Source organism: Gossypium raimondii, chromosome 1 (genome assembly GCF_025698545.1).
Source record: "Gossypium raimondii isolate GPD5lz chromosome 1, ASM2569854v1, whole genome shotgun sequence".
Classification (NCBI taxonomy): Eukaryota; Viridiplantae; Streptophyta; class Magnoliopsida; order Malvales; family Malvaceae; genus Gossypium; species Gossypium raimondii.
Window position 1 is genome coordinate 10,432,174 of NC_068565.1, and position 72,089 is coordinate 10,504,262.

At 33.6% G+C, this 72,089-nt stretch overlaps 1 protein-coding gene and 1 non-coding gene across 10 annotated transcripts; one reads left to right on the forward strand and one right to left on the reverse strand.

Moving 5' to 3' along the window:
* Nucleotides 1-43,551: 43,551 nt before the first annotated feature.
* On the reverse strand, nucleotides 43,552-45,934 carry LOC105781579 (premnaspirodiene oxygenase). Of its 2 annotated transcripts, XM_012606111.2 has the most exons (3): nucleotides 45,829-45,934; nucleotides 44,292-45,122; nucleotides 43,552-44,210 (listed from the first exon to the last, which is right to left on the reverse strand). In XM_012606111.2, the coding sequence occupies exons 1-3, from the start codon at nucleotides 45,841-45,843 to the stop codon at nucleotides 43,584-43,586; spliced, it is 1,473 nt and encodes a 490-aa protein (XP_012461565.1). In that variant the 5' UTR covers nucleotides 45,844-45,934; the 3' UTR covers nucleotides 43,552-43,583. The 2 variants fall into 2 exon arrangements, with proteins under 2 accessions (XP_012461565.1, XP_052483712.1); XM_052627752.1 differs by having other exon boundaries at nucleotides 44,292-45,934.
* Nucleotides 45,935-49,461: 3,527 nt separating this feature from the next.
* Nucleotides 49,462-53,506, forward strand: LOC105766329 (uncharacterized). Of its 8 annotated transcripts, XR_008196285.1 has the most exons (8): nucleotides 49,462-49,691; nucleotides 49,838-50,032; nucleotides 50,123-50,475; nucleotides 51,153-51,197; nucleotides 52,054-52,590; nucleotides 52,689-52,802; nucleotides 52,909-52,977; nucleotides 53,081-53,506. It is a non-coding gene; the product is annotated as an uncharacterized LOC105766329 (transcript). The 8 variants fall into 8 exon arrangements; XR_008196286.1 differs by having other exon boundaries at nucleotides 50,123-52,175; nucleotides 52,459-52,590; XR_008196283.1 differs by having other exon boundaries at nucleotides 50,123-51,197.
* The last annotated feature ends 18,583 nt before the right edge of the window (nucleotides 53,507-72,089 follow it).

The following is a 72,089-nucleotide window of genomic DNA, read 5'->3' on the forward strand; positions in this document are numbered from 1 at the left end:
AGCCTTGAGTTGTTATTTATTGATTTTAATGCAATGTATTGTTATTGTTTGCATGTTGTCATAAATTGAATTAAAGTTATTGTTTGAGTGTTTCAAATTGAGCATTTTCATACTGTCTTAAATTGAATCAAGCTGCTGTTTTAGTGTTTCAAAAAGATTGAAGAACAAATCCAAGAGCTTGACAAGATTGAAAATGGTATATTTATTGTTTTATTTTAATAGTTTTAATTTTTTTACCATATCACTCCTACTTATTTAATTGATTCAATGTTTAGACTTTTCTTGGAATGCATCAATGCCTACCCTAAATTCATGAGCTTTCGTGAGTTGAAGGGTATGCTACTATATTATTCTTGTTAAGTTATAATCTATTCGTTTGTTTATATTATTTGATTTTTTTAAATGTGTATATTTCTATTATATGCTAAATTTTTGCACATGATTTTTTTTGTAGGTTTAATGTAAATGGAGATCTTTTGGAGAGAAGAAATGAATACAAATAGAAAATATTAAAACTTGCATTTCAATTATGTATTAATTTCAAGACTTATGTAATGTTTTTAATTATGTAGTGATTCAATTCGGTTAATTTGAATAATTCATTAATTCGGTTAATTCGGTAATTCGGTTAATTTTAACCAAAAATAAAAAAAACATATAATTTTCAGTTAATTGATTAATCGACCAAATTAACCGATCGGTTAATTTTTTGAAAAATTTCAGTTCGCTAACGGTTAAAAATTTTGAAAGGTTGGTTATTTTGGTTAATGTTATTTGGTTGGTTAACCGATTGAACACCCTACAAAATAGTTTGCTATCTTTAAATTCATTTCGTGTCTTCATTAGATTTTCATCATCTCAAATATTTCAAGTAACATGATTTTAAAGTGTTTAAAATTTTAATAATAGAATTAAGTTGTTTGCATCTATCAATATAGTGTGGAAATATATTATTTTATGTTAAATAAATTGTTAACTTTAGTAGTGTTTTAAAAGTATCATAAAATTTTGTATGCGTTGTTAGAATTTTACATAAAATTTTGGGTGATTTTCTATGATGAAATGATATTTGATTTTTATGTATCCCAGTGGCTCCTACAATGCTTGGCATATAGCATAAGTGCAACCGTTGCTCAACAACTGTGGAAGATATTTTTCGTTTGATAAAACCATATAAAAACCAAAGAGTAGCACATGGGCATCAATACTTCTAGGTAGTTCTATTTACGGGTTGGGTTATTCGTCCAACCCGTATTTCGAGTCGGATTGGACTTGGACAAACATAAAATATATTAAAATCATGTTTAGGTCCGTCCCAAATCTGACCCGATCCAACCCATGAATACTTCTACTTCCAGGTTAAGGGTTAAAAAGTTAAATATTTTTAAGTTTTAAATTTGGATATTGTGGATGAAAAATGTTTATGATAGAACTTATTTGGAGGGCGATTTTGTTCTCTTAACTTAAAAAAATGGATAAATTAGTTTTAATATATTAGATCAAAGTGTAAATTGATCATTTTGCTAAAAATTCTATTTATATTTATTGTTAAAAGCGACGTGGTTAATGGAATAACCGAAAGTGACATATGGCATGCTACTTGTACCTCATACTAGTGTACATGAACCGAATTTTAACAATAGAATTAGATGAAATTTTAATAGAATTACCAGATTAATCTTTGATCTAATATATAGAAATTAATTTACCCATTAATTTTTAATAAAAGGGCAAACCGCAATCTAAGTCTTAATAAATAAGCATTCATGATCCTTTTAACAACTTATCTTTCGTTTAAGAGATTAACTGATTTGAATCGAAACTCAATATGATTATAATATGTAGAAAGAATATCTCATTAAAGAAAATATCACGAGGGCATATAAGAATGATTCAATTGGGAATGTGGTTCAATTAGATAACAACGCAGTGTCCTCTATAGTAGATTTATGGTTGTCATCCCCAAAATAAAAGGCAAATGCCAACAAAGGTCATAATCAAGGCCCCATCCTTCTTTCGTCATCATCCTTCAAAGCATATACTCTCAAATTCTTGGTATCAAATGACCTTTTATTATAACACCCTAACTTTGTCTCAAATCCTTTGAATTAGGGTTACAGAGTATTACAAAACAATAAAAAACATATGAACATTTTATCAATCAGTATAATAATCATATCATAAACCTTTCATACTCATGCAAAACGTCCCTAAGTCGAGCCCTCAAGACTCTAAAAATAACCTAGAAACAATTTGGGACCAATTGGAAATAGTTTAGAAAGTTAAGGAAAAAGATGCAAAATTTGCAAAACAGGAATCACACGGCTGTGTGCCTCACACGACTGAGACACACACCCGTGTCTCAGGCCGTGTAACAATCAAATTAGGGACACATAGCCGTGTCTCAACCTGTGTCCTCACCCATGTAACTCATTAAGTAGGGTCACACGTTCGTGTCACACGCCCGTGTGCTAGGCCGTGTAACTCATTGACTTGCACCCTAAAGAACTCATGTAATAGCCCGTTTTTAGTGAAATCAGAATAGTGGTTTCGGGACCACAAATCCAAGTCCGAAAGAAAATTTATTTTAATATTATTTTTATGGTCTGTATAATGATAGGAATACCATAAGAAAAATTTCGTTACTAAATTTTACTGATTTCATGTTTAATCTGATAAAAAGGACCAAATTGCATAAAGTGCAAATGATCTGTATAGTTGATGGTTAGAAAATATTATTGGAACCCAATTTTGTAAAAATTCTTAAAAATTGTTAATTGAAAATTTTAAAATTTATAATGCAAAAGTTAATTTTATAATTTTTATGATTTTTACAAATTTTGATTTTACCGCTCAACAAAATTTGTTTTTTTCAACCAAAATGTTATTATAATATATTTTATGCATTCCAATTTTATGTATTCTTTTACCATGGATTGTATATCTAATTTAATCTAATATGATACTTATATTTAAGCACTTAATTAAATCAGTGTCACCTTTAAGTGGGTCATTTTAATGAGGTATTGTCACTCTTAATAGGGCCACCAACAAATAGGGCCACCAACACAATTATAAAATTATAGAAATACTGATTTTTTTAAATAATACTCCAACAAAAAATAATATTAGTGTTATCCTAAATGATTCTAGCCTCATTCATTTCTTCCACAAGTCTCCTAATCTCATTTTTTTTGCACCATCGCATACCTATAAGGTCTGAGCTTTACAACTTGAGACTTATATTTTATATGGATTTGATGATCTTGAACTTTATGTGGTGGAAACCCTTATCGAAGTTATAAAACAACGTGATATTTCAGCACCAAGTATGAAAGGTCACTAGATAACTTAAGTGAATGAACCAACTCCTTTGTAGTTTAGATTTTAGTCATTAATAGTGTAAAAGCTTGCAAAGAATAGTCGAGATGTTGCTAAAGAAACCCCCTTACACAAGTCTTGTGCATACATATTAGCTCACTATATTATTCACTAACACTTGCACTCCTCTGTTATACCCCATTTGAGTTAAGACACGTGGTAAGCTAGAAAGGCACCCAAATAGTAAGCCTGCCACAACCTAACCAGGAGGTCACCTATGTGTTTTCCCTTTTAGGATGACCATTTGAACAGGTGCAGACCATCTGTTGTCCAAGTCTCAGCGTCTTCATTGGGAACGTGAAGTTGTTAATTACCAAATAGTATGTGGGCTCAATTGCTCCATACCACCAAGTCAGAATAAATGATAAGATTTGTCCCATTATAGACATCCTTGTTTCATCGAAGTCATCCACCCCACACGTTCCATAATGATGATTTAATGGCAAGTCCAACACGTTAACACGAACTTACGCGAAACCCTCACCTATAAATACCTCCAAGAACGAGGAAGAAATGATCGACTCTCAAAGGTACCAAGCTTACATTCATTAATATGAACCATTTTGACAAATAATCTAATAGGCATGCCATAAAAGTAAGCATTATATTAAAAATAAATATATTCGTAATTTCCTATCTAAACCTCAATTTTAGAATTGAGAGTTATCCTCTTATATTTATTGTTTAGATAGGAAATAATTACCAAAATTAGGTTTGAGGTTTTGGGTTCAAGGTAAAATAATTACCAAAATTATGTGTCAATGACATAAAAAAATTGCACAAAAAATTATTATTATTTTAAATTGGTTGCATTAAAATAAAAAAATATTAACTTATGGAGAAAAATAAAATGATTAAAATTTGTAAAAGAAGAAAAGATTTGTTTCATCGAAGTCATCCACCCCACACGTTACATAATGATGATTTAATGGCAAGTCCAACACATTAACTCGAACTTACGCGAAACCCTCACCTATAAATACCTCCAAGAGCAAGGAAGAATGGATCGTCTCTCAAAGGTACCAAGCTTACATTCTGTTAATTCACATTTAACCCTCAACCTTCATACTCTTATAATTTTTACTATTTATAACCTCTAACTCTTCACCCCAATTAGGTGAACTGACCTTCATAACAATTAACACATTCTCTTCCATATCTTCTCCTTGTTGTATTACTGTATCAACGATTGGTGCAGTGAGCATGGACAATATGGCTCCACAATCTTAAAATGGAACCCTTATCAACCAAATCAACCAGACCAATGACCTTTCCAACTAGACTAACTTCCTTGCTCCACTCATTACCCCATTTTACCTACTTTAGGAACTCCCATTGACTTGAACTTTACCCAGACTCCTTCTACTTCTAACCTGCAGGAACCCTTTTGTAATACGCAAGTTCTCTTCTTTCCATTTTAGAGCAACTTATAAATGCCTTAAAGGATCCTCACGTCTCCACCCCAGTTTTTCTTACTGCACTAACAGACGTCACTCGCCAGACTACTCTCATCCCACCAGCTACTGCAAAGTATCAACAACCACAAGGTGTTCCCACCCTTAGGCTTTTGGACCAAATAGCTTGTTGTTTGTAAGAGGTTGTAACTTGCCTTACAACTACACGACTTTCACCAACTGTAACCCCCATCCCACTAGATCAAGGCTCTCATCAATAAGCCTCAAGCCCCCAACCCCATGACTTTGAAACCCAAGAGAAGTTATGACATTTGGAAGAGTAGTTCTCCTAGTAGAAGCATTGTTTTAAAGAACAGGAAGAGCAACAACACATTCTTGATCAAAGGAATACATAGAATAAGCAACATATTGATAAGCTAAGAGTTGTTTGGGAGGTCTTGGGCGAGAAAACTGGCCGTTAGGAAGATAAAGCTTAGTCTACATTCCGTGGAGAATGCAATCATAATAATTTGAATGGACTTCATAGGAATAATACTAACCTTCTGGCAGTATCCTAGCATTCCCAAGGCAACAAAAACATTTTTGTAAAAGAATAGCTTAAAGCCTTCAGGGAAGAGTTGATGTAGTTGTTGGAAAAAAATTCGGTTTGAAAACAGTTTTCTTACACAGTGAAAAATTAAAATTTTGAAAATCGACTCAGTTTGTGATATTTATAACAATAAACCTTAGAACGAAATCATACCTGTATTTTCGGATAAACGGATCTTTGATGTTTTCACTTTCAACCAAATGATCTTTTTCGCTATTCTCGCATCACGAACGCTTTCTGAGTGTGGGATCGAACCAATTGAATCAAAATACGAAATAGAAAAGTTTTCTTTTCTTTTGGGGTGAAAATGAAAATTCTCTCTTCTTTAATAGAAACCGTAGAATTGTTATTCTAGAAAATATATTTAATAATTGAGAATAAATTCTCTCTATTTTTAGCGAGTAACAATCTCTCAAAATTTTATAAATAACTCTACCGGTGTCATCTATTTATAGGAAGAGAAAGTCGAACCTTTGTTGAGTTGTAGAAGTTTATTTCAACTAGAAAAGTTTCCTAATTAGAGTAGGAGTAAGGTGGACGACATTCCCTAGTATTCCTACTAAGGTTGTTTCCCCTTCATATTCCGTTAGGAGATTTTGGGCCTCTCTCACAACAAGTCCAATTACAAGTACTTCCTGAACTTTTCCCAAAATTTGGTCCAACCTGATTCTGTTTTTATATTTCGTAAAATATACTTCAAAATATTTATATTAAATAAATTTCTCATCCCAAAATCATGACAATTTTACCCTGGTAAAATCATGACAATTTTACCCCGGGTAAAATTTTGAGAAAATATGTTTAATATTTGTAACAGACTGTTTTTCATTGGTGTCGAAAATAGTGGTTTCGGAATCACAAATCTGACGAGTGGGTCCATAAATATTATTTTTAATATTTACAAGCCAAATATAGTACAATAAATTTTTATTTGATAACTTATGTTATTTGAATGAATAATTAGGTTCAAGCGGTAAATCCTTAAGTGATTTTGGGAAATAAGGTTTTGTGACCTTGTTTCTATAAACTGAGCCCATAAATATTTTATTAAATATCTATGGAGTGTTATTAAGGTTATATTAAAATTTGGTTAATAAATTTTAATGTTTAAATAGTTAATTAAATGAAAAGGACTAAATTGTAAAAGATGCAAAAGTTTACTTTTATATGTTAAAGGGTCAAATGGCTATGAAATATTAAATCAAAGGGCTTAGTGGATAATTATATCAAGTACATTGATGGACGATTATGGACATGTTTTTGTCATTTTGTAAGTTAATAAGATAAGGACAAAATGGTAATTAAATAATAAATTAACTTTAAACAAAAGATGAAAACAATGTCATCTTCCCCAAAAGGAATTAGCAGCCGGTTCCTCCATTAAATAAAAACCAAAGCTTTCGGCCAAGTTAAAATCTCATGCATGATAGGTTTTCGAGCCCCGCTTTTAGTGATTTTTATATTTTTGAGTTTGTATTAGCTTAATCTAGTTAGCTCGGGGTCAATTTGTAAAAATGTTAAAGGTTTAGGAATTTTCCATGAATTATTTTGAGGCTTTTTTATTTTTAATCGATAAGTTATTCAAGTTTGTAATTAAATATAAGTATTTTGTTAAGTGGTTTTTATGATTTTGATGTTTAAGGATTAATTTGTTAAAATGTAAAATTCTTTGGATTTAATGTGAAATTCTCATGAATATAGGCCGTTTAGGAATCCTATAAAATTGGCAAATATGAATTTTAGCTAAAATGATAAATTTGTGTATTTTGGGTTTAGGGACTAAAGCGCATAAAAGGTAAAATATTGGAGATAATTCTGTAAATTTCTTGTTGATAAGGATTATGAGTTTTATTAATTATATTGAGTTATTTGAATGATTTAATTGAATGAAAATTATTATTTTGACCAAGAAATGAATCAAACGGATCAAAATCGAGAAAAGGCTAATATGCCGAGTTATGGTGTTGTAATATTGAATGTTGATTGGCGGAAATAAATAATAGAATTGAGTTTTACTTTCAGTATCATATCAGGCCTTGAGTCTAGTAGGCTTCGTGCCGGTGTATCATATTAGGCCTTGCGCCTAGCAGGTTTCGTGCCGGTGTATCATATTAGGCCTTGAGCCTATAGGTATATATTTACAGGCCTTAAGCCTAGCAGGCTTCGTGCCGATGTATCGTAATAGGCCTTGAGCCTATCAAGCTTCCTCGAAGTCTTCCCCTTGAGAACTTAGGACTTCAACAAAGTAATACACTTGATTTTTCACTCAATGCATTTAAAAGAAACATTCTTCAGTGAACAAGAATAAGTGCTCTCAATTCAAGATATCACCTCGCAAGTCTTATCTATTTATAAAGAATTAAGACTTGCTAACATAATACATCAATTATAAGTAATTTTCCCATGTAACAAGCAAGATAAACGAGCATAAAGAATATTCTTTCATGTTTCCAGTAATATATCATGTATTAAGTTTTTCTTCTGTAATTTAGAAATTATTTAATTTCTTAGAAACCATTTCATGATGCAAGTTGTTTCATATATTAAATAATTCTTCCATGATTTATGAATTACTTAATTCTTTAGACACCATTTCATGATTCAAGTAATGTTTCATGTATTAAGTAATTCTTCCATGATTTTGGAATTACTTAATTTCATAGAAAATACGAATTACTTAATTTCTTAAAAATCATTTCATGTTATATATTAAGTAGACCTGTCCATGGGCCGGGCGGCCCGGCCCGAACCGATGGCCCGCCCGAAATATGGGAGGGTTCGGGTAAAAATATAGGCCCGAAATATGGGCTTGGGCAAAAAAAGAGACCCGTTTAAAAATGGGCGGGCCTCGGGAAATTTTTTGTAGCAGGTCTACTTACCTTTACCGGCCCAAAATATATTAAATATATATATTAAGTTTTTTATGTTTTAAGTTTTTTATGTTTAAAAAAATATATATTTATTTTTATGTTTAAATTTTTAGTTTTAGTTTTCAATTTCATTTCCCCGACATTTACTCTTCTTTTCTAAAATATATTTATTTATTTTTATGTTTAAGTTTTTAGTTTAAGTTTTCAATTTTATTTTTATGTTTTTACTGTAGAAAGGAAGTCAAGGCATGATAACAATTGAAAGTGATAACATTGGTATTTGGTAAATCCTGCACATAGCAATTGACAGGATAGCAATTGAAAGTGATAACATTGGTGTAATATTGGTTGGATATTGGTTGGTTTTAAGATAAAAAATGTAAACTTATTTGTTTACAAAATATTTGATAATACAAAAATATTTGATAATACAAAATGTAAACTAATCAAATGTTAGATTTTGTTACAACAATTAATATAATTAACAATTAATACAATTAATAATTTGATAATTTTACTAATCAAATGTTAGATTTTATTACAACAATTAATACAATTAACAATTAATAATTTGATAATTTTACTAACAATTAGTTTTAATTTTATCAAAAAATTAATTTTAATTAAAAACGGGTCTGGCCGGGCCGGGCCGGCTCAGGCCCCATATTTTTTCTTCGGGCCGGGCCTGGACAAAATCTCAGGCCCATATTTTGGGCCGGTCCGGGCCCGGGCCTAGGAAGCGGGCCGAAATTTTTTTTCTGGCCCGGCCCATGAACATGTCTAATATTAAGTAATACTTTCTAATTTTATGAATTACTTAATTTCTTGGAAACCTTTTCATGTTTTAAGTAACATTTAATGGATTAAGTAATTCTTTCATGATTTAGGAATAACTTAATTTCTTAGAAACCACTTCATGTTATACATAATCGTTTATGTTTTAAGTAATTTTACATGATTTAAGAATTATTTAATTTCTTAGAAACCTTTTTCACGTTTTAAGTAACATTTCATGTATTAAGTGATTCGTTTATGATTTACGAATTGCTTAATTTTTAAAAATCTTTTCATGTTTTCACCAACATTTCATGTATTAAATAATTATTCCTTGATTTAAGTAATTTCTTAAAAAAATCATATCAAGTAATTTTTCTATTATTCACTAATTAATTAATTTTTTAAAACATTTTTATATTTTAAGTATTTACTTAAATTTTTTTGAACCATTTCACTTGAAACCAAGATATCTGGGTTTTTCTTTTTTAAAGAAATTCAGTGGTTTAGATTTTAATTTTTTTATCTAACGCTGACAATATTTTTAAGGAAGCCCACATTAGATTTGCTCTTTTTAGAATTTTCCAGCCCCTACTTCTTTTTATAAACAAGAGTAGTCACTCTGTCTAATCTAGCTAGGAATTCTAAGCTTTGATGCCACTGATGACCTTTGGTCTGGAATATTGAAAATGGTAAGAGAGCAATGAAACGGAAGAAAAATAAGAGAGAATCACCAATAGATGGTTGGAAGAATACCAAACAAAAGTAGCTCAGCCATAAAACAGAAGTTACTCCATTACCATATTCCAAGATTGTAGCCATAAAAATTTTCAATTTTACCATGTGCTGCCCAGCAAGGTTAAGTTTATAAAACGCATCCACAAAAATGACAGTTTTTTTGTTGGAAGCCTAGTAAACATATAATCCAAATAACTTTATTACTAACACAATTATTACACAATAATACCAATATTTTCTTTCTCACGATGACTAGCTGCTGCTAGTATTTTACACTTGGCTGATACTTCACATGCACACACATACATTACTTACATGTATAGCATAGTTAACCGACTTCAAACTAGCCGTCATTCTTATCCATTCGCTTAGAGTTTGTAGAATCATGTAGAACCAATCTTGCCGCCTTTCCTTGCTTTGCCAAGTTGTTCGGTTTGTCGTCAACATTTTTGACAGGCAAGCTGGTATCAATATCTGAAGAACCTGTATAAAGTAGGAAGAAATGACAGTTTTTCAGCCATACTTGAACAGTTTTCCCTTTAGTCCTGCATAGTTTTACCATGGATAAGTTGCTGCCATTGTCCTCCACCTTCCTCGTCTTCATTTTCATGGTGTTTAAGCTTAGATCCAAAATGGAGACACCCAAAAATTTGCATATCGCGGATTTAAATCAATGCCTTTTATATTAATAAAATTTTGATTTTACCGCTAAACAAAATTTGTTTTTTTTTTTCAACCAATACTTTATTATAATATATTTTATGCATTCCAATTTTATGTATTCTTTTATGACTGTATACCTAATTTAATCTAATATAATACTTATATTTAAGCACTTAATTAAATCAGTGTACCTTTAATTGTGTCATTTTAATGAGTTATTGTCACTCTTAATGGGGCCACCAACACAATTATAAAATTTTAGAAATACTAATTTTTAAATTATAATTTTATTATTCATACTTTTATATTATTACAAATCCAAGGATCGAATATGTGTTCTATAGTGTGAAAGATACAAATTCATTACTCCACCTATTTTCATTATTAAATAAAATTTTAAAAATATTTTATAAAATATTTTCTTACGCTCACAAAAAGGGTGTGACAAAATCTAGTATTGATGATGTTATTGATTAAGTTGTTGTATGCGAGTTAATTCAACACTAATTCAAAATTGATAGTAACACAATTATAAATAATTGTAGCATATTTATTATTTTTAATCTAATGTGTTTATGTATTCAAATTCCATACTCATAATATGATCTATTTTTCTTATTTTACTATAGTATTATTAATTGATTTAAAACCATATATTTCATTCTGTTGAGTATTATCTTCTATGGTTGTTTCTTCGTGATATATTTCCAATCTCATTAAAAGTAAACTGTATTATCTCCAAGATCAGATTCTAGTGTTCATTTGGGTAGTTTTCTAAAACTAAATGATTTCCCATTTTAGGCCCCGGCGTAGCCCCGGCATTGTTTTTTATCAATATGAAATTGCAATATTGTACCAACAAAATTATTCAATTTTGTCATGTTCTGGTGCAAACGATAATATTTTTAGGGCATCAGCTTTGTCAGGAAAGCATATTTCAATATCAGAAACCTGCATAAATTAAGAAGAAACTAAATTTTCTCAGCAACACATGAACAGTTAAGTCTTGCATAAGTTTACCATGGATAAGTTGCTCCCCTTGTCCTTCACCTTCCTTGTGTTCATTTTCATGGTGTTTAAGCTATGGATGAGATCCAAAATAAAGGAAGCACCCAAAAATCTACCTCCTGCACCATGGAAACTACCTATTATAAGGCACTTGCATCTTTTAATCTTTGCTCTTCCCCATCAGCGCTTAACGGAATTAGCCAAAAGACATGGTTCCCTAATGCACCTAGAACTTGGTGAAGTATCACACGTTGTTGTTTCTTCTCCAGAGGCTGCTAAAGAAGTGATGATAACACATGATATCAGTTTTGCTAACAGGCCCTTTCTCCTTGGTGCAGAAATCGTATCATACAATCTTTCAGATATTGCTTTTGCACCATATGGAAGCTGTTGGAGGCAACTTCGAAAAGTTTGCACATTGGAGCTGCTCAGTATGAAACGTGTACAATCATTCCGTTCAGTCAGAGAAGAGCAGGTGTCAAGTTTAATTAGATCCATCTTCTCTAAGACAGGAAAGGAAATCAACCTTGGAGAAATGTTATGCAATTTATCATATAACATCACTTTAAGGACTGTTCTTATGAAATAGTGTAGTATCTAACAGCCTGGCATGGCATGTCATATGGTATGGTTGTTATCGAGCTTTCCCTTGCAAAATTACTATCCCATTTTGATTGAAAACTCCCTAATGGAATGAAAAATGAGGATCTAGACATGACTAAAGCTTTTGGTGCTTCACTACAGCAAAATAGGTTTTTAGCGACATTTTTAGTGGCGTTTTGACGAAAGACGCTAGATCGAGCATTAGCGGCGCTTTTTGAAAAATGCCGCTCTAGATCGAGCATTTAGGCAACGCCTTAGTGGTATTAGCAACGCTTTTCGAAAAACGCCGCTATAGATCAAGCATTTGCGGTGCTTTTTTGAAAACGTCGCAAGAAACATTTTATTTGTCTATTTATTATTTAACTGGTTTATTTATATTTATTAAAATACAATTTATTTTTAATTGAATATTTAAATTCTTTAGAAAAAATAGTGACACATAGAAAAATTTGAAATAAAAAACTTAGAAAAATATTTGTTAAAAATGAAAAAATTAAAATACTATTATTTAAAATAATTTTAAAGTTTTTGGGTACATGACTGATTGTTTTTTAATTTATATATTAAATAATTTCTTATATAATCATAAAAGAGATAGTATTAATTTTAAAATATTGAATTAATTATCATTATAGTTTAGGGTTTATGGTTTAAGGTATATAGTTTAGGGTTTAAGGTTTAGGAGTTACTATTTTAAGGTTTATGGATTATGGATTTAGGGATTTTAGTTTAAGGGTTGGGGTTTAATGTTTAGGGGTTAAGGGTTTAAGGTTTATCAAGAAAGCATATTTCAATATAAAAAACCTGCATAAATTAAGAAGAAATGAAATTTTCTCAGCAACACATGAACAGTTAAGTTGTTGAAGTTGGCCTGCATGCTGACATGAAGCAATAGAAACTGCCTGAGTCATGCAGTTGCAGCAGAAGTTCAAGCTGCTGTTTTGTTTTGTTACTTTCAAATTGGTGTTTTGTAACTTAGTTAAAATCAAACCAAGTTGTACTTGATGATTAGGTGCTGATAAACTGTTAAATCAGCTTACCTATGTGTGCAAGTCATGTTTTGTAAGTTACAATGTTATTAGTGGAGTTAGGTAGTATTTAGGTGATGATTTTGTTTGTCCTGACCAATTCATGTTTGGTATTTGTATTGGCACTATGCCATTGTTCAAATTAATTAAAAATTCATAAAGAATTCTTCATCTATACTCTCTCAATCTTTGTTTTCATCTGGTTCTTAAATGCTTGATTCTGTTATTGTTTATACTACAAGTCTTGAGCCTTAAAGCTCGAGAAACTATTTTATTTCTTTTATTCTTGCTCATTGTTCCAACAATTGGTATCTAGAGCCTATTTCTCAGTGGACCTATCAGTTTTTCAAGTCAAGGAACCATGTCTTCATCTGGATTCTCACTAGCTCCACCACCAGTGTTCAATGGTGAAGGCTACCACATTTGGGTAGTGAAAATGAAGCCCTACCTGCAGGTATTCGACTTGTGGGAGGTTGTTAACTCAGATGTTGAACCAACACCTCTAAGAGCCAATCCCACAGTGGTTCAGATCAGGCAGCATGCAGATGAAAGAACCAATAGACACAAGGCTATGTCTTGCATCCAAAACAATGTGTCTGATGTGATTTTCACAAGAATCATGGCTTGGGATTCACTAAAGCAGGCCTGGGATAAGTTGAAGGAGGAGTTTCAAGGGACTGAAAGAACAAGACAGCAACAGCTACTGAATTTGAGAAGGGACTTTGAAAACTTGAAGCTGAAGGAGGAAGAAACAGTGAAGTAATATTCAGACAGAATCATGGTTGTAGTGAACAACATCAGATTGCTTGGGGACCAATTTAGTGAAGCAAGAATTGTAGAGAAGGTTATCTCAACTTTACCTTAAAGATATGAAGCCAAGATCTCATCTCTTGAAGATTCAAGAGATCTGACAAACATCTCTTTGACTGAGCTGATCAATACTCTTTATGCACAAAAGCAAAGAAGGGCCAGCAGGCAGGAGGAGCATCAAGAAGGTGCTTTCTAAGCCAAGAGCAAACCTGTCTCGAGCTCCTCTAGCATCAAAGGGAGAAAGGCCTGGCTTGACAAGCCTAGAAGATATGGAGCAGAAAGGAGATATCCACCTTGCCCACACTGTAAAAGACTCAGTCATCCAGCTAAAAATTATTGGTTTAGGCCTAATATGCAGTGCAAAGTCTGCAAAAAGATGGGCCACTCTGAGAAAGTTTGTAGAAACAAAGGCAAACTGATACAAATTCAATCTCAACAACCAAAAGCTGAAGCTCAAGTGGCAGAACAAGATAGTGACTAGGAAGAGCAAGTCTTAGCAGTGTCTTACTCAGCCGCCAAAGGAAAAGTCACAAAAGGATGGCTGATAGACAGTGGTTACACAAACCACATGACTCCTGATGTTGCAATCTTCAAAAGCATTGACAGAAGCTTCAAAACAAGGGTAAAATTTGGAAATGGACACTTCATCAAAGCAGAAGGCAAAGGAGATGTATTGATAGACACTCCCACAGGTAACAAACTAGTTTCAAATGTCTTGTTTGTGCCTGAAATTGACAAAAACCTGCTTAGTATAGCTCAACTGCTAGAAAAAGGGCTATTCAGTTGTGTTCAAAGGTAAGGAATGCCTGATCAGTGATCCAAGTGGATCTAAGCTTATGTCAGTAACTACGGCTGATAGAAGCTTTGTAGTATACTGGAATAAAAGCCCAAACAGTGCCTACACAATAGTGCTTGATGAATCCAAGCTGTGGCACAAGAGGTTAGGCAATGCCAACTACAACACACTGGCTCAACTAACCAAAGAAGATTTGTTTGAAAACTTTACCAATTCTGTTGAGAAGGAGGATGTTTGTGAGGTATGTAAATTAGGAAAGTAGGCCAGACTGCCATTTCCCTTGAACAAGGCCTGGAGAGCCTCACAAAATCTATAGTTGGTTCATACTGATGTGTGTGGCCCTATGAAAACACCATCATTGAATGGTAGAAGGTATTTCATTTTTTTTATTGATGATTACTCGAGGTATTGTTGGATTTATTTCTTAAAACAAAAATCAGAAGTGGCCTCAGTATTTTAAAAGTTCAAGGTTGCAGCAGAAACATAAATAGGTTGCAAGCTGAAGATATTGAGGCCCAACAATGGGACTGAGTATACCTCAGCAATGTTTCAGAGTTTCTGTGATGAAAAAGGCATCAAGCATCAGCTTACCAACACCTATACACCACAACAGAATGGTGTTAGTGAAAGAAAGAACAGAAGCTTGATGGATATGGCCAGATGCCTATTGTTCGAGAGGAATTTGCCAAAAACCTTGTGGGCTGAGGCAGTTAGCACTGCTGTATATCTGTAAAACAAACTGCCAACAAAGGCATTGGCTCATAAAACTCCATCTAAAGCCTGGTTTGGGTTCAAACTGTCACTGGCTCATCTGAGGGTCTTTGGCTGCATATGTTGTGCACATGTCCCTATAGTTAAGAGGGATAATTTAACCAAAACAGCACAACCAGGCATCCTGGTAGGCTATAGTAGTTTGAAGAAAGGCTATAAGATCCTAGATCCTTCAACTAACAAAATCTTTGTAAGTAGAGATGTTGTGTTTGATAAGAAGATAGGATGGAATTGGGATAAAAATGAACCATAAGTCAGTCAAGATCTCACGACCGATCGATCGAAGTCGATCAAAATGATCCTAAAACTGATATTGACCATGAACTAATCAGGGGAACCAAATCTTTGAGTGAAATTTATGAAAGAGCTGAAGTGGCTACAGTTGAACCAAGTTGTTTTGAAGAAGCTGAAGTTCACCAAGGATGGAAACAGGCTATTTTCAATGAAATAAGCATGATTCATAAGAACCAGACTTGGAAACTTGTTGACAAACTAGCCAACAGGAAGGTTATTGGTGTGAAATGGGTATTTCGAGCCAAGCACAATACTGATGGAACTCTGAACAAGCTAAAGGCAAGGTTGGTAGTGAAGGGATCCAGTCAGAAGTATGGCATTCATTACTTCGAGACATTTGCACCAGTGGCCAAGCTTGACACAATTAGATTGTTGGTTGCTTTGGTTGCACAAAAGTAGTGGAAGATACACCAACTTGATGTAAAGTCAGCTTTTCTCAATGGTTTTCTTGAAGAAGAGATTTATGTCGAGTAGCCTGAAGGTTTTAAAGCTGTGGTGAAGTGGAAAAAGTGTACAAACTAAAGAAAGCCTTGTATGGCTTAAAACGGGCACCAAGAGCATGGTATGACAGAATCGTTGGCTACCTAGCTAGCTTGGGGTTCGAGAAAAGCATCACTGAGCCAACCTTGTATGTGAAGAAGAAAGGTGTTGAAATACAACTTGTGGTATCCCTGTATGTTGATGACCTATTTGTGATAGGTGAAAGTCATGAATTGATGGCTGATTTCAAAGGCAAAATGGAGAAAAAGTTTGAGATGTCTGATTTGGGATAAATGTCCTACTTCCTAGGGATGGAAGTTTCTCAAACTTAACAAGGGATGTTCCTAAACCTATAGGAGCTTGATTGGATGCCTCCTTTATTTGACTGCAACCAGACCAGACGTTATGTTTGCTGTAAGTCTGCTATTCAGATTCATGCATTGCTACAATGTGAAGCACTTCCAAGCTGCCAAATGAGTTTTCAGATACATCAAAGGTACATTGAGCTTTGGAATGATGTTCACCAAGGCTGAAAGCATGAAATTGCTTGGATATGTTGATAGTGATTGGGCTGGATTGATAGATGATATGAAAAGCACCTTAGGGTATCTGTTTACCCTTGGCTCAACCATTTTTTGATAGAGTTCAAAGAAGCAAATAGTGGTTGCTCAATAAACAGCTGAGGCAGAATATATAACAGCTGCTAGTACTGTTAACCAAGCTATTTGGCTAAGAAAGATCATGACAGAGCTGAACCTACACCAAAGGGAAGCAACAGATATCAAATGTGACAACCAGTCTGCTATTACAATTACAAAGAATCCAGTGTTCCATGGGAGAATAAAGCATTTCAAGATCAAGTTTCATTTTGTTAGGGAAATGGAACAAGCTCAAGAGGTGAAACAGATTCATTGAAGTTCTGAGGATCAATTAGCTGATATCCTGACAAAGCCTCTTAGTGTATCAAGGTTCGAGCACTTGAGAATGAGATTGGGAGTTTGCAGCACGCAAGCCAAGGAGGAATGTTGAAGCTGGCCTGCATGCTGACATGAAGTAACGAAAACTGTCCGAGTCATACAGTTGCACCTAAAGTTCAAGCTGCTGTTTTGTTTTGTTACTTTCAAATTGGTGTTTTGTATCTTAGTTAAAATCAAACCAAATTGTACTTGATGATTAGGTGCTGATAAACTGATACATCAACTTACCTATGTGTGCAAGTCATGTTTTGTAAGTTACAATGTTATTAGTGGAGTTAGGTAGTGTTTAGGTGATGATTTTGTTTGTCCTGACCAGCTCATGTCTGGTATTTGCATTGGCACAATGCCATTGTTCAAATTAATTAAAAATTCATAAAGAATTCTTCATCTATACTCTCTCAATCTTTGTTTTCATCTGGTTCTTAAATGCTTGATTCTATTATTGTTTATGCTGCAAGTCTCGAGCCTTAAAGCTCAAGAAACTATTTTGTTTCTTTTATTCTTGCTCATTATTCCAACAAAACATAATCTTCCTTACCAGCACATGCAAAAAATTAATTTCTTTTATGGCTAGAATCTCAGAATATCGTATAAGAGGCATAACCATGGAGAATCCCTTTCTTTTATCAATATCATCACGTGTCTTCATTAATGGAACTTGGTTTAAATATTTATAGCAAAGATTTTTAATGATACACCAGCTAAGATACTTGAACTCTTTTATGTTAAGCAAACTACCCGAAAGAATAATTGAAATTGATATCCGGTAAAATACAATTGTATTCCAATTAAATGGAAGATAGGTTTAAAAAGAAAAGGCATATCACATAGAAACAACCATTGAAGATAAATAGATAATACTCGACTTCTAAAATGAAAAAAAAAACTCATTTTGGACTAAAGATAATCAAAGTGAGGCATTGAACTTGAAATTCAATCTATATAATCTGCATATAAGGCAAACTATCTTAAAATTTCAAGCAGACTCATAGAAAAGCATGCATGTAGCTAAAACTTCAAGCATTATTATACTAACATTAACTGAATCTCTCAATTTTTTAGTACCTGATATGTCAACATTGCGACACCAAAAAGACATTGAACTTATCTAAAGACTTGTGGTATTCGAAGGTATTTCAGGCAAACGATGCCCTATATATATCATACATAAGATTGAGATCATAATCATATGGAAAAACTCTGGGGACTTCTAGTGTAATCAACGTAATTTTTTTCTATTTCCAAGCAGTCAACATCTTTAACCTTTCATTCTTATCTGAAAGCTAACACCGAGGTGGACACAAGAGGGCTCTCAGGTGGACAACAGATGTTCCGGCACAGTAGAGGTCAAACTCAGGTCTCGTGGCAACGATTATAGTTATTAATGGGTTATTTAATAACGACGACTATCGTCGCCCCAAAAGGAGCATCACCTTTACAGCACTGCAACAATCGCTTCCTGCCTAAGAGTCCTCGTACGTCCACGACGGTGTTGGCCTTCAAATAAGAAGGAATGTTAAAGATACCAGTTGCTTGAAAATGGAGAAAAAAATTACGCCGATTATCGCAGGGAGCCCTGAGTTTTTCCGTATGATTATGCACTCAGACTTCTGTATGGTATTTATAGGGCATCATTTTCGGGTATCTGAATATATTGAGTTCATGTCAGTGGCCAATACTGATCGAGGTTTAAGCATAACCCAAATTTAGACACTCGGGCATGACATTCAATCAGTGCGGTCGATTTCAACTTCAGCACTAGGTTGATGTCATGGTGTAGAAGCATGTATACGAGGGGATCATCGACATACATTAGACATAAAACTAGTTTATTTTTTTACGAGCACGTGGGTTATAGGAGAACCAATAACCAACTTATTTCAACTGGGACCAGGGAGGGTATGTCAAACCCTATGCTCGAAGGTGATAATGAAGGCATAGATGAGAAAAAAGAGAAAAAGATGCAGCCCATGAAGAACTTATAGGTGAAGAAGAAGGGGTGGCCGAGGAAAAAGATTTAGGTGAGGAAAAGGAGGCAGAAAATGCAGTTGATGGGGAGGAGTTAGACCCTGAGCCAATCCGACAGCGCGATCTAGATGGTTCAGAAGTGGCACTATTTTCTGAAACGGAGTTGGTTCCAACGAAGCTGGAACCTTACGGGTCCAATAATTACATATCGAACAATTCTCTGAATCCAGATTTGTGATTCAAGGCATATGAACTTCTACCCTTACATGATGAACATCAACCTATCGGTCGAGGGTGATTTAGAGTCACAGAACTTATGCCCCACTCGCGTCATGGGCATCATATCGTGTGAAACTAACAACAGGGACTTACAATTGTGGGAGATTTGAAGCACTTCAATTCCCATGTGCACATGGAATTACCGCATGTGGGAACATACGAATTGAGTGTGCGCCTTACATCTACTAACTATAACGTATTTACGGTGTGTGGAGTCTTGAATTCCCACCCATCCCATATGAAAGTATGTGGCTGCTAGTGTCCAGCACGTCATAGGAATCGGCGCCGAACAAGAACCTGCGTCGTATCCCGAAAGGTTGCCCAAATTTCTCCTAGATAAGAAACAATATAGATATCCGGGAGAGGAGCAGTCAACAGAGATTATATGGGCACTATTGAAACCCAGGGCATATGAAGACAACATGTTATCTATACAAGGGTACATTGGGGCCTCAACGTCAATAGCATTATTTTCTTCCAAATAATATATTCATTAAAATGCTTTCATTATTCAGGTGTTCCAAATTTTTTATTTCTTGTTCACTTACGCATAACTCACATTAGACAATAATGAAGACAAATGTGATGTTCGAATGAAAAACCTCAGTTTATTAATTTATGTCATATATATTTACATCGCATTATTTAGAAAAAAATACATAAATCATGTCGTTGTTGGAAATGTGTGCCACAAGGCGATGGATGACGGTTGCGTGGAGGATTTCTATAGAGGACCGAAGGTTTGGGCCTATAGACTTTCTTGTCAGCATCGTCATCACCTTCACCCACACCTAGCAATGGCCCCTAGGCTTCGTCTCCGGCTATGTCGGAGTCATCATCGTCCTGCATGGTTGACTGCTTTGTCGTCCTAGCCTCCCATCGTGCATTCTCCACTCCTGCGGTCAATGGTTGTGTCGATGAGTCACCCCAATAAAATAGTGATGCGGGTGGTGTTTGTGCCATAATTGACGTGAAACCATAAGGTTCCCCTAATTCCAGGTACATCGTTATTGTCCCCGACATCAAAATTGGCATCGACTATTGCATGGGTGTCTGTATCGATGTCTTCATTGGGGGCGATGCATGCGCTGGCATCTAGCCAGACATCTAGGTCGACATCGACATCGACATGGGAGGTGAAAAATAGATGGGATGCCATTACCCTGAAATATGTACCTATGAGAATAGAAGAATCGACCACGTATAACGGTGGTGTGTAGTGCGATGCTTGTGAAAAAATATAGGGTTAGTGAAGTGAAGAGGAATAAGTGAAGTGAATTGAACCTAATATTGCATAGACAATGGCAGTGCTTCTTCTGTCGAAGCCGATAACGAACCCATCATATGACTGTACCCCCTCCTACATTACTGCTATGGAGTCGTCATTGCCCCTTCGACCGAATTTGCCTACTCCTCGCCACTTGCGATAGAATATACGACTTCCCAGCGACTCTGAACCACGTCATATAATCAATATCTATTGTTATTTCTACTGAGTGAAATGGCTGGTAGACGAGTAAGGATTCCATCCTACGATTCTAAGCCTGAATGTGCTCATTGTGCTTCTCTACCCAATCCTTGTTGTTCTTCCCCTGCATGTCCACCTTCTGCAGCTTCTTTATGTCTCGCGATGGTGGCTAAATCCACTGCCTCCACCTGAACTATTACAACACCCGATCTGATTCGTACATTTCTACCGTCACGTACACTATCAATGATACCTTCGCATCCCACATCTCTCGATTAGCAAACACTTCCAGTGGGATGCAAGATATGATAACGGTGTTGGCGTACGACATCCATTCAAACTGAAAAGTAGAATTGCAAATATCGTTACATACGATTTTTTACTAATCATTGCAGAATTGATATAGGTTAGAAAGAATAAGTAATTAACCTCAGCTTCAGAGCATTGATCTAACAACAACCTAAAATCTTCAAGCTCCTCGGACAATCCCATGTAACTTGGCTTATGGTTCCACCTGTACAGGTGATATGTTAGTCGAAACATATAATCAATAAAAGTATATACTATACAAACTACTTATTTATTAATAAGTGGTGTTTATCGCACTACCGATTGACATCATATTGGGTACCATGGCTCGACACGGCTCCCAATGTAACGTGGATAAGACGACAAATCTCCAACTTAGTTTTTCGCATTGATTGAAGGCCACTAGATATTGTAGTCACCTTATGTGCAAAAAATTTCAAGATTTATCGGGCATTAAAATGCCCACGATTAATCTAATGGTGAATGTTTGGGCGTATTGTTCTATGACCTCCTCTGTTGGGTCATCAAGAAGTTCTTCGAAATTATCCTCCAACGAGTTTATCGATATCTGACCACCATCAAACTTGTCCAGAACCTTCCCCAACATTGCTTTGCAAAGGACGAATTTATCAGGAACGGTCATTGATCCCGTGATGACTGGCCCATCCAACGACAGCTCTAGTTGTAACATTATGTCCTCGAGTGTGATTGTACACTTGACGCATGGAAGGTGGAAAGTGTGCGTTTTGGGCCTCTATGTTTCGGGCCTCCATCTTTCCACCAATGCGCTGATTAGTGTAGGATCGAGTTTGCTAGCCCCGAGTATGCGAGATGTATGTAAGAATCCAACCTCTTGCAAGTAGCCATGAATTTGAGGGATCGGAGTCTTTCCCATATTATGTATGAACCCCTCCAAAACACAATCATCCGCCTATTTATAACATAAAAAATTTATTTCAAATTATCAAAAAATTAATTAAATTTAACATAATTGAAATAACAAAATTTAAAATTTCATCTTACCATTGCTGCTTGGGCGGCGAAAATATGTTTGTCATCGAAACGAATTAGAGAGGCGGCCATTCGTGAGAAATTAATCCGAAAGAATAAAATACGAGATAATTAAAAATAATATTTTTAAATGAGAATATCGATAAATTTAGAACAAAAAGATTGAGAGAGTTGAAAGAGTTTGAAAGAGTTGAAAGAATGATGTGAAAGAAAGAAATGAAATTTGGGGGTATTTATAGGTTAAAAAAAGTGACCATTGCCCCCTTGATTTTTTTTACCGTTATAGTGCCAACATTCAAAAAGCCGTTGGTTTTTTACCATTGAGGGAAAGCACGTCCAGTTGGCATAGCAACCAATAAGGCAACCCACATGTAGTTCATACTGATATAACACAATTTTTTATATGCTACGTTAACAAATAATTATACAATTATAAAAACATTCAAAAAAAAATCAAAAGGATGTATAAAAGTTCATAAAATTTTAAAAAGAAACATGGAAGTACATGTGAATTATCATACAAGGCTTAATGTTTAAAATTTTAATATTTTAGTCCATAATTTGACTAAAAATTATTTTACACTTTTAAAATGTTGAATTTAGCTTCTTCTTTTTAAAGGTTAAAGGTCAAATTTAGTTTAAAAATAAAATAAAAATTAAAATCTAAATTTAATATTATGCCAATTTAAAATTAAATTAATTTGATTTCATTTTAGTGATATATGGTAATATAATTTAGTAACTATACATAAACTTAACTCATCTTTTTAGGTTAAATTCAACTATTAGCCCCATGTACTTAGCAAAAGTTATGGATTTAATTTATGTACTTTTATTCGTCATTTTAGTCCCTGAACTTTTCAAATTTTAAATTTCCAATCCTCACGAAACAGTGATTATTAAATTTATTAAGTAGAGTTATGCTATTTCAAAAATTTGATGTGTCAAACATATTATCATACTTGTAATGTCATGTCAGCTTATTATTTGCACATGTTCGGATGGTCATCCTAAAAGGGAAAACGTGGAAGTCAAGTTAAACAAAATATATCTTCTTTATAGAAGATTTAGTATTTATGAGTATAATATATTTAGCATTTATTAGCATAATATATTTGACTTTGATTAGAATTAGGTTTTTTTAACTTATAAATAGATGTAGTCGAAACTCTTCTTGTAATCAATTGAATTTAACATAGTGAATTTCCTTCTCATCTGCCCATGGTTTTTTTCCCGAAAGGGTTTCCATGTAAAAATCTGTGTGCTCTTTATTTTTATTTCTCTTTTCTTTGCGATATATTGTCATTATCGACGTTCTATTTTTACAAATTGGTATCAAAGCTTCCAAGTTGTTCATCTCAATCACGGTAATAGAGTCTTTGAAGTATGAAATTTCACTGTTGGATCACAACACCAGATTTACGTTGTGGCAGATTAAGATGCAAACAGTTCTTGTGCAGATGAATCTGGAGGATGCCCTGCTATGGATAGATAAGATGCCTTTGATATTAATAGATGAAGAGAAGAAGCGTAAAGATCGAAGAGAAGACCGCCGCTGCATTATGGAAGAGGCTGGAACAAATATGTATGTCGAGAACTCTAACCAGCAAGTTGCATATGAAGAAGCGTCTTTATGCTCATCATTTGGAGAATGGTGCATCTGTGCACAAACACTTAACAGCATTTAAAGAAATTCTCTCAAACTCGGAGGCCATGGAGGTTCAGTATGATAAGGAAGATCTAGGGTTGATTCTACTTTGTTCGTTGCTCCCATCTTATTCAACCTTTAGAGGCACGATTTTATATAGTCATGAGTCTCTCACAATTGATGAGGTTTATGATTCTTTGACCTCGTATGATAAGATGAAGCATCTTATGGTTAAACCCGACTCTAAGGGAGATAGTCTCATTGTTCATGGGAGACAAGAATGGAATGCTGATGATGATCGTGGAAGGACACAAGAACAGAATCCTCATGGTAAATCTAAGGGTAGATCAAAGTCTTCAAACAGAGTAAAACTTGTAAAACATTAAATCTGAGTGCTATAAGCTACAGAACAAGATCAAAAGGGAGGCTACAAATCGAAATGGAAAACAACCTGAAAATTCTGGTGAAGCTGATGTTGTAGAAGACTATAGCAATGGTGAACTTCTAGTCACTTCTGTCAACAATTCTAAAGTGAGCGATGAATGGATCCTTGATTTGGGTTGCACCTTCCACATGAGTCCCAATCAGGACTGGTTTACAACTTACTAAACAGTGTCTAAATGTGTTGTTTTGATGGGAAATAATGATTCATTTAAAATTGCAGGTGTTGGAACAATTAAAGTTAAGATGTTTATCGGAGTTGTCAAAACACTTAGTGACGTGAGACATGTTCTAAAATTGAAAAGAAATTTAATTTTTTTGAGTACACTTGATTCAAAAGGGTACAGATACATAGCTGAAAGTGGGGTTTTGAAGATTTCCGAAGGTTCCCTCGAAAGGGCAGAGAAAGACTGCCAAGTTATATGTTTTGAAGGGTTCTACTGTTACTGGTGATGCAGCTGTCACTTCCTCTTCCTTTTCAGATGATGATATTACTAAACTTTGACATATGCGCCTAGGGCATATGAGTGAGAATGGCATGGCAGAATTGAGCAAAAGAGGACTTCTTGATGTGCAAGGAATTTGCAAACTAAAGTTTTGTGAGCACTGCATTTTTGGGAAGCAAAAGAGAGTTCGATTCACTAGAGGCATAAGCTATGACTTTGCCTTCCTGGGCCAAAACACAGCCCAAACCATTTAAAGATGCATCACTATAGATTACAAATTCTTTACTTGATTCTGGCTGAACTAACACGGGAGCTTCTGTCAACAAAGATTTCAACTGATCAAAATTTTTTTGACACTTTTCCGACCACTCAAACTTAACATCTTTCTGAAGTAGTCTCGTCATCGGGGTTGCAATCATAGAGAAACCTTTTACGAATCGTTTGTAATAACCAAAAAGTCCCAAAAAACTTCAGACTTCAGATACATTTCTCAAAGGCTTCCAATCTAATATTGCCGAAATCTTGCTCGGATCAACCCGAATACCCGATACTGATAAAACATGTCCTAGAAAACTAACTTCTCGTAACCAGAACTCACATTTACTGAACTTCGCATATAACTGTTTATCACACAAAGTCTGTAGTACTAATCTTAGATGTTCGGCATGCTCAGATTCATCACGGGAATAAATCAAGATATCATCTATGAACACAACCATAAATCGATCCAAATACTGTCTAAAGATCGAATTCATTAGGTCCATAAAAGCAGTAGGTGCATTTGTTAATCCAAAAGGCATAAGTAAAAATTCATAATGCCCATACCTCATTCTAAAAGTTGTTTTCAGAATATTAGAATCTTTTACTCGTAGCTGATAATAGCCCGATCTCAAATCTATCTTCGAAAACATAGTAGCACCTTTCAACTGATCAAACAAATCATCAACGGGCAATTCTTACATACTTTATCAACTAAGACACACCGGTCCAAGGGGTTTGATACTCTAATCACAAATTCAGTAGACTCTACAGGTAAAGTCTTATTGGATACTAAAGTCTCACATACATAAGAATGAGTCGATCCAGGATCTATCAATGCAATAACACTAGTATCATAGAGAATGAAAGTACCGGTAATCACATCTGGAGACGAAGTTTCTTCACGAGCTCAGATGGCGTAGGCTTTAGCAGGTGCCCTAGCCTCAGATGGAACAGTTGTACCTTTTGTTGCTCTTTGACTTCCATGCACATTTCCCGTATTTCTGGGAGGCCTACCTTTAGCTGAGGTGTTACTCGGTCTTGGATTCTATGCAATCTCTTGCTCAGTAGACTCAGGACAGTCTCGGATAAAGTGATCTAAAGACCCACATCTAAAGCAAACTCGATCATTCAATCTACGACTTCCCAAATGTCTTTTACCATAATGCTTGCACACAAGTTGATCGGATCGAACATTTCCAACACTTACAATTAAAGTAGTAGGAGCTTTGAAGCTCGAATGCGATCTAGCTCGATCTCTATTTGAATGTCCTATATTAGCCTTTGAACGACTATAATCATCTCAGAATTTCTTTGATGCATATTGAAATGATTTACTCAAAGATCTCTTTCTCACATCTCTAGCTTCAGAATCAGCTTTTCTTTTCTCTTTACCGAGTTCCTCAGCTTTGCATGCTCGATCAGCAAGTACAACAAACTTTTTTATCTCCAGAATACCGACTAACAGATGAATATCTTCATTCATGCTTTACTACTTTTAATACATAAGCAATTTATGCTTTAAAATTTAAACATATCAATATTATTTACTTATCACCTATTCGACCCAATTAATATACATCATATCATAATATTTACTATATACTTAATCACCTATTCGACCCAATTAATATTTACTATATGAAAACACATTTTCAAATGTTTGGAATCATCATACTATCGCAATATAAGAATATGGCATGTATAGCTAGACTCACACGCACTACGTTAGTCCTAGAATCGACTAAACCATAGCTCTGGTACCAATCAAATGTAACACCCCTAGCCCATATCCGTTGCCGGATTAGGGTCACAAGGCATTACCGACCAAAACACAACTCAGAACAGTCTTTCATTTTAAATTATGCACAAATTATATTAATTCAATCACGAAAATTTTAAACTCAAATAGTAACTAGCAGTTAAATCATATAAATCACATTCGCACATATAGATTACTTAACCAACTAAAAACCAGTCATGCTTTAATACTTTTTATACATAATCAATTTATGCTTTAAAATTTAAACATATCAATATTATTTACTTAATCACCTATTCGACCCAATTAATATACATCATATCATAATATTTACTATCTACTTAATCACCTATTCGACCCAGTTAATATTTACTATATGAAAACACATTTTCAAATGTTTGGAATCATCATACTATCGCAATATAAGAATATGGCATGTATAGCTAGACTCACACACACTACGTTAGTCCTAGAATCGACTAAACCATAGCTCTGGTACCAATCAAATGTAACACCCCTAGCCCGTATCCGTCACCGGATTAGGGTCACGAGGCATTACCGACCAAAACACAACTTAGAACAGTCTTTCATTTTAAATTATGCACAAATTATATTAATTCAATCACGAAAATTTTAAACTCAAATAGTAACTAGCAGTTAAATCATATAAATCACATTCGCACATATAGATTACTTAACCAACTAAAAACTAGTCTTGCTTTACTACTTTTAATACATAAGCAATTTATGCTTTAAAATTTAAACATATCAATATTATTTACTTAATCACCTATTCGACCCAAATAATATACATCATATCATAATACATATACTATATAACTCCAATAGCAAAACCTTATGACCAAAGATCATGGCACTGAAATTCAATCAATCAATACTTTTAACCTATTTAAAAGTTGTACCAAGCTATCATACATTAATAAAATATTGCATGTTTTACAAACCCATTATTTGAACCTATTTACTATCATATCCATACCATTCAAATATTTATAATATATTCAAGCTTATATCATTACATCATATTTACTAAGCTTATGTCAAATCATCCATTGCATATATTTATTTCATTAGCAAACTTTTAGCCATGCTATTTTAAACACTATGCATATATGCGTACTAAGTCATAACACTCCATATCTTTAACTAATTATCAAACATATAATTTTATAAGATATATATATATGTGTGCATAACACTCTAAAACAAAGCCATTTCTAAATTCAAATACCAAATCATGCCTAACCCAATTCATTAACTAATTTATAAAAATAGCAATTTGTGTGTTATGCATATGCGCACATTTACTTAGGTTAAGCTTTTCACACACCTTATTAGGCATACAAATATAAAACATAAGCAAGCTTCATTATACAACCAAATACATTTGTAAACATTACCAACCTATGTGCATTACACCATAGCCATCTTAAACAATTTTTGAATATAAGCAACAATTTTAAGTACACCGATTCGCGTGCTAATTATCATGCCCCAAAACACATAAACACAACAAATCAATTATCCCTATATTCGGTCATTAAATTTAGCATGTAGTTAATTACCATTTCAAATTGTACCCAAATAACCATTACACCAACAATGATATACTCTTCTTTCTATCTACTTACCTATTTATTCATGTCGAATCATGTCATCATATAACACACAAAATATCCACATATCATACTTCCAAAATATGCTACCTATAAGACCGAAAATCCATACACATCATTTACCACCTTCAAGCCAATTCACTAGACAAATTGTACATCCAAAATAAGTTAATAATAAGCCACACCAAATACCAATTTCACAATTTATAGCAAAGTCATCACATAGCTTATAGATACATGCACTACGATTCAAAGACACATCCATCTACTACACAAGTTATACCATAAAACTTATGTCCATATGAGCTAATTTGTTGGCCGATTGTTCATCATACTTTTTATTACTCATTACCAAATCATAAAACCGAACCCTTCAAGCATGTAAACCATGAAACATACCTCCAAAATAAGTATAAGTCATAACCAAATACACACAAGCCATAATATTATAATAAACCCACTTTCACATGGCTATATATGTATACAAATTCAAAACCAAACATATTTAATCTAGCCTATACATGTCATATGTTCAAAGTTTAAAACTTCAAAAGTACCGAATGATAGTCGATAGTGTGATGATGATCATTGATGATCCCCGAGCTCGTAACTAGCTTCCAAAATCTATAAAACATCAATTGAACACACAGTAAGCTTGGATAGCTTAGTAAGTCATAAGCAAATAAATCATCAAATGAACATTAGCATTATAATTTCAACTTGGCCAAAAATAAACTATCTCATGTACACATAAATCACTCTTTTAGCATGCATATTTATATCATCATCTCAAGTACTATAATTACCTTATTTTCGTGAACATTTAACTTCTCACGTACCTGAACCATTTAGCTCGATTTCACATTCAATCCAGACGTGGTCTTACATATAATCAAATATCGATGCCACTGCCCCAGACAGGGTCTTACACGAAGTCATATACGATGCCAATGTCCCAGACATGGTCTTACATGTAAATCTAGAGTCGATGCCAACGTCCCAGACGTGGTCTTACACAAAATCACATACTGAAATCATAGGGTTCGTACGGGGATTTTGGACGTCGTAATTCAATCGATTCATGCTCGTAACAAATCATTTCATGATAAATTCAATTCAGCTATGTACGAAATAAATTCATACAATTTAACATCATTTATTCACTTACGGACATACCTCGGACGGAGACGAACGAATGGAATCGACAACTCGACCACTTTCGATTTCCCCCGATCTAATTTTGTTTTCTTTTTTTCTTGATTTATATAAATTCAAATTTGGCTATTTAATAACACATTTCATACAATTTAATCCACCAGCACATAATTAGGGCATTTTGCACTTTAGCCCCTAAAATTCATATTTTTGACATTTTAGTCCCTATTTCATAAAATCACAAAATACACAAAATTTCATATTTCCCATGCTTGGTCGAATATTCATATAGTTCATATAAGCCCATATCTTTCATTTATTTCATTTATTTCACATTTTAACCCTTCAATTTCTCATTTTCACAAATTAGTCCATACTAAGCAAATTCATCAAAAATCACAATATAAAATATATTTATCTACCATCAAGCTTTCATATTGCACCATTTAACATCAAAAAGCTTACAAAATCAACAATGGTATAACTCAAATTCGTCATTAAATTCTGAAATTTAAGCATGAGCTTGACAAAACACAAAGCAACGATATCAAAAACGTAAAAATTATCAAAAGTCGAACCAATTACATACCTCAATAAGCAAAATGAGTGCCGAACCTAGCTTGCTATTTTTTTTCTTTCTCTTTCTCTTTCTTTTTCTTTTGATTTTCAGCAATGGGAAAGATGAACATGCAAAATAAATTTTCATGTTTTATTTATTTTATTATCATTTAATATTCATTTACTAAATTAACCTTAATGAAATAATATGAAAGCTTTATAATGGTTGTCCATCTTTGTCCACTCAAATATTTAATGGTAAATTTAAAACATAAGGACTGCATAATTAATTAATCAAAGAAATTAAGCACTTTAACATATAGAAAGCCACTTTTACATTTTCTGTGATTAAGTCCTTTTTCATAAATCGGCACACAAAAGATAAAATTTTCACATGAAATTTTCACACATATTAATTCACATACTGTAAACACGAAAAATAATATAAAAATAATTTTATAACTTTGAATTTGTGGTTTCAAAACCACTATTTTGATTTAGCTAAAATCGGGCTATTACAGGATGTGTAGTGAGAATTAGGGGAGAAGATTAAGGGATTTTTGGGGTTATCGGGATTTTATTTTTTCTCCTATAACTGAATTTTGTTCTCTTTTCCAAAAATATTCTACCATCTATTCTTTTCCCTTTCCTCTTGCCGAAATTCTCTAAGTTTTCCCATAATTCTCTTCTTGTTCTTCTTCATGATTTTCCCTAATCCATTTATTTTCCTTCGTTTTTGCATGCGGTTAGTGCTCGCTTAGTTTCGGTAAGTGTTTCCCTTCGTTTCTGTCATGAATCTCTTAGTGACTGTTAGTGACTGAAGTGGTAATGTTTTTTCTCTGTGATTTGGGCATAGAGGGAGGCTCAGACTGGTGAATTCAGTGTTCTCGTCTTAACAATAGTTAAACGGAGGGTTATCATTGGTGGTAAGTTGGGTTTCTGTTCGTTCTTTGTTTCCAATTCGCTTGTAAATCCATTAAATTGATGTTGAGTATCTTGATTTTAGGCTTTGGAGTGCTTTGGGACTGTTATAACATCAAACAAAACCAGGTGTGTACCCAAAACGCAAAAAAAAAAAAAGATTCGGCGAAATGCCAAAATTTCTTGCTGTTTGGACAGTAGAAGTAGGCTAACTTTGAAAAATAGCCGTAAATTGTGGAAATCGAATTAGAGGATAAATAAAATATGGAATTAAAGCTTATTGAGTCTAGTTTCTCATAGAAGCAGTGTAAGTAATGGAATTTTAAATCATAAGGTATAATAAACTTTGTGATGCAAGGTCAGAATGAATTCAGGTTCCCCTGTTCTGACTTTGGAAAATTATCAAAAATTGAAGAATAATAATTACGGGTTAAAATTTTTTTGTTTAAATTATTAATGAGTTTATTTTCAATGGAAGTAAATGGAAACATCATCCAAATTTTGTAGTAAGCGATAATTAATTTTTAGCAATGAAGGGTTGAAACTGTCAGACAACAGAATAGGGGTAAGTTTGAAGATTTTACTGTACTAATTGGCTAAATCAAAATTTCTAAAAATTTTATTGTAGAAAGGTATTTGAGTCTAGTTTCAAAGACATTAAGCAGATCTTAATTCAAAATTCTGTAGCTCACGATATAAATAATTTAGTAACAATGACTCAAGTAGATAGCTTTGAAGGAACATATAAATAAATAGTGAAAACATATATGAATAATTAACTAGCACGGGTTAAATTAAATATGGATCACGCGGCCAAGGCCAATTTGGGCCGAGTGGGCCACATAGGCGTGTGAGCCCATTTTTCTAAAAAGTTCTGTAAGGTTGCACGGGTCGCCCAAGTCGACTGTGGACCTACTGTAGGGTCGGTAAGCTTTACTTATACCCCTATATGTGTGATCTGTCTGTATGATTTCTATACCGAGAATGACTTATGATATATGAATGTATGTACTATTAATTGCATAATGGCATGACATATTTTGTATGTTGCATTGCATCAGGGTGGGTTGATGATATGTGGAGGAAGTGTCTGAAAGGCTATTAAGCTCATATCCTGGCGGCTCATTGCAACCTTCTTATTATGTCTTTGCATTTCTGACAAACATGGTGTGTAGGGATGGATGGGTTGATTTAATCCCACATGGTGTGTAGGGTTGGACAGAGATGGTATGTAGAGGTTGGTGGGTAGGATTTTGATTTATTGTATCTGCATTCTGTTTCTGATATTGGCCAAGGCCCTAATGTATTTTTGAAACTGTATCTGAATGGGCTAAGGCCCAAACTGATTTTGTGATGGGCACAGGCCTCAAACTGTATCTAACTGAATTCTGTTGAATATCTGTATGCATGTTTCCTATGGGGATTACACACGAAAACTCACCCTTTTTCTGTTTAATCTGTACAGGTAATCCCCAGAATTGACGGGTCAACGTAGCGAAGGACTCAACGGTGGCCACACATAAATTTTAGACTGTTTTTCGTTAATGCCTAAAATTTATTACTTATTTAGGGTTTTTATGTAACTTTTGGACTATGGGCTGGTTGGCTTTAAATTTGGGACTTTATACTGTTTTTATGGATTTTTTTTAAAAAAAACTGCAACTTAACAAAACACGATTTTTCTAAAAACCAAGGTTTTTGTAAATAAAAATTATTTTCCCTAAATTAATTAGTTACAAAAGCTTCCGCTAAGAGACAAGTTTTAAAGCAAATCAACTAGGTTTTTTTTAATTTGATAAAAGCTAACTTACTGTAATGGTTTTTAAACTCGATAATCTTGTCTTCAAATCCCATTCCAGGTGACATCGCCAGATTCGGTCATAACGTCTAGGTTGAGTTTAGAGTGTTACACAGTTATCAGATACATAGCAAATCCCGGTAAAGAACATCGGAAAACAGTTCAGTGGATTTTAAGATACTTAAGAGGTACTGCTGATGTTTGCTTACAGTTTGGAACTACTAGAGATGGAGTCATTAGGTATGTTGATGTTGATTTTGCTAGAGAACTTGATAAAAGAATATCTCTCACAGGTTATTTCTTTACAATTAGAGGTTGTGCAATCAATTGGAAAGCCACTTTGCAAACTATAGTCGCTTTGTCTATCACTGAAGCTAAGTACATGGTGATTACTGAGGCTTGTAAAGAAACTATTTGGTTGAAGGGACTCTTCAGTGAACTCAATGAAAACCTTCAAATCAGTACAGTATTTTGTGACAGTCAGAGTGCCATATTCCTTACAAAAGATCAAATGTTTTATGAAAGAACAAAACACATTGATGTTTGGTATCATTTTGTTCGTGATATTATTACTCGTGGTGATATTGTTGTGAGCAAAATTAGTACTCATGAAAATCCTACAGATATGATGACTAAGTCACTTCTTATAACCAAGTTTGAGCATTGCTTAGACTTGGTTGGTGTTCATTGTTGAAGTTAAACCCTTAAGGGGTTTTATGGAAGATGTGTAAAACTTGTTCGTTGAGAATTCATGTCAAAGTGGAGATTGTTAGAGTTGTGTGACCCAAATTCTAAGAGATTGTTTGCAAGTCAAGTTAAACAAAATATATCTTCTTTCTAGAAGATTTAGTATTTATGAGTATAATATATTTAGCATTTATTAGCATAATATAGTTGACTTTGATTAGAATTAGGTTTTTTAACCTATAAATAGATGTAGTCGAAACTCCTCTTGTAATCATTCGAATTTGACATACTGAATTTTCTTCTCCTCTGCCAATTGTTTTTTTCCTGAAAGGGTTTCCACGTAAAAATCTGTGTGTTCTTTATTTTTATTTCTCTTTTGTTTGCGATATATTGTCATCACCGACGTTCTATTTTTACAGGTACCTTTCTAGCTCACCACATATCTTGACTCAAATAGGGGTATAACATAAGAATGCAAGTGTCAATGTATAATAGAGTGAACTCATATGTATGTACAAGACTTGTGTAAGGGGGTTTCTTGGATGTCACAAGGCCTTTCTACTTGTTTTTTGGTTTTACCATTAACGGAGTGTGACTTGGTTTTGAGAGTATAATGGTTTAAAAATTTAGACCCTATTCTTTGGGGTTTCAATGAGCTCACCATGAAATCTTCTCTAGGTAAAAATAAATATCAGTTGAAAGGGTTGCTCGCATGTAACGCCCAAAAATTTTTAATTCTTATTTTTGTGTTTATATGACATAAGTATTTGACTACTTCAATGGTTAAGTGCTTTGGGTGTGTGTGGGAGGTTCCAAGTTCAAGCCATGACTTGGGAAAATTTTAGTATTTTTATAAATAAAGCCTTAACCTGGCCTAAAGGGCTTAAGTTTAATAGTTGGTAATCAAATAACAGAATGGGTCTGCTGGTCTAGTGGTTAAGTGGAGTGTTTGATTACATGAGGTCTTAAGTTTGAATCCGTGCTAGAGCGTAGGCATTATTTTTGCACAGTGATGGACAAGTATTTCGGTAGAGTGGGATTCTAGAGTGGTTGTAGGTTAGTAGGATTAGTCGGAGAAAATTTAGGGATGTGGGGTAGCTATCAATATCATCTAAATTTGTATTTGGTCTTTATTTTTCGCAAATTTTGGCATTCTCCTATTTTCCCTAATTTTTGTGCTGTTCTCTTCTTCTTTGCTTTGCCATCCCTAGTCCACCCTCTCTGTTTGATTTTTCTACTAGCCTACTTTCCGGCCAGCAATTGTATACACTCATTCTGTAAGTATCTAACTGCCTCTTTTTTATCGTTTCTTAGCTAGTTTCGAAAATGAATTGTTTTGGCTCTCTTGGTTTAGACAAAAATCAGAAATCAGTCGCGGCTTGACAAGCAAAGTGAGCATTAGAAATTTTGGTTCGTTGCTGGTAAGTGTTTAGGTTCGCTATTGATTTTGATGTAGACGATTTTTAGTTCTGAGTTTTCATTAGTGATCTAAGTTGGGCTCTAATTATTTATTTTTAGGCCTTGAAGTGCTTGGGAGCGTATTTGCAGCGAAACGATACCAAGTGTGTACCTGAAACACAAAAATAAGGGATTCGGCAAAAAACTGAAATTGCTTGCTGTTTGAATAGTAGTAGTAGGCTAACTTTAAAAAATCACCATAAATTATGGAAAACAAATTAGAAGATGAGAAAAATATGGGATTAAAGATATTTGAGTCTAGTTTCTCATAGAAGAAACGAATTAAGTAAAAGAAATTCATATTATGAGATATTTGAATTTTAGTGAGATAGAATCAAAATGATTTTGGAATCCCCTATCCTAACTTTGGAAAATTATTAAAATTTGTATAAAAATAATTATGGGTTAGGATTTATATGTTTAAAATAAAGAATGAGTATATTTTCAAGAGAAACAAACAAAAATATCATCTGAATTCTGTACGAGAAGATAATTAATTTTTAGTGCAGAAACGTCAAAACTGTCAGAAAACAGAACAGGGGAAACTTTAAAGAATAAACTGTACTTATTGGCTAAACAAAAAATTCTAAAAATTTTATGGTAAGAAGATATGCGAGTCTAGTTTCAGGAAAAATTTGCAAATCTTAATTCAAAATTTTGTAGCTTAAGATACAAATAATTTAGTAATAATGACTCAAGTAGATAGCTTTGAAGAATCATATAAGTAAATAGTGGAAACACATATGAATAATTAACTAGCACAGGATACATTAAAATGGATCATGAGGCCAAGGCCAATTTGGGTCATGAAGGCCACACGGGCTTGTGGGCCCACACAGGCGAACATCATGGGCTAGTAGGCCCATTTTCACTGTTTTACTACTAAAGTTGTACGGGTCATCCAAGTCGACTGTGGACCTACTGTAGGGCCGGTAAGCTTACCTAGACCTCTAATTGACTGAAATGACTATATGATTGATATGATTAAGCCTGATGATGTCCCACTGATTTGATATTGTACGCCCTGTTTACATGCTTGATATTATGTTATAACATGTCATATCTGTATAATGTTCAAAGTAAGTGTACTAAAAGGCCTCGAGCCTAATTTACTGGCAGTAGCTGCAAACTACTATCTAGTGATTATATCCCCACATAGAGTGTAGGGTTGGACGAAGATGATGTGTAGAGGCTAGATGGGTAGGATTTTTTTTTTGTGACTGCATATCTATTACTGCTACTGATACTGTGATAGGCTAAAACCCTACTGCATGACTATTTTTGTACTGAGATGGGCTAAGGCCCAAACTGGGCTGATACTGATACTGAAAACGGCTTAAGCCCAGACTATGATTATTTGTTTACCGTCTGTTCATTTGTATGGGGATTACACACTGAGTTTATGTAAACTCACCCCTTCTGTTTAATCTGTATAGGTAATCCCCAGATTTAGGCATATCGGTGCACCGGAGGACTCAATGGTGGCCACACGACTTCTTCTACACTGTTTACTACCTATTTATGATTTTACTTTTATTTGGGAGTATTTTGCTATAATTATGGTGTTTACAAATTATGGTTTAAAATTTGGATTTTATACGGTTTTATGATTTAAATCTGGTAGTGTTAGGTAAAACTCGGGATTTCAAATGAAATTAATGTTTATCAAAAATACCACAAATAAGCAAATTGTTTAAAAGCTTCGGCAATAAAAATAAAAAAATAACATTTTGAAATTGAATAATGATTTGTAAATGAATAATGTTTTGAAAACGAACGACACGATTTGAAGTTAAAATAAGATAATAAAAAATGGTTAAATAGAAAAGAGGATTTAGCGACGACATATTTTTTCGAAAAGCACTATCATGTGACATCGTCAGATTCGGCTATAACGTCTAGACCGGGTTTGGGGTGTTACATCGCAAGTGCAATTTTTGTTCTTACATGTAAGTAATTTAGCAAAATCTCGACTATTCTTTGCAAGTTTGTACACTATTAATGACTAAAATCCAAACTACAGAGGAGTTGGATATTCATTCACTTAAGTTATCTAGGGACCTTTCATACTTGGTGCTGAAATATCACGTTGTTTTTGAACTTTCACAAGGGTTTCCACCACTTAATGTTCAAGATCATCAAATCCATATAAAATATGAGACTCAAGTTGTAAAGCTCAGACCTTACAGGTACGCAATGGTGCAAAAAAAAGAAAAGGAGATTAGGAAACTTGTAGAAGAAATGAATGAGGATAGAATCATTCAGGAAAACACTAATATTTCGTTTAGTTGGAGTATTATTTTTGTTCATTTTAAGTATATAAGTTATGATATATTAGTTCAATTGATAATATTTAGTTACTTTCATAACTTATTTTTGAAAAGAGAAGGAAAAAATTTGCTTCTTTTGAAGAGATCTTATTTTTATAAGTGTTTTTACTCATATTTCAAATTTCAAATTTAAATTTGTACAAACTATTCTTTATTTTATGCCCAACTATTATAATACATATGTAATAAATAAGTGTTTTCCTCATATTATGACACTAGTAATTAAAGGAGACATATATAAACCCTTTGCATCACGTTTGTTCTAGTGAAAATGAAATATGGGTATTGGAGAAAACCTGTGGACTACTAAGAGCTTAACGAATTAATTAACGTATAGGTTGTGTTTGGTTCACCGAGTTTTAGATATGTCTAGTAATAAGATGACGGATGGAATGTAAGATTATATTATTTAGTTCATTTTTGACTAGAATGTAAGATTCATATGTTTGATTGATGAAATATAATATTACTTAAAAACAAATTTTATTATATTGCTCTTATTATAGAATTTGGTCTTTACAAGTTGAATTCCTTTAATATTTGTAATCTATAATAACTTAATAAATTTATTTTATTACACCTTGATTTCATCAAATCAATTCAATTAAACAGCCACTCAACTTTAAAATTACAACAACTAACCGATCTCTTTGCTTGTTTAAAATTACGACAAGTGACAGATATCTTCACTTGACATATCATTTTTATCATAAATTTTTTTCCCAATTAATAATCACTCATAAAATAGACAACAATTAGAGACTGAAGTGAATTGAAATTAAATACGATAAGGTAACACTCTTTACCCTTAAAATATGTTAAATACAACCCATAAAAGTAATTATTCTAAAAGGCTTCACTCACCTCTTAATAATGAAACTAGATTTTAAGTATTTATCAAAAATCCTTCACCTTTGTAATATTTTGTTAATTAATGAGATGGCATATTATGGTGCATTAGTTATGCACTGAGAGTGCATCAAATATAATCTCTTAATATAAATGATAATAAAAATTTACTTTAACATAGTTATTTTACCAATTGAGTTTTAACTCGATTGATAGTATAAGAGGACGTGGGTTCGAGCATGCTGAAGCGCAAAAAATTAATATAATAAGAATCTCATGAAAACATCACATAATATCTCATATTCTATGTATTCAATCTTAAATAATAGCTTTTCAAATGACCATTTGAACGTATTTACTAAGCATTTATATCAACATTATTTTGAAAGTCATGAGTGAGGAAAATTTTGGGGAAATATATTTTGATCTCTTCAGAGTTTCAACAATAATCATAACTAATTTTAATCATGATCCTCTATAAAAATACAAATAGGTATTTTTGGATCATTTTATAATCCTCTTTAACTACTATTGACTAAGTCAAATTTACCACACGTGTTCAATTATTTCAATTCATATAAATGAACAATTTCCGATAATTTCAATATGCTTTTGGCATTTAAAATTCTTTAAGTATTTTAATATAAGCTTTACTATATAGTGATTCATAAAATATTGTAACAACAACCATTAGACGCAAGTTAAATATTTTATGAATTGTTAGTTTAATAATATATCGAAGGTTATTACATCCACCACAAAAGAATATTATATCTTTTCATAATCAATGCCAGAACTTAGCGAAAAACTTCATATTTTTATCATGATTTTGCAAAACTACTTCATTTGCACCCTCATTGACTTTATACCTTTAGATATTTGGATTACTGGTCCAAAAACTCCACAAATTAATTGTACTTGAGTTGTATCTTTCTATTTGACCAATTTATTCCATATCTATATTTTTCAATAGATTTATTCAAGATCCTCTTTTTATTTCATTATTTCAATAATAATATTGCATGCAAAACCATTGTCAACCACTTTTATTACTGGTTCCACATTTTCTTGAACTGACATAACTTATCGAGATATCTTATTTTCACTATTTTAATCTTCAGTTTTAGGTACCTGAATCTTTTCTGGAGTTTTAGTTATTTGTTATGTCTTGGGCCCCTTCTAGAGTACCCGCCTCCACTATATGACCATTTAGAAGAATTTTTTAATCCTTGGAACCGATCAATCTATTATTTATTCTAACTTATTGTCCTACTGAGACTTTAGTTCAAAATATTATATGGTATATACATATGGTTGTTCTCACTAAATTTGTAAATACATCTGACAATTAACTTGTAATGAGTTATCCTTATTGAACTTCTGGTTCAAATTACACTCCCCCTAACTTATTACAAGTTATTTTATTTCTCTCCCTCTAATGTCGGAAAACTATCAAATCAAGATAGTAATCACAAATCATGTCATAATTGAATCTACAATACATTCGAAACATCTAATAATACAAAGAGACTTGTAATTAATATATATTCCCAAATTTCTTTGAGGATTCACTCATCTTTATGCATTGTGGTGGAACAATTGGAACATATATGCACATACAAAAATTCAAAGATAGGAAATATTTAGCTCTTGATAAAAAACCAATTGTAATGGGGAGTATTTGTAACTAATTGGCTTGATAAATCAACATAATCACATGTTGAAAGAGGAAGTTTAGTTCTCATAAGTTACAATTTAGACATTAATCAGAGGCGTTCAATCAATAATTTCTCTAAGCCAATATGCGCATAAATAACAAACTTTTACAAAAGTTTTTCAAACTCAATCAATAAAAGACTTAGATATAAACCAATTAGTATTAGAAAGATGAATTGTCTTAATTGCATGATCTGAAATTAATTATTTAAATAAGCAATCTTGCAAACGACATGTTGCAAGTTGGTAACACATATGTGATTATTTTGTAGATGCATCTATCAAAATCATATAATATCAAAACCATCCACATGGTGGACAAGTGAACCCATATTCATTTTAGAAATATAAGACATTAAATCTCAACTTTAACTAGTGAGTTTTAAACAATCAATTTTCATTGAGAATAAGTAACAAATCGAACTCTTTAAGTTAAAGAATCTTATGGTTCTTTAATGAATGTCCATATGAATTATCAATTAATTTTCGCATCATTTATGATCTAGGATTGTCTAATTGGTCACGCCAAGTAGTAAATGTATTTGTATTAGTAAACTTGATTTACTTTAATATGCGTTTCAATTGTACTAAATTATAACAAATTGATGCTTTTACTATCATTCCTTTTACTTTGTGTCCACATATAAGTACTATTGTGACATTTACTACTGGAAATATCTAAATCAATGTGAAGTCTATAATGTCGCTATGTCAATAAATATAATTTCAAAGTAATTATATGCAATATTCACTTCAGGAAGTATGCCAAAATCTTCAAATGCAGGACATTTGGTCTAGTGGTATGATTCTTGCTTCGGATGCGATAAGTCCCGAATTTGATTCAAAATACTTTTAAAACCCTTTTAAAAAGAGTTTTGCATAGTCAGTTAACTACCAAGAATAATTGCCTAGGTCATGTATAGAAACAAACATATATTAAATATATCAATAAACGTCACATATCAAATATAAAATATATATGACATAATGAAAAACTAACAATTTTTTCATAATCATCATCATAAACATGCATGAAATTTAATTCAAAATACAACCATTCAAGCTCATAGAACTTTATTTACAATTGCTCATGTCATTTATCTAAATAATTAACAAATGGAATAATATAAAACGTATGAACTACTACTTTTAATTATTCTTTGAACTAAATCAAATTCGAATAACCATAAAATTCATTGGTTTATTAACACAAATTTACATACTAGATATGTTTTAACCAAATATATTATTTAATTATAAAACCTACTATAGCAACATAAATAAATTAGTTAATATTCATTTTCATGAACAAATGAGATGCTAAAAATAATATGTAACCCATGTAATCAAAACTTAAAAGAAGATTATCTTAAATATTTAAACCATATATCAAGTTGATTTAATATTTAAAGATGTACCTTTTTTCTACATTGAGTCTTGACAATTTTATCAAGAAATAAGAAAATTAAACTCCAGTAGTAAACTTTGAATCCAATCAAAATCTATTAATAGCAAATTTTGAGACTGTATCTTATTTTCCAGTGTACAACAAATACATAACCAATGACTTTTCATACATAAGTTTTCTCTCTTGTAAGTTCTCATCAGCAATATTTTTTCACGTAATTTTAATTGAGAACTTATTATGAATACTGTACAGTTATACTCACAGTTTTTTTTAAAAAAAATTGCAACTTCAGGTGCATCCAACCTTAACGAGCTTTAGATAAAATTACTATATTCTATTGCTCATAAGTAGATATTTCACAGTCAGATATTTCGCTTTCAACCCCTTAACGGGACTGACGACAAAAGATCACAAAGATAGTCACAATCAATTCAATTGATAACAAGAGTAATAAATATAAATCAATAACCCAATTCTCTTTTGATTCATATGAAATATAATCTTTTCTTCCAAATATGATATCCATTATAATGAATATCTTTTAAAACTAATGCATTAACCATCACAAATTTTGTGCTTTTTAAATATTGATATATTAGCTCTTCCGAAACTTTCAACTAATTTTGTACTATCAAATATTGGAATAATATTTGTTTGTTTCAAGACCAAATAAGATAAATATTTTCTATCTGTAATGATAGAATTCATTACCATATTCCTCAAAGAATATTAACAATAACAAAATATTTGGGCATACACCACATATGTGGCCAATAATTTTCATATCACATTGATAACATAAGTTATCTTTATCCTTTGAAGAGTTATCTTAAGAACTATCATTGTTCTGTTATTTATTACTATGTTCCCCCTTTTAGTGATCCATGATTATATCTTTTATTTTCTCTATGTTTGCATTCACTTCAGGGAATGCAACAAGTCTAGTAGGACAAACTTCTAAATGCCTCCATTGATTCATTATTTCATAATCACCGTCGTAAACATAAGTAGATTTCAAATCAAAATCTATCTATTCATGTTTGTCATGATTAGTCTCCAATTATAATAAACATGATATAATAAAAATCATAGTAAAATATACTTGAAGATCTTTAACACCATCATCGTCACTTTGGCTATTATCACGAGCACTATTACAAGTACTAAAATAACTATGCTTTCATAAGAACATACTACATATAAGTTATAGACTCTTATGATGCTCTAATAAATTATTTGTACTTTATAATTCAATCTAAAAGTTATAATCCAATCATTCATCAATAACAAAAAAAAATTCTCTTTAAAGGGACCAATATCACAAAAACTTATATTTTGCTCGACAATTAATATATATTTAAAAATAATACATTATAAAGTTTTATTAGTAAACCTTATGAACCCATAGATATTCAATAATATAACTTAATAATTTGATCGGACTTAAAACAAATAAAATAATAATAATCATACCTCAAAAAAAATAAATTTGAAGCTCCTTACCAATTTAAACTGTGCTCTATAAATTCAAAATCCATACTGAGATCAAATTTTTTTTTCACCATCCAAAGCAACAAACTACAATGTTCATATTGGTGTTGAGTCTCTTAGTGTATACTCAAACCTTCCATTCGGAGTAATACTCTTTTACCAACTTTAATAAGAAGTAAAATAAGTTAATTAAAATAATCTCAAGTTAATTTAACTTAATTAATCTAGATATAAAACATTAAATAGATAAAATCTTCCTACAAAGAGTTACAAACAGCAGTGGCGAAAGGCAGCAAGTAATGAGAATCAGGGAAGTAAAGGGGCAATAAATAGTCATTTGAAGAAGCAAATGAGCCAACGAAACAGAAAAATAAGAGTGATTTTAGTGGTCGAAGGCTGAATTTTGGTATTATGGATGAGGCTTAATGGTTAGCAAAGTTGCCGTCGGTTTAATCCACAGTTAAGATAATTAAAAAAGAATCATGCTGATAACATGTTATAAAATAAAAAACAGAAAATAAAGAACAAAGAGAATGTGAGAGCAAAGAGAGAACGTATTTTTATTGATCAATCAATATATTTACAAAGCTTCTCCAAAGTTTTTATTTATAGGTCTAAGAAATATAAATGAAGTAGTCAAAACTTATCTTGATCTTGATGGACATTCACTTAATAAGATATTCATAACACATAATTATTTTTAAATTAAAAATTTTATTAAACAATTTAATTTCAAATTATGATAACATCGGTAAATATTAAGAAATATTACATAAATATTATTCTAACTATTGAACAGATGATGGTGGGTGGTAAGGAATAGGAATAAGGCGCAAATCTCTTTTTCTTCCTGCAGTAGCACCAAAGATCTCAGTCATATCCAGATCCTCATTCTTCATACCATTAGGGAGCTTCCAATCAAAATGATAAAGTAATTGTGCAAGGGAAAGCTCAACCACAGCCATACCATATGACATGCCAGGACATATCCTCCTTCCAGCACCAAATGGAATAAACTCGAAGTTGGTCCCCTTATAGTCAACTGAACTATCTATGAATCTCTCTGGATAGAACCTCTCGGCCTCATTCCAATAGTTGGAATCTCTTCCAATGGCCCATGCATTAACAATCACTTTGGTCTTGGCTGGTATCGCATATCCATTAATTTCACATCTCTCCCTACTTTCTCTTGGAAGTAGCAAAGGTACAGGAGGGTGTAACCTTAGAGTTTCCTTCATAACTAACTTCAAGTACTTCAATTCATGAAGGTCTGCTTCGTTGACATCCCCTGTTCTATCATAGACTTGCCTCACCTCGGCTTGTGCTTTTTCAAGGATTCTAGGATTTTTTATCATTTCCGACATTGCCCATTCTACTGCAGTTGAAGATGTCTCAGTTCCAGCAATAAGCATGTCCTGGAAAGAAGTTATGCTTAGCTAAAACCACAGAACATCTTTATGCACATAAATAAACACGCAAGATATGAATCTACTAACCAGGATAACAGCTTTGATATTTTCAGTTCTTAAGGGAAATTCAAGGCCTCCGTCATCCTGGAGATTCAGAAGAACATCAACGAGATCATCGGTTACGTCATCACTGTCTTTCGTATTTGCATTCCTGGCTCTATGCTCTTCAATGATGCTTTCAAGCATCGCGTCCAAATCCTGGTGCCACCTCTCAAGTTTGGCTCTCATCCCACTAATCATGGGAAGCAATTTGATGGAAGGAAACAGATCAGTAATACTAAAACCACCCGCAGCTTCCACCAGGTTCCTCGCAATTGAAATGAATGCATCATGTTGCTTGCATCTTGCGGCGAAAGCAGTCCTTAGAGTGATGTTATATGATGAGTTGCATAACATTTCTCCAAGGTTGATTTCCAATCCTGTATTAGAATAGATGGATCGAATTAAACTTGATACCTGCTCTTCTCTGATTGATCGGAAGGATTGTACACGTTTCATACTTAACAGCTCCAATGTGCAAACTTTTCGAAGCTGCCTCCAAGTGTCTCCATACGGTGCAAAACCAATATCAGAAAAATTATACCCTATGATTTCTGCAACAAGGAGATAAGGCCTGGTAGCAAAATTTATATCATGTGTTTTCATCACTTCTTTAGCAGCCTCTGGAGAAGAAACAACAATGTGTGATAATTCACCAAGCTGTAGGTGCATCAGGGAACCATGCCTTTTGGCTAATTCGGTCAAGCGGTGATGGGGGAGAGAAAACATTAAAAGGTGCAAGTGGCCTACTAGAGGTAGCTTCCATGGTGCAGGGGGTAGATTCTTGGGCGAGTCCTTTATTTTGGATCTCATCCATAGCTTCAACACCATGAAAATGAAGACAAGGAAGGTGAAGCACAATGGGAGCAGCTTGAATTGGTTATCCATGGTAAGAACTATACAAAACTGTTATTTATACACTTGCAGAATCTTGATACCTGCTTGTCTTTCGAAACTGACATTTTGTATGGATGGTTTAAATAAACATAATCTTCCTTACCAGCACATGCAAAAAATCAATTTCTTTTATGGCTAGAATCTCGGAATATCGTATAAGAGGCATAACCATGGAGAATCCTTTTCTTTTATCAATATTTCACGTGTCTTCATTAATGCAACTTGGTTTAAATATTTATAGCAGAGATTTATAATGATACACCAGCTAAGATACTTGAACTCTTTTATGTTAAGCAAACTACCCAAAAGAACAATTGAAACTGATATCCGGTAAAATACAGTTGTATTCCAATTAAATGGAAGATAGGTTTAAAAAGAAAAGGCATATCACATAGAAACAACCATTGAAGATAAATAGATAATACTCGACTTCTAAAATGAAAGAAAAACCCATTTTGGACTAAAGATAATCAAAGTGAGGCATTGAACATGAAATTCCATCTATATAATCTGCATATAAGGCAAACCATCTTAAAATTTCAAGCAGACTCATAGAAAAACATGCATGTAGCTCAAACTTCAAGCATTATTATACTAACATTAACTGAATCTCTCAATTTTTCAGTACCTGATATGTCAACATTGCGACACCAAAAAGACATTGAACTGATCAAAAGACTCGTGGTATTCGAAGGTATTTCAGGCAACACCTTTAGATTTCTGTTAGACAACCATTTCTTACGAGTATGAATCCCAATCCATATTCTATGATGAACAAAGACGACCTTTAAAATCAAGCGGCAGAGTTTCCTGTCGTCTAACTAGATGATACACATCATCATTAAATTAATAAGGTATAATGTTAAATTTAACCCTTAATATTTACATCTTCTATCAATTTGGCCCTTCTTTTTTAGCTAAATTTACTCATTAACATTTCGAAAAGAGTCAAATCCCTTTTTCTAGTAAATGAAAATACTGACTAAATATTTTTTTTAGCAATGTTGACATGGCAACCAATAAGGCAACCCACGTGTAGTTCGTATTGACATAACACAATTTGTTATATGTCACGTTAACAAATAATTTAAAATTATAAAAATATTCAAAAAAGATCAAAAGGAGGTATAAAAGTTCATAAAAATTTAAAAGAAACATGAAAGTACATGTAAATTATCCTGCGAGGTGCAATGTTTAAAATTTTAATATTTTAGTCAGTATTTCTACTAAAAATTAATTTAACTCTTTTAAAAGGTTGATGTCAAATTTAACTCTTTTTAAAAATGTTAAAGGTTAAATTTATTTTAAAAATAAAATAAAACTTAAAAGCTAAATTTAACATTATGCATATTTAAAATTAAATTAAATTGATAATTTTTAAAATTCAAAAAGTATATGGACCTAGAATGACCCAATTGGAGTAAGTAGACTAAATCTACTACGTCTATTGCATATTAGAGTACTAGTAATTAAACTTAACTAAATAGATTTAATTGCTACTGAACCAAAACTAAAATTTTAAAATCACTACACCAAAACAGGCTTTTAGCGGCGTTTAGACAAAAAACGCCACTAAAAATCAAGCATTAGCGGCGCTTTTATAAAAACGCCGCTAAAGGTCAAGCATTAGCGGCGCTTTTTGGAAAGCGCCGCTAAAAATAAGCATTAGCGGCGTTTTTTGAAAAGCACCACAAAAAGTTGGGGCCTTTAGCGGCGTTTTTGAAAAAGCGCCGCTAATGCTCGGGCCTTTAGTGGCGTTTTTGAAAAAGCGCCGCTAATGCTCTGGCCTTTAGCGGCGTTTTTGAAAAAGCGCCGCTAATGCTCTGGCCTTTAGCGGCCTTTGTGAAGAAGCGCCGCTAATGCTCTTTCCTTTAGCGGCGTTTTTAAAGAAACGCCGCTAGTGCTCGACCTTTAGCGGCGTTTTTGAAAAAGCGCCGCTAATAATAATAAAATCTATTCTTTGATATATTCTCAAGTAATGTTTCAATTATATTTTTTTATTGTAAGTTGAAAAAATTGATCTTTTGTTGTATTTATTTTATATTGGTCAAATTTACATTTAAATGATAATTAACAAATAATATTGTTTAATACAAAATGTTGTTATTAAAGAGAAGTCCTAACTCCTAACTATTTATTATTATTTTTCAATCACAGTTTATTTAAACTACTTTACTAGAGAATATATATTAAATTATGAGTAAAATAAAATATCATAAAACTTAAATTGTTATGTTGTAAAGAATAAAAATAGAATAAATTTTATAAGAATAATAAATTTTGATAGTTCGATTAAATAAATCAAAGAAAGTAATATAAAACACCAAATATCGTGATAAATAATATTATATATTGATAATTTTATTACCAAAAATAATTTTATATTTAGTAAATCAAACATGAACACAACAATGACCTAATAGTACCTACTCAAGAGTAAGAACTAGAAATGAATGAAAAGGGACAAATGAGGTTGTTACTTGGTCTAATACCCACTAGAAATTAATACTAGCTAGGTTTTTAGGGTGAGAAAGGGTTATAGGAAAATATTATAAATATTGAAATTGAATAAATTTATTAAATATTGATTTTAATTTATATATTAAATAATTTCAAATATAATTGTGAAAGATACGATAGTATTAATTTTAAAAGATTTAATTTAATTATCATTATAGTTTAGGGTTTAATATATATGGTTTAGAGTATATATATGGTTAATTTAATATTTAGGGTCGGTTTAAAAGTTACAATTTTAAGGTTTATAGATTATGGAATTAGGGATTAGGGATTAGAGATTCTGATTTAAGGGTTGTGATTTAAGGTTTATGGGTTAGGGGTTAGAGGTTAAGATCAGTTAGGGATTTAGGGTTTATGAATTCGGTGTCAGGTTATGGTTTAGATTAATTAGTGTGTTTTAATTTATATATTAAATAATATTTAAGGGTTAGAGATTTAGGGTCAGGTTAGGGTTTAGGGATTAGGGATTTAGGGTCAGGTTAGGGTTTAGGATTTAGATTAATTAGTGTTTTTTAATTTATATATTAAATAAGGTTTAGGGGTTAGGGGTTAAGAGTTAGTGATTTAGGGTTTAGAGATTTGGAGTCAAGTTAGGGTTTAGGGTTTAGATTAATTAATATTTTTTAATTTATATACTAAATAAGTTCTTATATAATTGTAAAAGAGATAATAATCAATTGATATGCAATATACAATAATTGAATATAAAAAATTATAAAATATGCGAGCTTTAGCGGCGTTTATAGCAAAAACGCCGCTAATATGTATTAGAATTTTTCAAAACGGTGTCGTTTTATTACAATAATTTAATTTATTAGTGGCGTTTCTTCTGTAAATGCGTGAAAATGTAACATTAGCAGTGTTTATGACTAAAAAATATTTAATCTAAACCATTTGATATATTTAAATATTAGATTTAAAAAAATTAATTAAAAAAATGTAACAAATTGATACAGATAGGTAACTATCTATTTTGGATATATAGGACCAAATTATAACAAATAAAATAAAATACAAAAACTAAAATCATTCCACATCGAACATCTAGAAAAATAATTATATTTTAGTTAGGAAGAAATATCTCTAATAAAATGGAGATTAGATCGAAATGAATAATATAAAATCATGATTAACGTCTCAATCTTTAATAGAAAATTGATATGTGAGAGATTAATTGCTTACATTGGATAATTCTAACTTAATAATTAATTACGACCATTTAATCATTTTTTCTTATTAAAATATATGATATTTATTTTAAGAGTACTTGATTTTTTAATAAAAATTCAATTTATAAAAATAAGAATTAATGTTTTATAAAATCACTTAAATAATAATTTTAATGACAAAATAAAAAAAATTTTAGCATAGCAAAACAAGACAAAACAAATGTCGTTTTATTCCAAATGAAATAATTTCAAAAATAATTTTATTTTAAAAATAGTGCCCTTTTAACATAGCATGTGTCATTTTATTCCAAATAAATTTTTTTTTGCGGCGTTATTTTTAAAAAACGCCACAAAAAATAATTTTATTTTAAAAAATAATGCCATTTTATATGCCAAAATACTGTCATTTTATTTTAAATAAAATAATTTTTTACGGCGTTTTTTTATAAAAACGCCACAAAAAAGTTTACTTTAAAAAAAATGGCGCCATTTATAAATTTTCCCGCTGAAATATTTCCCCCCTAAAATCCCTAATTTCCCCCTTGAAACCCTCAAATTTACAAACACACCGTCCTCTAAAACTTTTAACTCCATGCCCATTGCTATTTTTGCTTCTTCCCTATATATTTTTTTTCTGATGAGACTCTTAATCTTTACATACAGCTGTGTGTGTGTGTTTTTTTCGTTTCTATTTTAAATCTTACAGGCAAAGAAGGTATTCAACCAAGACATGTTTTTCAAGAAGACCGTCAAATATGTTGGAGAGCCAATGACCCACTTGGAATCCATTGCTTCCTCTGCGGTATTTCTTCCTCCCGGGTGCTGCTCTTCGTAAATCAAAGTTAATGAAGATTTACGAAGATTTCTTCGTTTTCGTTGATTATATCTTTGAATGCAGATTCATAATTAAATAACTTCGTTTTCGTTGATTATATCGTTGAAGAGCAGCTGAAGAAAAGCCTGTCTTCTGTTCAAATAAATGGAGGTGAAACTTTAAATGTGCAGCACAATAAGAGCTCTGCTTCTGTTCAAATAAATGGAGGTGAAACTGTAAATGTTGGAGTGGAGGTAGCTAATTCGGAAGTAGAATACATTGAATATGAGAACTTGAGTGATCTAGAAGATGTTGATACATGTCTTAAGGTATAATTTACTTTCAGTTTACACTTCAATTTCTAATATTTGGTGTAATATTTGGGTAAACTGAATTGGCCTGCTTTGCATACTATGTAGACCCGAGTCCTATGATAGAAGAGGAAATCCATCTGATCCAAATGAGGCAGGGTTGTTTATGAATAGAAAATCCCAAGATGCTGCGGTTGGTGCTCTTGTACGGATGCTGAAGAAAGCCCCTCCACTTCGCCAAGACATCCCAAGTTCGATAAATTTTTCAAAAGCCTCGAGGCCAGAAATGTGGAATAACAACATCCAAGAGTAAAACCAGAACACAGAGGCTGTGACTGTCGAACATGATGCTTCTTCAATTATTACATCTTCTAGGCTTGTCGCATCAATGACAACGGCGGATGCATTAAAGGAACTTCAGAGTTACAAAGAGATGAAAAACTTGTTGCTTAGTGAAGGTGGTAAGTCTTGCATATCTGCCAATTTAACCTCTGGGGCTAAACATTCTGGCAAAGGTACATGAGAATGATCAACTTATTTGATATTGGTATAGTTGCACATATGTACAGCGCTGTGGTTTGAAAGACTACTACTACATGCTATACAGCTGAAGCCATTTTCCTCTTTTTGTGATCATAGGAGTATATATATACAATATATGTGTTTTTGGTTAAGATTTATGTTAACAACAGAAGGGTTATCTGTTGGCCCCGAACTTTGTAAAAAGCACTTTTGTCTCTGATCCTACATAACATAATTGCACATAATTTTAGATGTTGGGTAAGGGTTGCGCATGCTTTGATATACAGGCTTGCTGATGCTGTCATTTCTGTTATTTTGCTTTTCTCCTTTGTTTCCCCTCCCGCATATATATTTACCTGTTTTAGAAGGGTTTTTTTTGTAAAAGTTATATTTGAAGTATAATAACCTGATATATTTGGAAGATTATAATTCTATAGGCATAGTAATTTATTTGACCCTCCAATAACATTTTAGCTTTCAATTTGACTTTTTATACCCGAATATGCTGTAAGACTCCAATTCTTACTTGGTTATCTGACTAGAAATTAAGACTAGAGAATCGGGTGTCTTAGATTTAATTTGACTAGTGCATTTTGTTCCTTGTTCTAATGTGCAGGGGTGATTTGATCCCTCTTGTAGTTAAGTCCTTGAAGAATCCTAGGTATTATAAAGATACTCACTGAACATTTATAATTTACCATTATGGTGGGGGATTTTTACTGCAAACAAAGGGTCAAAATTTAAAGAAGATTGCATGAAAACCATATGGCAACGAGTGGACTGTGAGAGATCCTATAAAAGTGTGAGAGACGGATTCGTTTTTGTGATAAGGCAATAAAGAGAGTAGGTCCAAAGCCAGAAAAAGAAAAAAAAATGATGAGTAATTATTTCACCTATATACTCAACTCATTAATGATTATTTTGATGTATAATATTTTATAACTTTTTTTTCCTTATTTTATCTGGAAGGAAGTCCATTTTTTTTCCAGTCTTAATCAGGGTCCATGGCCCCTTGGTTAAATGGGAAATTTTCATTTTAGTCTCTCCTAAATATTAATATTGTAAATTTAAGCCTTTTACCCTTGGATAAATGGAAAAATTATATTTTTGGCTGCTCCTAAAATTTTTTAGCTTTAGCTCCCTCATACAAAGTTCATGGCTTCGTCCCTGTTCTGCAGAATACTGTACATGGAGTTTGTCTGAAAATAGAACAGCATAATTAGAAAGTCATTATATGCTTAATGTGCTAGTAATTTGTTGGTAAGTAGATGAAGTTTCTGTTTATTTGAACTTTGGTTTTACTTTATGCTAAATGTTGGTAGGGCATATACTAGTTGATGTACAGGCTCGTGACTGGTAGCATGCCCGCATTAGTCTACATGTATTATGTGCCTGTCAATTATTATACATGGTTTAATCAAAGCTCATAACCAGTTGATGTAAAAAATTCGTTTGATTATGCTGTGCTGGGTGGATCTTCTAAAATTGCTGCCATTCTTGTTACATATCCATTTCAGGTATGCATCCTTATAATTGGTGTGAAGTCTTTGTATAACCTCATTTTCTCTTCGTTGGCTGGTCATGATGCCTTATGAGGTGTGTGAAATTTTTTTTTCAAGTTATTCGAACTCGATCACAGGTAAACGAGAAGTTAAATCCTTTCATTTACAAATGCAAAGTACTATATTTTATCACAGTCTGTAATTTAAATCCCATTATTGAGTTTAGAGCCATGGTATTAGTCTAAGTAGAATGCGAATTCGAATTGAATTATGCAATGGAAAAGCTTTACATATTGTATTGCGAAAAGTCGTATATCCATAATTACACAACTCTTACATGTCTGCTTGAGATCTGGTTGATAATGTTTTATGGGAAGGACTTTATAAATTGTAACTGCTCACATTTTCTATTATTTACAGTTGTCGCTAATAAAAGAAGTTGGAACTAGTTTATCCATGTACTAGCACGTTTAAAGAATTAGAGCTATTGCATGTCTTGTTCCTATTGGACTCTGCATCTGGAACCCATGTGAGAGCTACAAAATGATAAAAGTAAAAGTTTGAAGTTTCAAATGTTTTCTGAATAAATGTATTGCCTTAGTACTATCTGTTGTGGCTAAATAGTAATATCCATGCAATTTGATTTATAGGTGTTGATGGTGGATTTGACAACAATGAACTAGAATATGAAGAAACTCACAAAATAGTCATTTTGCCTAGCTGCTTGAAATCTTCCTTTTCCATCTGTGGAGTTGCCTGAGAAGGTATGGATTGTCTCATTTTTTATTTTTAAATAATTTTAAAATCAGAAGTACATATTCTTCATCTTGGACAGTAACCTAGCTTGGTTATCCAATACGAATACTGTAGGTAAGGTTGGCAGTTGATGCTATTTTAATGGCTGAGGGTGCTGAACGGAAAGGGCATATGGGTATTAAGGTGATTTTTTTTAAGTGTTTCTAACTTTTTTTGAATAATTAAATTGGGGTTTTCTTTATCTGAAATATTGATCAATGTTTTGGCATTTGAATTTCATGATTAGGGTTTAACGAAGCTTCTAGCAGACAATGCGCCAAAGGCCATGAAGGAACAAAAATTAGAGAGCTATTTTGGCCGCAAGATTGCCACGTAGTTACTCAAAGAAGGCAGATGCTACTGAGGATTTGCAAGAAGCCATGGAGGTATTTTTCTTTGGTCAAACATGGAGTGATAAGTAAAGTTTTCTTTTGTTGTTTCACCACTACGGAAAATTAAGGTGCTATTGTTTTTATTCTTAGACTGGAAATAAGGAGGACATTGAAATAAGGTAGCCAAAATTTTGTCACCTGTCAGTAATAGATACTTGTAGAGTTCAATCGATTCAACGCCGCAAGAAAACGGAAGCGTATGTATAATAACTGTATTTGTAGTACTGATTTTTGTTATATAATAATGAAAGGAATATATGTTCTTTTCCCGTATAATGAAATTTATTTATTTATTGTTAGGAAATTTAATTGTTTATGTTAATTTATTTATTATAGGTGAATGTTGAAATTTATTACTATAATTTATTTTACTTTTATTGTTAATGAAAAGTAATACATTCAAAATAAAATTTGACCTTTCCATTTGTTGTTACAAAAATTTATTTAATAAAAAGCGGAATGACACTTTTCGCGGCGTTTGTGAAAAAAGAGCCGCTAAAAGTTATGATCTATAGCGGCATTCGTGAGAGAAGCGTCGCTAAAGGTCCTGATCTATAGCGGCGTTTATGGGAAAAGCGTCACTAAAGGTCTTGATCTATAGCGGTGTTTGTGGGAAAAGCGCCGTTAAAGGTCTTGATCTATAGCGGCGTTTGTAGAAAAAGCGTCGCTAAAGGTCCTAATCTATAGCGGCATTTGTGGGAAAAGCGTCGCTAAAGGTCCTGATCTATAGTGGCGTTTGTGGGAAAAGTGCCGCTAAAGATCCTGATCTATAGCGGCGTTTGTGGGAAAGCGCCGCTAAAGGTCTTGATCTATAGTGGCGTTTGTGAGAAAAGCGCCGCTAAAGGTCCTGATCTTTAGCGGCGTTTATTTCTAAAAACCCCGTTAAAGTTAGCGGCACTGTCATTAGCGGCGTTTTTTGCAGCCTTGTCAAAGCGCCGCAAGTACTTTTAGCGGCGCTAAAAAGCGCTGCTAAAGGTCTAAAAAAGCGCCGCTAAAAGCCTGTTTTGGTGTAGTGACGCTAAAGGTCTAAAAAAGCGCCGCTAAAAGCCTGTTTTGGTGTAGTGAATTTGATAAATGGAAGAACTAAATTTACTAATATAAAAAATATAAAAACTAGAATTAATCAAATAAAAATATAAAAAATTAAATTCACAACTTTCCCAAAAATATCTTTTTATCATGCTCCAATCACGTGTTGCAGTTTAAGGACGCATTTGAAAAGCTTATCTCTAGTGTCACGGGGCTAGATCTTTTGTCTCGTAATCCGTGCGACCTTAAGCGATTTGTTTGTTCAAACTCGCCTAAGTCAACCTTTAGTCAAGTGAGGATTCCTTAAGAACTGCTCCAAGGCACCAATTGAATAGCGGAAGCGATTTATGCCAAAAGAAGCTAAACCAAAGATCAACAGAAAGCCACAGAAAAGAATGCACACAAGGTGTTTGAGTAAATGCTCTCAGAATTCTATTACTCTTAAGAATTCAACATACAATGGAATGAGTACAAATGAGGGGGAGACTCTCTATTTATAGTTGAGCTCCCCCAAAATCGACAGTCAAGATACATTTACATCGACGGACGAGATTAACCATATCCCTTTATTTTAAGGATTTACAAGATATGCCATATCAAATCAAATCTAATCTTTACAAGATATGATTCCCTCTATCTTCTAAGATTAGTTACCATATTAGCCTAAGTTGCCATGTCTTCATTATCGGGCCAACCAGGCTTCAAATCTGACAGGCTTCTCCAATAGTTCTTTGAATCGGGCCAGCTCTCGTGGCCTAAATGTTCCCCATCTAATCGATAGACCTCCATGGGGCGTATCTTGTGCAGTGGTCACGGGCTTTGCTCTTTGGCCCGTGACACTAGGACTTGCTGCACCGACACGCGTTGCGTCTTAAATTAGAATTGTGAACTCATTTATTGGGAACATGAAAACAACCACTGTCGTGCAAAATGGGACCTTACAATAAATAAACTTATAAATAAGTTTTAATAACTCTCAATTTTAGAGTTTAGGGGTAGGTTATGCTATCAATTACATTTCCAATTGTAACTTAAAATAAAAGTTGATTGGATAATATAAATTTTCTTATTTAATTGATGTTTGATGTTTGAAGACTTTTAATTACTTATTAGAAAAGATTTTACGTGTAAGAATTAAGTTAAATAAAGATTGGATTCAATCTTTTAATATAATTAGAGTTCCCTTAAAAAATGATCTTCAAGGAGTTTGAAAACTAGATCTTTGTCAAATATACACTTTATTAAAAAAATTAAAATTGGTATTTAGTAGAATTAGATATCGATATTGATTATACTTTAACAAGCATTTTTTATGGAAACATATTCTAGAGGGCTTGTTTAGGTTATGAGAACTACATAGAGCACTTTATTTTGCTCTTTTAGGAATAGTTTTTCGCGTAAAAATTGTAAGTAAATTTAATTGAGTTCATCACTCCATTTACATCTAAGCTTTCAAGGAAATCTCTTAGAGTGAAAGTAATCTAAGTTGTAGTATATATGTGAGGTTGCAATTTAGTGAGTGAATTGAACATAGAAGACACATTGTACTTGATTATATAAAATGCTACTCTTTGGGAAATGCCTCATAGACGTAAGAAGTTTTCAAACTGCGTATACAAATTTAAGCTCATATTTTCGGCCACGTCGGGTTTGAGCTAGTATAAAGTGTATTAATATCATATTTAGATTCGACACAACCCATGAATACCTCTAGTTGAGAGGTGAGGGATTTATTTTCATGTTTGAGTTCATTTTTATATATTTTATCTACAATCTATAATATATATACATAAGCATGACTTTGGAAAAAATTTTGACAAAATAAGAATACCCTTTTATTTTTCACTATATTACTAAATTCACAATTAAAAATAATTATAATATTTAATTTAGAATTATTAATTTGAAAAAGTTAGAAATAAAAGGCAGTCAATGCAATGTTTGTTGCATTATAAGCTAAAATAGTAGAAGAAAATAAAGAAGACCTACTCACGAAAATGATGTCATGGGTTCTCATCACTTCTACAACAGTTTGTAGGCAATAAACTACGATGTTTGGAAGTTCTCCAAGCTGAAGATGCATCAAGGAGCCATATATCTATTGATGTATTTTGAGTTTGATATTGGAAATCAGATATATGTTTTGTGTGTCAGTTGTTTTAAGCCTTTAGTAGTAACTACTAGTTGTTTTAAGTTTAGTTTTTCTACTGTAAGTTTCTTTTACTTTATGTTTTTTTTACTCTAGTGTTAGGCAGTTGTAAAACCTTTTTTTTTTAATTAAAAGAATGTGTGTGTATAAAGGTGAACAGACAACCTTCTCTATTATTCTCAAAAAAATTATTTTTCTTCTCTCTTATTCTCTTCCTCTATTTATAACAAAAACTACACCAACAGTGGTATTCAGAGCTTCTTCTTGAAGGCTGTGAGGTTCTACATCTATTTTTGAGTGATTTTAATGGTTTCTTCTAATGCTCTTTCAACATCTGTTCCTATTTTCACAAGAACTCATTATCATGTTTGGGCAGTCAAGATGAAAGTTTATTTGAGATCTATTGGCTTGTGGAAGGTTGTAGAAACTTATAAAGATCCACCAGCATCGAGACAAAATCCCACCATTGCTCAACTCAAAGCTTACTGTAATACCAATTATTTGCCCGGGCCCACATGAAAAAAATAATGAACCCAAATAAAGGGTCCACTCACATGACCCAATATTATCAATAATCACAAGCCCAATAACAAACCCTAACACTAAAAACAATTAAACCACCAGCAAAACCCTAGCCGCATATCCCTTAGTAGCCGTCGCAGCAATTTCGCCCTTGCACGCCGCCGTGAATGTTGCAGCATGACCCTTCGCGTATGTGAGCCTCCTCCACGACTTTCGTACCTGCGAGAAAAGCGGAACCAACACTAGAGCAAGCGCAACAATAACAGAAAATAAGGATGTTTTTTATTTTTACGGGATTTTGAGTTGTTTATTTTTCGGTTATAAAAACCGATGGGAAATCTGTAAAAAAAGGGGAATTTTCAGTGTAAAAAAATACGAAAATAGAATCAAAAAACACAGAGAAATTTCTAAAATACAAAGGTGAATCTGGTTTCTTTTTTTTTTGTATATTTTCTATTATTATTATTGTTTTTTTTGTAAACAAAAATCAAAAAAGGAGAAGGAAAACTCACCTAATCGCCAGAGCCGACGTGCCGTTGCGGTGACCCCTCTCCGTCGCAATCGGAGGTCAAGGCGTCGTCGAGGCCGTGGATGGCTTGAGCGGCATGCGGCATGGAGGGTCGGGGTTGAAAACCCTAGCAAAATTTTTTCCCTCTGCTTATTGTTTTAAAACAAAAAGAATGAAGCGAGATGTTCTTTTGAAAGGAAATTTTGGGTTTTAATTCTATAAGTAAAAGGCGCTGCTTAGGTGGTATGACTGCAAAATCGGCCTAAAGGGAAATTGCGCATTTGGCCCTCCTTTTGCAACGCTTTTCAATTAAATCATTTTTACTTATTTCAGAAATTGGGCCGCATATCTTATTTTGTTTCAATTCGGTCCCATGCTGCGCAGCGTTTTGGAGGAAGGGGACAATTTCCCTTTTGGTCCTCCATCACATTATGCAGCACTCAAATGGATCCCTTTCTAAAAAGTTTTTTTTAAAATCAGCCCCCATTTTTGTTTAAAATTCAATCCAGTCCTTCTTTTCATTTTTTTTATATATCATTTTTTACTAATATTATATCCTTATTACTATTATTATTTTACATTATATTATTATTATTGCATTGTTCTCTATTACTATTACTACTGTAATTGCAATACATATACACGCATATATTTATATATAATATATGTGCATATTTTAATATATACTTTTGAGGGTTTAAATTTGCATATGTTTTACGCATGCATACTTTTTATTTTATTTTTTAATTTTCTTTATATACTTTATACTTTATATTTATATATATATGTTCCATAACACAGCACGTTTTAATACACTTATGTACCCGCTTTTAAAAATTATTATAAATATTTATATTGTTTTACATATTCTATTATTTTATATATTATATATATGTATATCTAAATATATGCGAATGCAAATTTTCATGTATACTTACACATTTTTTTATTTCGTAAATATATATACATATGCATACTTTTATACTTCTATTTTATTTTTAATACATGTATTTCTATTTGTTTTTATTTGATATATTTCATTCCCTCTTTTTGTTTGCAAATTTACTTGTATATTATACTTGTATATATATTTGTAAATGTTTATTCATATATGTTTGAAATGAGGGTATCTGTTTCATGTTATACCTTAACCCTTTTAGCATCCATTTTAAAATATATATTTTGATTTTCTCAAAGTATTTAAATCATCCTATTTTATAAATTCCAAAATATTTGGCATTTATGATTCTCGTGAAAGATCGTGTCCTAACTTACTGGATCGCGATTATTTTTTCGTTGAATTTAGAAAGCCAAGTATTTGTTTTGCAATAAATTCACAAATTTTAAATAAAAGCTTATTCTCGGGAATTTAAAAATGTTGGGTCCTAACTTACTGGTCATGACATTTTCTTCTCGAAATAAGAATTTTCAAAAGCAAAAGGCAATATTCAAATATTTTGAAGATTGAAAAACATTGTGCCCTAACTTACTGGGTGTGGTGTTTTATTTCTTTGAAATAAGAATGTCTTATTATTTTAATTCATTCATGAAATAAAAAGTTTCTTTTTAAAATCTTTTCAAATTTTCGACACCAAGGCATTAAAAAATCAATTTGGCACCAATTTTGGGCGTTACGAGGGTGCTAATCCTTCCTCGTGCGTAACTGACTCCCGAACCTGTTTTTAAAAATTTCGCAGACCAAAATTATTTTTAAGGTGGGCCGATCTTACCTTAATAAAGGATCGGTGGCGACTCCAATTTTTATTTTTTTTAAGTCGAACCTAAAATTTTTGCTTTCAAAAAAACGGTTTCGACACTTACGATGAAGAAATCTTGAAAAAGGATAAAGCTTTAACATGTATTCACTCTGGTTCAGTAGGTCACATTTTCACAAGCATTATGGATCTTGAAACACCAAAGGCTATTTGGGATAAACTCAAGGAAACTTATGAGGGAGGTGATAGAGTGAAGAAAATAAAACTTTTAACTCTAAAAAGAGAGTTTATGATGCTGCAAATAAGGGAGGATGAGCTGATTAAAGATTATTCAACCAGGTTGATAGTTATTGTAAACCAAATCAGACATTATGGTGAAGATCTATCTGATGAAAAGGTGGTTGAAAAAGTCATTATCAGTGTTCCTTAAAGATTTGAAGCCAAAATTTTAGCTATTGGAGAATCTTGTGACATGATGAGTCTAACTATTGTTGATCTTGTTAGCAAGCTAGAAGCGTGAGAACAAAGGGTTTCTATGCGAGCCCATGAGGCAACTAAAAGTGCTTTTCTTGCTGCTCACAGAGGAGTAAATTCAACAACTTCGGGAAGAAATTTGAAATCTCAAGCAAAGGCAAAGTTGTTGTTTCTTCCACTAGTGGTCAGAATGGAAAATTTCCACCATGTCCTATGTGTAAGAGGACAAATCATAATGAAAAGGATTGTTGATTCAAGGAAAAAGACAAGTTCAAATTTCAGTGTATTTTTTCCAAAAGTCTGGACATACTGAAAATTTTTGTTGGGTCAATAAGAAGCAAGCAAAAAAGCAAGATCAATAGCAAGAAAATGCAACTAAAGAGAACCAAGAGCAAGGTGAGCATCTGTTTATGGTTTTTCATACTGTTAAACCATCTCATAACTCTATTTGGCTTGTGGATAGTGGGTGTACCAATCATATGACACTTGTGGATGCATCCTTTAACTCACTTGATAAGTCCTTTAAGACAAATGTGAATTTGGGAAACGGTGTTACGGTTTATGTAACAGCCCGGTTTAGACCCTAGACGGACAGTGGTTCCGGGACCACAAATCCAAGTCAAAAAAAATTTTAATATTATTTTCGTGCTTATAATATGGGAATTGATATGTGTTTGAAATTTTTGTAATTTAATTTATCTGTTTGAGTGCTTAATTTAGAAAAAATGGCTAAATTGCATAAAAAGTAAAATAGGCTTTCTATATGTTAAAGGTGTTTATTTGCTATGGTTTGTTAATTAGGAGGTTCTAACAATGTTATTAAACCATTAGTATCTTAAGTGGACCATTATGGACATATATTAGTTCATTATTATGTTTTATAATTAAGGTTAAAATAGTAAGTAATAAAATAACATATAATAAAAGTACATGAAAAAAAAAAACAAAATAAGCCATGCATTTGTTCATCCATAGCCGAAACATCAAAAAGAAAAGAAGAAAGAAAAGAAACCTAGGTTCGGCACTTTGGAAATTCAAATTAGGTATGTGTTTTACTCAGTTTTTGATATTTTTTACGTTTTTGAGATTCGTTGCTATGAAATATATAAAGCCCATGTTTTAATTTTTGAATTTGATGATGATTTTGTGTTTTGCTATTGATGATAGCTTGTGATTTTTGTTATTTGATGATAGAAAATAAAAGATATATGATAGATTATAATGTTTTGTCTTTGGATTTTTAATGAATTTGAGTAATTTCGGCTAATTTGTGAAAATAAAATTTTTGAGGAACGTAAATGTGAAATAAATGAAATGCATGGACTTGTATGAGCATGAAGAAGATTCAGCCCAAGCATGATGTGTGCAAATTTTGCATGTTTTGTGTTTTCTGCAATTTGGACTAAATTGTAAAAAGTGTTAAATGTCAGGGGCAAAATGATAATTTTTCCATTTATGTGTTTTTGGATTAAATTGAATGGAACTATGTTTGAATGAGTTTAATTTGAATATGTTTAGATCAAGAACTAAAGAAATTGGATTTGGATCGGGGGAAACAAAAATAATCGAATAGTCGTTTTATTTCATCCGTTGTTATCTGATGTAAGTTCATAAGTAAATAAGTATCGATAAATTCTATTGTATTCATTTTCTCTATTATGCCGAAGTGAATTATTACTTGTGTATATAATATGCTGAAATGAATTAAGCATGGGAACAATGTTCACGAGCTTGAAATGATTGAGTTTTGAAGTCCAAAAGTCCCGTACGAACCTTAGGAATAGTTAGGATACTTATGTCATGACAAAGGATTCCGTTATGTGTTATCTTATAGGACCACGTCTGGGACGTTGGCATCGACTTGTGACATAAGTGTAAGACCCTGTCTGGTACAGTGGCATCGATATGTAATTACATATAAGACCACGTTTGGGACGTTGGCGTAGTACGAAATGTTTGATTATCCAAGTATCCTTTTTAATTTTGAATGGTTCAACGGGCAATAATAAGTTAAAACTGAGTGTAAAAATTGAGTTATGAAAATATGGTAAGTTGGATGTTTGAATTGATGATATAAATGTTATATATATTAATGTGAACTATGTGTATGCATATATGAATATATACATTGACCAAATGATGTATATGTGATATTAAAAGTGAGAATTATATATGTTCTTGAGTACTTGTGCATTCATCATATGATGTTAAAATGCTAATATATATTTGATAATATATGTGATTTGGGTTGTATCATAATTTCATAATCATATTACGTATTGAATGTTGTCATGATTGATTAAATATGTATTCAATTGTTTGGTTTGTAGTTAACTAATTAGGTACGAAAATATAAGTTGATATATTCGACATATGCTAAGTAAAATATTTATATACATATCAATGATATGCTTTGCTGTGGTTAGGTATACAAATGTCATAATAATAGATTTATTGGCTAGCCGAATAAATGTTTTATGAAAGTTTTATTAATTGACCAAATATGAGATATGTTAGTTTGGTTGTGTAAATGAAATTGGACATGATTAAAAGCATATGGAAGTGTTATATTTTGATTCGCTAAGTACATGGAAATTGGCTAATAAAAGTCAAGTGAACATTAAAATGTCTTATGAATAAATGTTGTAATATGCGCACTTGGTTTATAAAACGAAATATGTTTGATTATAAACTAGGTATTTGAATATCATATATGTAATGTTAGTATGTTTTGAATATTATACTTATAAAGTAAAGTAGTTTTATTGTGAAGCATGAATAGTTCATGTTTTAATGGAAATATAGCATGGTTGGGTTTTAGTTAATCAATTGATTTTATATGTATAATGATTTATATGAATGTGTTTCGATTTATAAGTTGTATGATATTTTTATTTAAATATAAAATCATGTGTATTGATGTGATTGTAATACGAAGCATGAAATGTAATGAATGCCTATTTTGAGCTATGTTTTGTTGGTTATGTCTCGTAACCCTAATCCGACGACGAATAAGGGTAAGGGGTGTTACAGTTTAGGTTCAAGGAAAAGGTTCAATTTCTGTGAACACTCTACAAGGTAAAACAACAATCTATAATGTTCTTTTTATTTCTAATTTAGACCAAAGTCTTTTGAGCATTCCTCATATGATTAAAAATGGTTTTGGTGTTTAGTTTAAGGGTAATGTCTGCAACATATTTAATGTTTGTAGTTCTAAATTTGCTGATCTGAAGATGTGTAACACCCCAAACCCTACCTAGACATTATGGCTGAATCTGGCGATGTCACATGGTAGTGTTTTTCAAAAATGTGAGTTGTCGTCAAAAACCTCTTACCTATATAACCTATTGACAGTATCTTATGTTAATTCCAAGACGTGTCGTTCATTTTCAAAACGTAATTCATAAAGTTACTCTCTTTCAAAATGTTATTAATTTTCAAAACGTCACTTATTGCGGAAGATTTTTAAAACAGTTACATATTTGAGTGAATTTTGTTAAAACATTTGATTCTTTTTAAAAACTCAATTATCCCTACTACTAGCAGTTATAAATCAAAACAATAAAAATCTCAAATTAAAAATATAAATCCAAAGAGGTCATGATACAGTAAAATCCCCAATATAAAATCAAAATCAAAATTAAGCATTTAAATGGAATGAAGTAGGTCATGTGGCCACCGCTGAGTCCTCCGCCGCACCGATCCTCCTATGACTGGAGATTTCCTATACAGATAAATCAGAATGGTGAGTTTACAAAAAATCAGTGTGTAATCCCATATATACAAGCAGACAGAAACCAATCACAATCTGGGCCTAAGCTTTTTTTCAGTATCCGATCTAGTTTCAGTTAGGGCCTTAGCCCATTTCAATACAGGTGCAGTCATGCATTAAGGCCTTGGCCCATTACAGTATCAGTAACCAGTACAGTATTAGTTATGCAATCACAAAATCCTACCCAGTCAGCATCTACACTCTATATCCGTCCAACCCTACACTCCATGTGGGGATATAATCAACCCACCCATCCCTACACTCCAAGTAGCACCGAATGCGGCACTATACAGTAATATGCAACTGAGTTGCCAGTAAGTTAAGCTCGAAGCCTTTTAGTACACTTCCTCCGATTAGTCTAAAACCAACCCCACGCAATGCATCATACAATCATGTCATGTCAAATCATGGTATCATACATGCGTTCAGTCAATTCAGTCAATTAGGGGTCTTGGTAAGCTTCCCGACCCTACAATAGGTTCTCAGTCGTCTCGGGCAACCCCTGCAACCTTAACATCAAAATAGTGAAAAATGGGCCCACATGCCCATATTGTCGGCCCGTGTAGGCCCACACGGCCCAAAATGACCTTGGCCATGTGGATTACACGGCTTGGCCCAATAATCCCACATGCCTGTGTGGTTCACCCGTGTGGGCCCACATGCCTGTATGGCCCACACGACCCAATTTAGTCCGGCCTGTGTATCACACACGGCCAGCCTCGTCGATCACGTGCCCACGTTCGAGCACAGGCCAACCACACTTTTCGACTTTTTGTCGATTTCAGTCTCTAGTGTTGCGGTTACACGCCTGGTCTGTTTTCGCTGCTAACCCAACCACGAGCACTCCAAGATCTCAGAAGAAAACAGAATGGCGATTCCCTACTGCCAAAGTGTCAATCAATAGCCCATTGCTCTTTGATCGAATGAAAACGTAAACGACTATTGAAAGAGGCAAAGACAGGCCAGAGGAACATTAATCCAGCTGCAACCAAGTAGGAAACAAAAGTAACCCTCCAATCAATCACTTTTAAATGAAGCATTAAGAACAAACAATTTCTACAAACTATAGACAACCTTACCTTCGACGAACCACAGTGGATTTGCAATTAAACAGCATCGCCCAGAATACCTACAGTCGTCCAAAGGTCTCCTAACCAAAAATAGAACTCTTATTAGACAAAGAACAACAATAGGATGGAAACTATAATAGCAAAACTTACAATCACTACTCAAAGATATTGAAGAAACAAATTGCGACCACAAGAAGAAGAAGGTTATGAAACGAAAGAAATTCGTAGCAAATAGGAAAAGAGAGAATCGGCAGAACCAAAAGAATAAACTAAAAGAGAAAGATGGAGAGGGAAAAACAAAAGAAAACTTTCGGCAGAAGAGAATGAACAAAGAAATTCGGCTTCAGCAAAACTGGGGAAGGAAAAACTGAATTTAAAAAAAAAAGAATCTAATCCTATCACAATCCCTTAATTTCTCCTATTTTTACTCCTCAAATCTCTCCACATGACTCCCCACTCAATCCAAACACCCCAAACTGTCCACAACCTCCCACACATCTCAAACACTCAATATTTTACCACATTTCAAACTACTTTACGGCACAAGAACAAAAAAGACATTTTCCTTGCACATACAAGGATTCGAACTCAAGACCCCCAGCACACTGACACTCCATTTAACCACTAGACCAGCAGGCCCATTCTGACATATTTTACCCATATATATTTATAAGCCTACTGATTAGAGATAGGGGTTTATTCGTTTAAAAACAAAAATTTGCCCAAGCTAATGCTTGAACTTGGGACCTCTCAAACACTTCCCAAAACACTTAACCACTGAAGTAGGCATACAATTGTGTCACAAACATATGAAAAAATATATAAGAGATTTTGGGGCGTTACAACTCTACCCCCTAAAAGAAAATTTTGACCTCAAAATTTTACCTGATTAGAACAGATGGGGATACTGCTAATGCATCGCATCTTTAGGCTCTCACATGACCTCCTCGGTGCTATGATTATGCCATAGGACTTTAACCAGTAGAATAGACTTCCTCTTTAGAACTTTTACGTCACGATCTAATATCTGAACCGACTCCTCCTCGAAGGTCAGATCTGGCCTAACCTTGATCTCTTCAACAGGAACAATATGCGTGGGATCAGAGCGGTAGCGCTTCAATATCGATAATTGGAAAACATCATGAATCTGGTCCAACTCTAGAGGTAGCTCTAACTAGTAGGCAGTCAGTCCCACTAGTTTTAGTATGCGATAGGGTCTAATAACCCTAAGGCTTAACTTGCCCTTACGACCAAATCTCAGTACCTTCTTCTATGGCGAGAACTTAAGAAAAATGAAGTCCCCACCGAATACTTAATCTCCCACCGCTTCAGATCCGCATAGGACTTCTATCTGTCTGATGTCGCCTTCAGTCGGTCTCGAACCAACCTAACTTTATCCTCGATATCAGAAACTAGTTCAGGGCCCAGAACACGCCGCTCGCCCAACTCAGTCCAACATGAAAGTATGCGACACTTACTACCATATAATGCCTCGTAGGGTGCCATCTGAATGTTAGACTGATAGTTGTTGTTATAAGCAAATTCTGCTAGTGGCGAGTAATCCTCCCAACTGCCTCGGAAGTCAATCACACAACTTCTCAACATATCTTCCAGTATCTAAATCACTCTCTCTGACTAACCGTCAGTCTGAGGATGGAATGCAGTACTGAAGTCCAATCTTGTACCCAGAGCTTCATGTAGCTTTTTTCAGAACTGAGACGTGAAAAGAGGATCCCTATCAGGTATTATTGAAACTAGTACCCCATGCAGTCTCACTATCTCAGACACATACAATTTAGCTAGCTTCTGCAGAAAGTAGTCAGTACAAATCGGTATGAAGTAGGCTGATTTGGTCAATTGATCCACGACGACCGACACCGAATCCTTCTTAGTGGGTGTGAGGGGTAACTCACTAACGAAATGTATAGTTACACGCTCCCACTTCCAAAGCAGAATCTTAACTGGCTGCAACAATCCTGAAAGTAACTGATGTTTAGCCTTAACCTGCTGGCATGTCAGACACTTAGCCATGAATTCGGTAACCTCTCGCTTAAAACTTGGCCACCAGTATAACTCACGAAGGTCACGGTACATCTTATTTTTTCCCGGATGCATAGCATAAGGGCTACTATGCGCCTCTCTCAAAATAGACTGCCTCAATTCAGTATCTTTTTGTACATAGATTGTCCCACAGAAACAGAGCACCCCTTCGCTATTCAGTCCAAAATCCTAGGTATTCTCACTCTCAACCTGTTGAAAACGAAGACTTAACGACTTATCCTCTATCTGCTTACCCTTAATCTGCTCTATCCATGTCGGTTTAACTTGAAGTTCGGCCAACAGACTACAATCATCAAATAAACTGAGGTGAGCAAACATCTCCCTCAGGTCAGTCATAGCTCTACGGCTCAGTGCGTTGGCCACCGCATTAGTCTTACCAGGGTGGTATTCAATAGTACAGTCATAGTCCTTAAGCAGCTCAATCCATCTACGCTGCCTAAGATTCAGCTCCTTCTGAATGAGCAGGTACTTGAGGCTCTTGTGATCAGTGTAAATGATACACTTCTCACCATACAAATAATGCCTCCAAATTTTCAGTGCGAATACCACTGCGGCCAACTCCAAGTCATGCGTCGGATAATTCGCCTCATGAGTCTTAAGCTAGCGAGACGCGTACGCTACCACCTTACCCTCTTACATCAACACATATCTTAAACCGACATGTGATGCGTCACTATAAACAGTAAACTCTTTTCTAGACCCTGGCTGTATCAGAACAGGGGCCTCTGTTAGCACAGTCTTGAGCTTCTCAAAGCTCTATTACTGTGAATCAATCCAGTTAAATGACACAACCTTACGTAGCAGCTTAGTCAAGAGTGCGGTAATAAGAGAAAACCCCTCTACAAATCACTCATAATACCCTGCCAGTCCAAGAAAACTTCGGATCTTAGATACAGTCTTAGATTGCTTCTAATTTAAGATAGCCTCAATCTTTCGAGGATCGACTCTAATCCCCTCAACAGAAACCACATGTCCCAGAAATGTTACTTCACGTAACCAGAACTCACATTTACTAAACTTGGTGTACAGTTGTTTTTCTCGCAGAATCTGTAGAACCACTCTGAGGTGTTCATCATGCTCATCCTCAGTTCTCGAATTCACCAGTATGTTGTTAATAAATGCCACCACGAACCGATCCAGATAGGGCTGGAACACTCGGTTCATCACATCAATGAAAGCTGCTGGTGCATTCGTCAGTCCAAATGGCATCACTAGGAACTCGTAATGACCGTATCGGGTCCTAAATGATGTCTTGTATACATCAATCTCCTTAACCCTCAACTGATGATATCCTGATCGGAGGTCAATCTCGGAGAAAACTGAAGCCCTTCGGAATTGATCAAACAAATCATTTATCCTCGGTAAGGGATACTTATTCTTGATTGTCAACTTGTTTAATTGTCGATAGTCAATACACATACGCATGGATCCATCCTTCTCTTTCATGAACAGAACTGGTGGTCTCCATAGAGACACACTAGGGCGAATGAACCCACGATCTAGTAACTCTTGAATCTGAGCCTCAAGCTCCACAAGCTCTTTCCGTGCGATTCTATAGGGAGCGATAGACACCGGAGCTATACCAGAAAGTAGCTTAATCCCAAACTCTACTTCACGATTTGGAGGTAACCCAAGTAGCTCTTCAAGAAAACCATCCGGAAAGTCTTTAACCGTCTTGATATCCTTAACCGAAGAACCCCTAAAATCTAAAACACTAATGTAGGCCAAATACACCTCACATCCCTTACGAACTAACTTTTTTGCCCTCAATACAAAAATCATATTCGACAAGTAGTTCCGACGTTCCCCAATTACGACTACCTCGCTATCCTTCTCAGTTCTCAGTACAAACCTTTTTGTGGCACAGCCCAAACTCACTCGGTATTTGACCAACCAATCCATTCCCAGTATCAGATCAAACTCTCCAAAAGGCAGTTCTATTAGATCAGCCAAAAAATAGCCCTTTGAACCTCTAAAGGAATGTCTCTAAACAACTTATTTACCTTTACTGATTGTCCCAGTGGACTCAGTACAGTCACCTCCCTCGTAATGCTCTCAACCAGAATAACCAAGTTTTCAGATACGGTACAAGTTATATAGGAGTGAGTGGATCCTATATCTATCAATGCAGTATAAGGTACATTATAAATAAAGAATGTACCCGTGATAACGTCCGGAGCATCTCTATCCTCTTGCTGACGTGTCGCATAAACTAGAGTTGGCTACCTCGCCTCAGTATAACCAGCACCTCTGTTCGGTGTTCTCTAACCACGGCCTAAACCATTACCACCTTTGGCCTAACCACGACCTCTCGGTGGCTACTAAACTACTCTCGGTGGTGGTGTAATACCAGCTCCTGGAGCTTGCATCTGATCAGACCTTTGTAGACACTCTCTAGTACGGTGCTCTAGAGAACCGCACATCAATCATGCCTCAGTTCTTTTCCAACACTCACCCTGATGCGTCTACCACACTCAGTACACAACGACTATCCAATAGCAACAATAGGAGCCCCAACTTTGATCGGCCCATCAAATCTGGTCTTTTGCTTAGGCCTCTGAACGGAACTCGAGGGCTTCAAATCACTCTTATTCCTACACGGTTCTGGCACTTAGTGCGCTTCACTTTTTCGGCAATCTTTGCCTTATCAACCAGTGTAGCAAAATCTCACTCCCTCTGTGGAGCTATCAAAACCCTCAGATTGTCTTTGAGGCCATCCTCGAAATGAACACATTGCTCGTACTCAGTCGCCACCATACCACGCGTATAGCAGCTCAATCGTAAAAACTCAGTCTCATACTCAGCCACTAATTTGTCTTCCTGAGTCAGATTTAAGAACTCCCTCCTACGAGCATCCACATAACTGGCACCCACATACTTCCCCTGGAAAGCAGCCTTAAAGAACTCCCAGTCAGTTGATTGGGCTGAGTGCCCTCCTTAACAGTGAGCCACCACTGATAAGCCTCATCACGCAGTTGCGATACAACACCCTTCAACGTCTGCTCAGAGGTGTAGTCCAGGTCGTCCATAATCCTCTCTGTGGCCTCAATCTAGTATTCTGCTACATTAGGGGCAACTTCAGAAATACCCCTGAAACGCTCAGCTCCATTAGACCGGAGTCGTTCTGTAACCGACCCACGGCCTCTAGCTCTAGTATTGGGTCTAGCTACCCTCTCTAGAATCCTTAACATGGCTTGAGACAATGCGCCATCCCCAGCTGCACGATCATAAGACCCAACCTCAGCCACAGGTGAAGCCGGTGTCTCACTAGTATCCAAATTAGGCAGATTGCCAGATGACAAAAACCCAGCTCGAGCACCCTTACGGCCTCTACTACGGCCTCATGTGCTCATTTTCTAATTTTGTTTTATCTGTATTAAAAGTTTTATCCATCAGTTTATAGTTCCAGTGTTTATTAACAGATATTTTATGAAAACAGTATCAGAAGTGTAAAGTTTGTTTCGTACATCGCAGTGTCAATGAATGTCTATCAGTTTTACTACAGTCTCAGTATACATTATTTAAAGTATTTTTCAGTACAGTCTATCTATAGTAGTCTCAGTATATACTACTTATATCAGTTTCAGGATATACTATCAAAAATAGTTTCAGCTTAGACAATCCTCAGTTTTAGAAAACTTACTAGATCGGCGCTGGAGACTCGGTGTACCACACTTTCAATAAAAATATTTAGAAATAAATTCTCAGAAATCATGTCTTAAAAACCAACATTCATAGTCGAGTTTTGCAATCTGGCTGTGATACCACTAAATGTAACACCCCGAACCCAGCCTAGACGTTATGGCAGAATCTGGCGATGTCACATGGCAATGTTTTTCAAGAATATGAGTTTTCATCAAAAACCTCTTACCTATATAACATCTTGACAGTATCTTATGTTAATTCCAGGATGTTCCGTTCATTTCCAAACCGTAAGTCATAAAGTTACTCTATTTCAAAACGTTATTAATTTTCAAAACGTTACTTATTGCAGAAGCTTTTTAAAATAGTTGCATATTTGAGTGAATTTTGTTAAAATGTTTTGTTCTTTTTGAAAACTCGATTATCCCTACTACTAGCCGTTATAAATCAAAACAATAAAAATCCCAAATTCAAAATATAAATCCAAAGAGGTCATGATACAGTCAAATCCCCAACATAAAATCAAAATCAAAATTAAGCACTTAAATAGATTGAAGTAGATCGTGTGGCCACCACTGAGTCCTCTGCCGCACCGATCCTCCTATGACTGGGGATTACCTGTACAAATAAATCAGAATGGTGAGTTTACAAAAACTCAGTGTGTAATCCCATATATTCAAGCAGACAAAAAGCAATCACAATTTGGGCCTAAGTACTCTTTTAGTTTCAGTTAGGGCCTAAGGCCATTTCAGTACAGGTGTAGCCATGCATTAAAGCCTTGGCCAATTATAGTATCAATAATCAGTACAGTATCAGTTATGCGATCATAAAATCCTACCCAGCCAGCCTCTACACTTCATCTCCGTCTAACCCTACACTCCATGTGGGGATATAATCAACCCACCCATCCCTACACTCCAAGTAGCACCGAATGCGGCACATACAGTAATATGCAGCTGAGTTGCCAGTAAGTTAGGTTCGAAGCCTTTCATTACAGTTCCTCCGATTAATATAAACACATCCCTATGCAATACATCATACAATCATGTCATCTCAAATCATGGTATCATACATGCATTCAATACAGTTTTACCAACATGCTCAATATACAGTCATAAATATATATATCGTGTAACAACCCGGTTTTAACCCTAATCGAAATAGTGGTTTCGGGACCATAAATCCGAGTTAGAAAAATATTTTAATATTATTTTTAGTGTCTATTATATGTTAAGTTATAGATGTGAAAAATTTGTGTGGAAATTTAATTGTTTGAATGTTCAATTCGATAAAAATGGTTTAATTGCGTAAAATGAAAATTTAGGGGTTAAATCAAAAATACCTAATTGTTGTTGTCTTTTAAAAATGAGGGTCTTAAATGGCAATTAAACGATTTAAATGTTAGTGGGTGGCTATGGACAACTATGTCCTTATGTTATATGAAATATAAATTATTTATTAAAGGTTAATAAGGTAAATAAATAAAATACTAATATATACTAATTAAAACAAAGAAAAATGGAATTGTTATCATCTTGTTTAGCCGAAACTAGAGAAAAGAAAGAAGAGAAAAACACAAGCATAGGTTCGGCCATACTTGAGCTTGATTTAAGGTTCGTTTTAGCTCGGTTTTTGATAATTTTTACGTTTTTGAGAACGTTGCTTTGAATACTTCAAAACCCATGTCTTAATTTTGTGAATTGTTGATGATTTTGAAATGTGCCATTGATGAATGCTTGAACATTGTGATAGTTGATGATGAAAAATGAAAGAAATGTGATAGATTAACATGTTTTGTTTTTGAATTTTTAGTGAATTTGAGAAATTAGAGCTAAATTGTGAAAATGAATTTTTTTAGGGATTAAAATGTGAAATAAATGAAATGTGTGGATTTGTATGAAGACAAGGAATATTCGGCCCTA

Excerpts from the sequence above, each read along its gene's own strand:
- LOC105781579 (XM_052627752.1), bottom strand. The coding sequence starts at position 45,191 with ATGGATAACCAATTCAAGCTGCTCCCATTGTGCTTCACCTTCCTTGTC. Across the intron at positions 44,211-44,291 it reads ATATCAAAGCTGTTATCCTG|GACATGCTTATTGCTGGAAC; the intron begins GTTAGTAGATTC and ends ACTTCTTTCCAG.